Source organism: Fukomys damarensis, unplaced genomic scaffold (genome assembly GCF_012274545.1).
Source record: "Fukomys damarensis isolate Sample0158 unplaced genomic scaffold, DMR_v1.0_HiC HiC_scaffold_3, whole genome shotgun sequence".
NCBI classification, from domain to species: domain Eukaryota; kingdom Metazoa; phylum Chordata; class Mammalia; order Rodentia; family Bathyergidae; genus Fukomys; species Fukomys damarensis.
The window spans coordinates 42707328-42775868 of NW_022900915.1; the positions used below are offsets into that span (position 1 = coordinate 42707328).

The window sequence follows — 68541 nt, forward strand, 5'->3', positions numbered from 1 at the left end:
CGAAACAGCAGCTTCTCAAAAGCCCTCAGGTAGATAACGGGGGATGAGCTTTATTGACTACTTTCTCTCCTTGTCTTTCTTTTTTCGAATTGATCTTTTTCCTCTCTCTCTCCCCGGTCCTTCCTCTTTTCCCTCTAAGCCCCGCCCCCATCACGCTGTATAACGTGAAGCTGCGTAGAAGCACAAGGGAGACGAGGTATGGGAACCTGAGAAAATAAGCCCATCTCTGACAATGTGCTGCAGAAACATTTGATTCACTGCGCAGTAGTTACTCGCCCCTGTTGTACTTACTATTTGGGGATGATGAATCCTAAAATGCTTACTGCGATGTAGGGTTAAGCCTAGTTCTCTTGTGAGAGGAGAACTGAACTTGAATCTGTACTTGTTTAGAAGTATTCCCTCTTCTCATTTTCTATTTTTAGAGAATTAATGTTCATTTTCCGTGATCGCACACCATGCAATCAATGAAACAAGTTCATTTAGGAAATTATACTTTTTATTGCTTTTCTATATACTTAAAAGTTGAGACATAATTCAATTACAAGAGAATTCACATTCCTAGCTTTTAGCCCTTGCTGTATTCACATGATTACGCGAGCGTTACCAATTCTAATTCCAGAACAAAGAAGCTATTACCAAGAAAGAGAAAAAACTTGTGCCAAGTAGCAGGAATCTCCATCCTTTTTCTCCGCGAGCCCCTGCCAGGCACTCAGATCCCGTCTGTCTTTGTAGACTGCCTTCTCTGAACATCTCACATGTGAAATGTACAATTTGTGGTCTTGTGTGACGGGCTTCTCGCACCAAGTATAACATTTTCACAGTCAGCCATGTTTTAGCCTAAGTTTGTATTCCATTTCTTTTTACAGGTAAACAATATTCTATGTACAAATACGCCATATATTATTTATCCGTGCATCTGTTGATAGACATTTTAATTGTTGCACTCTGTGGTTATTATGGATGCTTATGCTGTAAACGCTCATGTACAAGTTCTGGTGAGAACAAAGGTTGGCAGTTCTCGTGGGATACACGGGGGGGGTGGGTACTCGGTACTCTCTGTGGAACCTTTTGAAAAACTATTGAACTCTTTCCCAGTGCAGCTGGACCACTTAACATTTTTGCCTGTGTGTGTAAGGGTTGCACTGGATGACTCAAAGTGTGTTTGTAATGCAGTACAAAATCTATTGTGTTAGATCACGGTTACATGGGAAGTAGGACCTCGTTTGGGACTAATTCAACAGGGGCAAAAAATTCAACTCTGAATTCGGCAAGGGCCGCTGGCGATGCCTAGGCAATGGGTGAAGCACAGGAATCTGGGTGGAGAATGGTGGTGAAGACATGGAATGGTACGAGAGAGGGTGTCTCGTGCACTTGTTACTTGTCATGGTTCCTGCTGTAGGGAGGCCCACGGGCCACGGATGCTGTTGGCCAAGGACGGTCCAGGCAAGGAGGGAGCCTTTGTTGCTGGCAGGTTTAAGGCTTCCAGTTTTCCATATCTTCACAGCTCTCTCTTTCAAATGTTATTGCAATTTGAATTCCTATTAATTATTCATATTAATGGCTTCACGGTGGCATTTCCTTGCATTCAGATGTCATGTTTTGATCCTCATATCCACCCTCCTTATGGTCCTTGTCCCCTTACTGCTTTCCAGTGATCTGACAAAGGAAATTTACCTGTCGATAACTCTGATAGGAAAGATCTTATGATGTATTGGTATTAAATTGTATATAATTGTACACTGAAAAATTATCACTATCACAAAGAGTGAAATGACCTGAAGTCAGGGCATTTGTGAAAGTGTTTCATAGCAAGCACGGTTACCAGAATGGTGTTCATCGGTTTTCAAGAGTCACTTTGGAGCATCGGTTAAACGCGTGTGTTCCCTGGGCCCCAAGCAGGGACCTGGAACTTTGTGTGCTAAATAAGAGTTCAGGTGAGTCCTGGGATTAGCCACATCCAAGAGACTGGGTAATGTGAAACATCCACCTGGCACATTTGCTGATTAATTAACAGATGAGTTAATGTGCAGCTAGTCAAGTGTTTAATTATTGATGTGCAAACTTGCCTCTGCACTGGGTCTTCAGGGACAGTTTAAGCAGAAGCCATCTGTACTGTACTGGTACACACCATCAGTTAAGTACAGAGGAAACCAGCACACACCATCAGTTAAGTACAGAGGAAACCAATTGTGTTGAATTTATTATCCATTTGGCATCTAATAACATTTTTTTCTACTGGAAAATAAGATCTATAGGGAATGGAAGCATTGCTGTTTAGAATAAATATTTTTGGCATTTATTATTGCTAAACTAAGGAATGAATGTGTGCCACCTATCCTGGAAACAAAGAGAGATCAAGTTGAGAAAGTAAAATGAAGCCAACACTCACTGGCTGCTCAGCACTTAATAAACTCTCAGAGTTGGAGTTTCATCCCCTCAGAATTAACTGAGTGATTGAAATGGAAGATTTGAGACAAAGTTTTTATAAAACTGAGTCCCTAGACCTTGTGGTAAGCAAAAGGTCTTGCCAATTTGATGAATTAGTTGCAAATGAATCAGAAACATGTGGGTTATATGTATTCATATTTTGAAATAGGGGAAATGTGCTTGGAAAATATATTTAGTTAAGGCCAAAGTTTACAAGTTTCAGAAATAGTTTGTGGTAGTTTCAGAAATCACAACATTTACACTCTGTCAGCATTCCAATGCACACAAAGTTAATGTAATGCTGAAATATAATGTAGTTAAGAGGACATTACATAGAGAAGAATATTTTACCTGGTACAAATCAGGTGCAATTTTTTCATTTTAATTTTTTACTTAATGTTATTTTTATATCCTTTCCAGACAATTGATAAAACATTAGAACATTTCTCTGAGTTATATCTATTTAATATATGTACTTTTTAAAACATCGCTAAATGAGCCAGGGCCATTTATGTGGTGTGTGCCAGGAGTCACAGCTACTTGGGAAATTGCAGAGGGATAGAGGAGCACTTAAGTCTAAGAGTTCAAGACCAGCCTGGTCAACTTAGTGAGATTGTCTCAAAACAAAAACAAAAATCCAAGATGAACAGAAGCCAGAATAACACGATCAATCTGGATATTTGTTCATGTAATAGACACTTCACAAACCTGGTATTTATGTTAAAAGGAAAATACTCCTGTTGTACAGAGATCGTGTTTTAAATGAGCACATGAAATAAAAATTTATTTAGTGACGATGCCTTTAAGTATTCTCAGTGAGCTGTGCACCGTTGTACAGCATTTTCTCTGCTTATTGAAGTTTGTAAGCTGCTGAGCCAGAGGGGAGGAAAGGAGAAAGAGGTGTCACCGGGCACATCTTAGCAGTCTGCTTCGAGGGTACCTGGGATAGGCTCCCACCTGTAATCCCAGCACTCGGGAGGCTGAGGCAGGAGGATCACTGTGAGTTCGAGACCAGCCTGGGCTACATAGTGAGTTCCAGGTCAGTCTCAATTACATAGTGAGACCCTGTCTCGAAAAACAATGCAAACAAACAAACAAATAAAATCGAGTCCCACATGATGTAGACAGATAATAGAGCTTGTGGTGTTTTATGGGTCAGTGATTGTAATCAACAAAGGTAACAGTGAGAGCAACTTGTGAGTATGAAAGAGTCATAAGGCATTTATACAAAGGGGCTTTTTAAAGTGTAATAAGTGACCATTTTACAATTAAGGACTACAAGGAGGTAATAACAAAATCCCAGCATTTTGATTCACTGAGAATCACTCAATAGACTACAGAAAGAACAGAGCAGTTATACAATGATTTTGCACGTTATTGGAATCCACTGGTTATAGGACTGAGTGCACTAACCAACTTAGTCAGGAGTTCATCTCTATTCAAGTCCTAACACTTCTCCTTTTAGACTTTTTGCAAATCACGTGACTCATAATCCCCAAGCAATGGAACAGAAAATCGTCAACAAGATTTTGCTGATTCAGTTTCTTTGGAAATACAATTCTAGAGTTACTTTATAAAAGCCTTCAGAATTGGAAATGAGTCTGAAAATAAAAATAAAGACCCTGTCAAGAAGCAAAGGAAATAATGCAGAGAAAGAAGAGAAGGATTTATGCAGAACAGATATTAAATGTATAGTGCCATACAAATTCTGGTGAAGAAAATGCATCCTGACAGCTTACAACGTTAGACTGATTAGAAAAGTCTTGGAACAATACCAAAGTTCATGAAAAGCATGGGAAATAATTTCAAAGGAAAGGAGGAAAATAAAAAAAAAACTTTTCCCCTTTGCATTGAAGGATATTTTAATATAATAACAGGCCAAGGGTTTCTGGAGTGTTGCCATATGTTTCATGGAAGAAATAATAAACAATAATATGTGTAATTAAAACAGATACCAGCTCAGTGAAGGCCATGTTCTTTGGCTCATGTCAAGTGTCTTAAATTACCCAAGAAAGACCAATACAAGCAACTTCCTAGATAAGCTCCTTACCTTTGTATATAAAGGAACAGTAAAGAGTTTTACAATATGGGCATCCTAACCCTGATCTTTCTGGTTTTTTACCTCACCTGCCACAGAAGTAACAAAATAAAATAAGATGGCTTCTAGGACTGCTCATCTGGATGCTCTGGCCTTAAATTTGGGGGACACAAAGCAACTTATAACAATGTACTGGAACTCAGCACAAGGGAAGGTTCAGACGTGTACTGAAATAGTCTTCAGAAGATTCAAAACTGAATCACCTAAGGAGTCTGTCTGGCCCACAGCGCTGGCCCATGGTGTTCCGCTTCAGTGGGTTGGAGTGGGGCTCACGAATCTGTTCGCCTGGTGTGTATGGTTCTCAGCCCACACTGAGAAACACTGTTCCGGAACTCAATCTCCAGACATTGTGACTCTCTTCCTCCCTCCTCCTCTCCAGCCTGGGTGGCTCAGCATCCTGATGGAACCACACTGCAACTCCAGAGGGAAGAAAACACTTGGAAAAGAAATCCTGCTTCCCTTTTCTTTACTTCTTCTCTTCTTACTTCAGTGCAGAAAGAAAAGTCATGATGCCCTGTAGTTCATGACACATGATAATCATTGTTGAAAGCAAAAGATTTCCCTTCCTTAACTTGTATCTAAATATTTTGCAAATGCTGGACTATTTTATTTCACTTCATTCATGCCTGCAGATGGAGTTTATTATCTGCCTAGTGTATGGCAAATTCTAAGACAACAGGAAAGCTCAGGAGCACTTGGTTAGTAGTGGGGTGCTATCAACTTCCTTCAGGGATTTTGATGAATTGACATAAAGAAATCCCAACTGTTCCTCTACATAGTGAGCCCACCTAGTCTAGGGCTGTGATTTCCTATGTTCTTCAGAAGCACCAAGACTGAGGGATAGTTACACCAGAGAAGACCCAGGTGGTGGCTTTGCCAGGAAGCTGACCTGTTTCTTTGAGGTCTAGGGACATTTGAGTTCTCTGATGATTCCAACACTGACCACAATGTGAGGGTAAACATTCTCAAAGAAGTTAGCCCACCAGTGATCAGGGGTGACCCTGAAGGAGATCCAGTGTGGGGAAGGTTGGTACACCCAAGGCTCATGTCCTTTCTGCAAGAGATAATGCTGGATGCAGAGTTCAGGTGGTGCCAGCAGTAGTCACGGGTGGCAGGAGCTGGAGAGCAGCTATGTTTGCCATTGGGTTGATGGAAACCACAGCCTGAGTGTCAGGGGCAGGGACCTAAACTGTGGTGATGTCGACAGAGGAGACCATGGGAGGCTACTCCATGCCTAAGAGATGCTTGGGATGGATATTAATTTTTGTATAGAGAAGACCCCCCATTACCCTCAGAGGCCATGTTCCAAGATCCTCATGGCTGTCTGAAGGATGGATAGAAGTGAATGTATGTACACCATGTTTTCTCCTACACATACATGTCTATGGTAAAGTTAAATTTATAAATTAGGCTCGGTAAGAAATTGGCAACACTAATTGAAAAGAAAATAGAATGATTAACAATTGATAATAAAAGTTATGAAGCTATGGCCTCTGCCTCACTCTGTCCATCGGTGTCTTACTCTTTACTCACCCTTCTTGTAATGGTGTGCGATGATACCTAAACACCTTCCGTTTGGCGTGTCCAAATTGCCATTACTGCTCATGAACTTTGGAGAAATGTTAAAGTAACATAAAGGTGGACTGAACACAGCACTCCAAACACATAGTGAATCTGGTGAAGTAGATGTCTATAGATGTCTATAATTGACCCCTGGGCAGGTAGCTAGAATATGCAGCATCACTATGCTGGACAAAGGCCTGATTCATGTTCTGGGCAGGATGGAGCAGCATGGCATGAGAATTTCACCAAGCACTTAGAATGACAGACAATTTTAAACATATTTCTGGAATTTTCCATGCAATAGTTTGAGTTTTATTGACTGCTGTGCCCAGAACCATGGAAAGTGAAACCGTGGTTAAGGAGAGGGGATCTTGTATGTCAATAGCCCCTGCAGCCTCCAGCCTATGGTTGGAGAGAGTATGGATTTCCAAACTTAAAATTACTTACTCTCTCAGTCAGTGCATAGAAGATCAGGTCTTGGAAACCACTATTCTAAATGCTCTAGATTTGTGCCCCAAATCAGTCATTCAACATGTGTGATGGTTTGGATGGAGTTTGTTCCCTCAGCAGTCCGGTGTTGGAAGCTTATTTCTAAGTGTGGCTGGCAATGTTAGTAAGTGTTGGGAACTTTTAGAGGTGGGATTTAGGTAGAAGGTCATTAAGTCATTGATCTGCTCCCAGATCTCAGGGAGTGGGCTAATTCCTATGAGAGTGAGTCATCATTAAGGAGCAAGACTTGCCCTTCTAGTCTCTCTTGCTTCTTTTCTCACCATGTGATTATACTTCCTGTCTCACCTTGTGATTGCACTTCCTGTCTCATCATGTGATTGTACTCCCTGTCTAACCATGTGATTGTACTTCCTGTCTCACCATGTGACTGTACTTCCTGTCTGACCTTGTTATTGCACTTCCTGTCTCATCATGTGATAGCACTCACAGACATTCTCACTATCTGCCATCAGACCCTCACCAAGGACAAATCAATGAGGACACCCAATCTTAGAATTTCAGCCTCCAAAAGTATGAGCTACATGAACATTTCTTTATAGAGTACACAGCTTCAGCATCTTGTAACAACTGCAAATAGGGTAATACAGCATGCCACCCTGTATTCTTAGGTCATGTATTTATCAGTATTTATCTTCATCTCCTTTATCAGGTTGCATCCTCTCTGAAGAGAGGTCAGGTGTTTTGTTTTAATACTCATAAGAGCAATAGGAAGGGTGTTTGCAGAACCTTGTTAAATAGGGAGAGAAAGCATCATTAGGCACCTATTGCGCACCAAGAACTCTGGTGGACAGTTCACATTTATAGTGGATGCTGTGGTAGAAATTACAGCCCCCAAGACAATCCTTTCCTTTGTACAACAACAAAGGAAGGGCTCCTAAATTGCCTAATCATCTTGGGATAAACCAGTCCCCCTGGCTGACAGATTCTGGGGATTTGGCCCATGGCAGTCAGCGCTGCCTCGATCTAAGATGTCCTTAGATTATGGTGGGCATGAGACCTGCACTAGTCATTCACATTGAAGGAAAAGATTGTTTTGGAGAAGAATTTAGGCTGGAGCCAAAGCTGTGGGCAACACATTAATAGAAGGATCTAGGCAGAGCCTCAGTGTTGCAGTCAGTAATCAACCAAGCCCAAAGCACTTGATGGCGGATGTCTTACCTTTGTTCCCCACATCATCCCAGACCTCCTCTCTGCTCTCTGCCCTGGTATCTGACCCGTGTGGACAGTGTTGATGCTTCCTCTTGCCCTCTGCCTTCGGGTTGGCTTTGCACATGGAGACCCTGGCAGGAGAAATGAGGAGGGGCAGAGCACCTCCCATACTTTGGGAAATTGACTTGACACAGGGTCCTGTTTTGAAATATTTGGATACACAAGACAGTAAACCCTTTACTCTTCAAACCAGTGTGAGCTATGTTTCCAGTTCCTTATAGTAAAAAAACTTCCCCTGATACACTTTTTATTTCATATATACCTTAGAAGTTCAGGTAGTATTACTGTCTTCTTTGTATTGTAAGGAAATCAGGGCCAGAGGTAGAGTATGTTGGACAAAGATCCAGGGTTGAAGGAAATGTCATCTTTGTAAATTTAGAAATTATTTTTTCAACTAAATACTCTATTATACTGTAACTGATTTCATTTTTTTTGGAGGGGGTGGGGAAGGATCAAACACAAGACCTTGTGCTTGTGAGGTAAGCAGGAACCACTGAGCTAAATTCCTGGCCCTACTGATTTCATTTTTAAAGGTTTACAAATTGCCTTCTCAAATACTTTCTTAACCAAAGATCATAATGAGAAAATAGGCTCATTTCACCAGGTTTTAGTTCAGGACATTATATTCATCTTCCTTTACCATTTAATCACCCTTAATAGGAAAAGATGCTGAAATAATTTAGAATATATATAGAGAGGAACTGATTTGCCTCTTCTTAAAGGATTCATCTTAAGTGATTAAAAAAGCCCTTTTTAGCTGGGCATGGTAGTACGTCCTTGTAATCCCAGCACCCTGGGAGGATGAAGCAGGAGGATCACAAACTGGAGCTTATCCTGGACAATTTAGCAACTTAGTCAGACCTGGTCCCAAAAGTGAAAAAAAAATTTTAAAAAGCTAGTAATGTAACTAAGTGCAAAGACCCTGGGTTCAGCCCCTAGTACTGGAAGACACACACACACACACACACACACACACACACACACACACGGACACACACACGGACACACTTTTCATGTAGAAATAATTTCAAATTTACAGAAAAGTTCCATGATTAATATAAAGACTGCCCCTGTATTCTTTACTCAGAGTCTCTTACCATTTACTTTGCCCTGTTTTCACCATCACATCACACAGACATCTTTTTATCTCTGTCTCTGTAGGTTCCCCAAAGAGCATGGGTGTGCAAGTGTCTGCATGTGTGTGTGTGCATGTGTGTGTGAGTATAGACTTCAGAGTAGGTGAGAATACACTGCATACATTGTGGCTCTTTGCAAATGCTTCAATAATACTTCTCTAAGACGAATGGTGTTTTCTGTTACCTAACCATAGCATAGAGGGTTATCAACTGCGGGAAAAGTAACATGAATTCTTTAATTCACAATTAGTGTGTCATCTTCCAGTGGCACAGTGCTATTCTTTACAGCACTTCTCCTTCCATATGGAATCAAGTTGAAGAGAGGGCATGTTGTGTTTAGTTTTCGTATCTCTGATTTCCTTTGATCTGGAAGAGCTTGCCAGACTTTTACTCACTTTTATTATATTGACATTTTCGAAATCTCCAGCATTCATCCCCCTTTTAAACACAGTGCCCATACTTTTGAAATAAAATGCTCCTCATTTTTTTCTTTTTGTTTTCTCAGACTCAGCGTGTGCATGACCTGTTAGAAGACAGCTCTGTGACACTCTGTCCTCCCAGGATATGGGGAACTTCTCCGCCATGTTGCAGAGAAGCCTGATTCCTGAAACAGGCATCTGTCCCACTGCAGAACACTGCAACCAGCTGCCTCCCAGGGGCTGCTTGATTCATCTGCTTTTTTGGGGAAATTTAGTGGAGCCATGATTTATTATGACTTTAATTGAAGAGAGGGTTCTTTCTCATGAGACCAAGGTCTGGGCCAAGGAGCTTACAACCAAAGGATTTCTATAGCTTTTGAATTGTTTTCAAATCCTAACAACTGGCCCCTCACTAGTCAATTAAATAACTCTTAAGGGAAAAATTCAATTAAATTTTCAAGCCTCTTCTCTCTGTAACTTGTATTTCTTTTAGGGCATCTTGCTTTATCCTCTGCAAACGAATTGTCTGCTCTGTCCATGCAGGCCTGGGGCAATATGTTTCCAAGTAGCAGGCAAATTACTTTGTTCTCAGAAGCAGCCTTGGAAGAAGGCAGCCCGAGGTGTGTGGAGTCACAGGCCTTCCACCTGCCGGTCTCACATCAGGAGTCCCCTGGGCCTTTGCCATCCAATTCTCATCCACACTAACAGTGCCATAGGTCATAGCTTCCATATCTTCCACTTCATCTTTCTCTGGGGATTTTCCCTGCTCCAGAAAGTAGCCTGAAAGACAATGCACATTGGTCAGCTTTTGCAAGTGGGTGTCTCGCTCCTGAGAAATCTGGATGCAATAGACTTATTCAAGCAACTCACCCCCCAAACCAGTTCAGTTGAATCAAAATTTACCCCAGCCCCAGGCTCAAAGACTTTGGAGGGAGCAAAGCGAACTCCTCACCTGTAATTACTTTCTGTTGACTTGCCTGAAGTTGTTTCCTTTTGTCACTTCAGGTGTACACAAAGCTGGAGGGAGACAATAGTGGGCATTGTTGTTGTGTGTGGTGCTGGTGGGCTGGGTGCAGAAAGGCAAACTTGGGGATCTTTGAATTTCATTGCAGGATACAAATCACACAGCGGAATCTGGCAGCTATTATGAGGCTGAAATAAGCACATATAGTCACAGAACAAAGCAATCAAATTACGTGTTCAACGTAATAATTACTAAAGCTTCACAGGCAGCATTTGTTTTGAGCTATCTGCTATCATGGGTACCTGGGGTTTCCTTCTACTGTGGGGAACACAGAACGGATAGGAACAGGAAGCCAGGGTGTAGCACAGGTGCAGCCATTAGTTTTCTTTTGTGTGTGAGCAATTGTTTTAAAGTTTAAATGCAATCTTGCATGTATCATATGTCACCACAAATTACCCCTTAGATGGTTTACTCTAAGTGCCAACCTTCCTGGGTACCTTCTGTGTTTCACAAGTAGTCCCATCAAGCACTGATTATTATTCTTCAAGAAATTATCCAGAGTAGCTCGTTACATGACAGACATGTGGTTTGAGTTTCTTGTAAACGAAGAACAAAGCATCAGAGAGTGTTTCTTTTCACTATCTGAGCCGGGCAGCTCTGAGGAAACATCAGATAGTTCATTATTCAAATGAGAATATTTTCTTGCCTTTCATTTTTGGTTTTGGTTTTATTTCTTTCTGTATATCCCTGACATTTCAGCAAGCAAGCTGCCTCCTCTAGAAGCACCATCTGCTTTGCTTTTCAACTGTAAAACCATCTGAGAGAATGAAGCTTCTCCTTTGTAGGAGTACATGCAGGGGGAAGGGAATGGTGTTTTTAATTATCTACATGATTATGCATGAATATTCACATACACTTATATATTTATGTGTACTTATGTGTTTGTGTCTTTTTTCTTTTTCTTTAATGCTGGCGCATAGATGTACAATCAAAGAATTTGGTTTCAACAAAACAATGGAGCAAAAGTCTCTACTTCAACTTTCTCCCTCCTCTGTATAACAACAACATAGAAATTCTTTCAGAATGGGGATTCTGGTCTGTCTCCATTGGTATGCTCCCAGCGCAGAAAAGTAACTGATAAACTATGCGTGCTAATGTAAAAGCTGCAGATGGAATTGCTGGGAATGTGAGTGCTCCCCCTGAGTAATATTTGTGTGGTGGGCCGGTCAGGTAGTACCTGGAAATTACTCTTTCTGTGTGAGTGACCTGATTACCACTCTCACCCGGAAATGATCGGGGTTTTCTTTTGCAGTAAGACACACACTCTGCTAGGATGACAGTTTCCGTTGGGTTCACCTTCTGTGACTTGTGTTACTAGATGACAAGGTGAAGATGCCTTGAGTCCAGCTCTCTAGGGATATTTACATTATCACCAACGAGTGTGAGCCTGGACCCTGATTTCAGGAATTTTGCTGCACACATACAAAGGTAACAGAAGAAATTGAAACCTATTATCTGTTCAGATCACTAGCATAACTCATGAAGCCCCACTCCCAGGTATAGATTGAAATAGCGCAGCACACCCGGCACACAGCAGCAGCTGTAGACCGGGCTCAAGTCCCGCAACCAGAAGTGGATTATCCCGTGTCAGTTGAGATGTCGGCTGAGGCAAAGAGCCAGGTCAGCTACTCTCCAGGTTCACAGATCGGGCCTGTTCAGTCCACTCCTAGAACATCTGGGAGCTGCGGGCACTTTGATTTTCCTTGACAGAGATACACAGAATATAAAGTCAGAGTCTGAGATAATCCGAGCTGTCGGGCAAGTCTGACAGTTGACAGGAGATCTAGAAACACATGACAGTGTTTTAGGGACTGCTTCAGTCGGAGATGTTAGAGACTCCCATTCATAATGGGGTGGAATCCAAGAGTCCAAGTGAGGTTTGCAAATGCCTAAGCCAGACCTCACTACCCAGAATAACGTCTGTGAACCCCTGTGAGCTGGAACAGCTCACCTGTCCCAGGATACTCTTACCACGGCATCCATCGTGTTGCCTTGAGTGGAATGCCCTCACCTCTGATGGTTATAGTTCTCAGAAGGGGGCCCAGGGACGCATTCCTTCTTTAACACATTATATCTGACGTGACGTATTGACAGTGCAATCAAAAGGAATTTTGCAGTACAGAGATGAGAGATATTTTGGCCCTCAAGAGAGCTCTGGTTGAAGAATGAGATTCGAGAGGTGTGCTAGTTAGCTTTCTCATCGCTGAGACAATATCCAGCACTCACAATTGGAAGGAGAAGTTTAATTTATTCACCGTTTCAGTCCATGATTGGCTGCTCCAAGGCCGTAAGGACCCTGGCAGAAAAGCATGTCAGAGCAAGACAGTTCTGGGTGGGGAACAGGAGCGGGAAGACTCAGAGCAGGAGGGGTGAGAGACAAGGCTGTGATCCACCTGGTGCATGCTTTACTGATTTGCCAGGTGTTTCTCAATCCGACGAAGGCGAAATATCAAGATTAACGGTCGCGTGAGGCTTTTACCTCTGATTTTAGGTGACAATATAGAATAAATTAGTTATTTGAGATGAGTGTGCAGAGTGCAGACAGGATGCCAATGAGATGGGATGGGCAGAAGACTTGGTACCAGCAAAGACACTGCAGACTGTGGGACAATGACCTGAATGGGAAGAAAAAACTACGAGAAATGGTGCCATCGATAATGAAGCTAGTGCCACTGATGTGTGAGAATTCTGTTTAGGTCACATGCATAAGTTAACTAATATAACAAGCTTACAAAGTGAGTTCTTTTCATGGACATTTTTAAGATGAAGACCTGAGCCACAGAGAGGTCGTGTAACTTGCCAGCTAGCAGGGGTTGAAGTTGGGGTCAAGCTCATCTGATTCCGTAATCTGTGCCCTTATTTCCTCTACAACACCTCACCACAGTAGAGGCACAGACAGTTGAAGGAGTGCCCACGCGTGTACAGTGTCACATGGTCGGGAGAAGTCAATGAAAATAAGGAAGGCAAGGTGTCCACTGGATGTGACTGCTAGGAGTATGCTGGTGGTCTCCACACAAGGCATTTCAGAGGGGTTTAGGTCAAAGTTTGAAGCAAAGGAGCTCCTTGGTGGCTCATTTATTCCATGTCTTTGTTTACTACAGGGCTTGGTTTCTGAACATTTAAGTACATTTTCACAAAACTGTCATTCATTAAATGCTGCAAGTGTTCTACTGAGCGTGAAACTGAAGTTGGCCACATTAGCTTCACTTTGTTTTACCCTGGTTGTATAGAAACAGCAGCTGATGCAGGTTCAAAGCCACACAACTTGGGCCTCAAGTGGGATGTGTATCGTCCTCATTTCCTTCCTCTGGGAAGCTGTGAGGAGACAAAGCCACCCAGCTTTTGAGGATGAGGACAGGAAGTGCATGGAGGCTCTGGGCTTGCAGGAGATTTGGCCGGCTCAGTGCTCTTACTGAAACTGGAAATTCAATTCAGCATTCAGTACTAGTCTTTTAGTTCTGCTTTTGGATACTGGTTTGGAGATAGGTGGCTTACAGGATGAGAAAAAAGACCTTGTCATCACCTCCAGGAAACGTCTCACCTGACTTCTCTGAGGCTCACAGAATGAGCATCCTTTGCTTCCTGTAGCCACTTCTGGCTTAGAGCCAAAACATTAAGGCCCCTTCCTCTTGACCTTTTTGGCAGGGGCCACTGAAAATGGCCTGAAACATACATGACTGCCTGTCTCAAACATTCTTACTAACTCAACTGGGAAGAGATTTTGGGATTTGAGATTTCCTCCCTAATTCATGCAGGACAAGAGCATAAAATTATTCTCATTGCAGAGCAAATTTTTGTCATTTGAAAGTCACTAACTAGTTGAAAGTAGTTTTTATTTGACTGCTTAAAAATATATGCAAACGTACTGCCTGATAAGTTTGTCTTTTGAGTCATGCAATTCAAATATCCTTTACTAATTTCAAAAGAGACCTAAATTTTAAAGAAGCATTGAAAAGAGCAAAATTTAAAAGAAAACAGCATGAAAACCCTTCACTTGAAAAACCTGTTTTGTTTTTTCAGCCTGGTGTGGTAGTGCACGCCTGTAATCCCAGCACTCGGGAGGCTGAGGCAGGAGGATCACTGTGAATTCAAGAACAGCCTGGGCTACATAGTGAGTTCCAGGTCAAAAAACAAAAACAAAAAAGAAAAACTTTTTTTTATAAAACAGTGACACATATATGCCCGTGTTTATAGCAGCACAACTCATAACAGCTAAATCTTGGAAGCAGCCTGTATGTCCATCCCATCAGCAGATGAATGGAGAAAGACACTGTGGTGTTTACACACAATGGGGTGCTACTCTGCTATGAAGAAAGATGAATGAGTCATTTGTAGGAATATGGAAGCACTGTAAGACCATAATATTAAGTAAAATAAATCAGACACACAAGTTTAAATATTGCGTGACCTCTCTTATATCTAAAACCCAAAGTACAAATACATTGAAGCACAAAATAAAAGATTATAGGAAGATGGATCTTTTGCAAACAAGAAGGGGACCAAGAGAGGAGGGAGGGAAGGAAAGGGGACTAAAAAGAATTAATACGAATTGTGAATATGTACCAATGTATTAATAAAAATAAAAATTTAAATTAAGAATAAATTCAAAGTTCAATTCTCACCCCGTTCAAAAACAACTGGGCTCACCCCATCATGTGCAGCACTTTCAGATCAGCAAAAAGAAATCAGTTACTCATGTAAGCAATCATCAAGACAGCTCGTCTAATAAGGAGAAGAAAAACAAAACAAATAAAAATTCAAAGAGAAAGAAAATCATGCCTTATATGCAGGTTACAGAGCAGAGCAGACCAAAGCAAGGTGCCAGGGAAAGTCACAATTTAAAGAAAAAGAATCCTCAGGCACCTTTGCAAGTGGGTGGCGTGGGAAGGATCAGCTGTGCTCATAAGGACTTGGCCCTTGCTGCCTGAAACAGTACATCATTAATAATAATCATGAGTTGACTCTGAAAACTACAACGGGAGAGTTGGCTGAATGGGAGGCAAGGAGCTAACCAGAAAAAGGGACTTCCCACAGAATGAGTGAAAAAAATGGTCCGTTTCTTTCTGTAGGACTGAAATTCCTCTGCAAGGATATTCTTTTGTGTTGCCTTCCTCCGCAATGGAAACAGCACCTTCTGGACAGTGTGAAACCAGCTCATCCCTGAATTTGCACTCAAAGCTGCAGTGAACAGATAAAAAGGAAGCGTTTGGTACCTGGACCACATGGGAGTATGAGGAAAAGCCTGACTCTGGCTAAATGAATTCAAGATTTTCCTGAGTCTCTTCATCCACTCCATGCAGTGGGATGTTTCCCATCACACACCTTCATGACATCTCTGCTCATCATCACTGTGGCCGGGCTCACACCCCACAACAACAGGCAGATGAACAAGAGAAAAAGCACAACACGTTCTTAATCAAAGTTGTATATGCCAGGAATTCTTCAGGAGAAGACCCAACAACTCAGGGGATACTGTTTTGTGTTTAGGTTTGACGAAATGTGGACAGCTGTGTATAAATGGGATTGGACAAAAGAGCATGATCTAATCATAATAAAGTGAGAGGGAAACAGAGCAAGAGCTCCCCTTTATGTTCTTTTGGGGCTTCTCTGTGTAGTTTTCCTTCTTCCTAGGTATAGGGCAGGGCTGTCTCTGGAATGAGGGTCACATGCGTTATCATCAGAGAAGGTGGATCAGAGAACTTCCTTGTGGCCTGATCCTACAAGGAAAGGCCACAGTGGAAGTTTTAGGTATTCTGGCTGGCTTTATTGGGAGAAAGGGTTTGAGATGCTAAGACCAATCTTAGGAGAAGAGGAATAGGAGAAAGGAGGCCGAGAGGGGGTCCAAAAGAGACCCTGCTGATGTCCTCCAGGTCAGAGTACTCAGGATGTTGATGTGCTACACCAAAGAATGTCATGTTCTGAGCCTCAACACTGCGCTATTTTCCTTCAGCCAAAGTTATTCAGAAAGCAATAATCCCCTTATTTTTACTAGAATGTTTGTGAGAATTTTTTATTGCCTTTTATCGACTTGCCAGATCATAAGTAACCCACAAAACACTCACAGATAGCCTGGAGTGCAAATCTCTCTAGGACTCTCTGCTTTCTTCTCCATCTGAGCAGCGAAAGTTCTGAAAAGATCACATATTTGGCTCCTGGTATGTTAAATATCCCACTGCTTTATGTCCTGCAGTCTCTATCATACCTATCCGATCAAATATACATGGTATGGAAGAGGAGGGAGAGGAGAATGCTGCCACCATCTGCCTTGCTTAACTGGAGGGGAAGAAGCCAAAAAGCACTTTCAGAAATGATCATGGTGCTCTCCCTCTGTGGGAGACACCATGGGAAGCATAATGGATGATACGACGAAACAGAGAGAGTCTTTAGGAGTCTCTCAACCCAGGGGGAGAGAGCAGAAATTGTAGGAAAGGGAAAATGTTCTACCCTTTGAAGTTTCGATAACTGAGTCTATGAATTACACCAACAGGACACAGATTAATGGGATAAAAACCCAACTAATTATACACATTTGCCCAGGAGCCCCACAAAATCTGAAGGAGAACCAGATGACTGGCATGTGTAGACATCCTAGGTTGGAGGGAGAAATGTGGGAGAGGTGGTGTCCAGTATGTGAGCACAGGCAGAGGGCATGGCTGGAGAACAGGTGGTCCTGCTGTGTGGATTAGGACAATGCTGGGCATATAAGCTTGTCCAATGACTCCTTCTGAAGGATGGTCAATAGCCTGCATCAAAGTCTGTGTGGACCTGGAGTTCATCTCTGGGCTTTTCTCAGGAACACAGGTTTTCTTCCTGGGTTGACGAGATTCCTGGGGAGGAGCCTCATGAACATTGAGCTCGCGTTGGTGGCTCTATCCTTATACAGGTAGGAAATTTCAGAGAAACCTCCTCCTTCAGAGGTCAGGAGAAGGTCAGAGAGAGGATTTGGCTCTCCTTTAGGTGACAGCACTAGGGTGCTAAGGTGCCACACTTTGGAGTGTAGGTTTCTAAGCTCCAGCAAATGCATCGTGGTCTACTGGAGCCTTTATTTTGAGCAAGTACACAAGAGAGTCTTAGCACCAAGGACCCTGCATTGAGAAGTGAAACATTCCCACCACTCTCAGTTGCTGTAGGGCACTATGTGTGTAGAACATGGGAGAATGTTTTAAAATCTGGAAAAGATCGCTAATATTTGAAAAGGACACACTAATTACCAGGCATGAAGTGTATTTACTTAGCATTATTGCATTTTATCCTTACAGTAGCTTGTAAGCTGTTGTTATGATTTCTATTTCACAGATTTAGAAACTCAGGCATTGAATTAAATAACGTTGCCAAGTCATACAGCTAATAAACAGTAGAGTCGAGGTGTCTTCCAGAATGTGAGTGGAGTGACCTTGTCCCCAAAAGGTCAGCAACAGTTTTGCACTGAGAATGAATTAGGAATTCATTGTGGAGGCTGCCAATTTTATTAAAAAACTTGAATCCATAATCTTAAAAAATGGAAAGGAAGGTTCTATGTACTTCTTGACAGGGTAGGTAATTTGTACAGTTATTGTTTTATTAATGAATATCTCGTTTCAGACGATCTTTTTCCTGTTATTCTTACATGCAAACCTCAAAAAACTAAAAATAGAAATTCCTCGTTTCAGACGATCTTTTTCCTGTTATTCTTACATGCAAACCTCAAAAAACTAAAAATAGAAATTCCACTTGACCCCACTATATCTCTTCTGGATATCTTCCTGAAAGAGTTAAAGATATCATATTACAGTCATCCATGTATACTCATGGTTATAGCAGCACAACAATAACAGTTAAATTATGGAAGTGGCCTACATGTCCATCAGTGGGTGAATGGATAAAGAAAACATGGTATTTATGCACAATGGAGAACTACTGTGCTATAAAAGGATAAATGAGTCATTTATAAGAAAATGGGTGTGCCTGGAGCCCATCATGCTCTGTGAAATAAATCAGATATGGAAGGCTAAATATCACATGGTTTCTTTGATCTGAGAAACCCAAAGTATAAATAATTTAAAGATAAAAATAAAAGAGAGGAGACAGGGAAGAGGGAGATAGATGTTCTGGAGATGAGACGAGAATGTACGGCTGGGGAGGTGTTAGAAAGGAAAGGGAAAGGGGAAGTGGAGATGCCATAAATATATGTATCAATTTTCATAATGAAGGTAACTATTGATTTAGAAAATAACTTGTTAGCTGTATGATACACCAAGATCATTTTTGCTAAAAATGGAAGAACAACAGAACTTACGAGTAGGAAGATATTTATTGATAGGAAAGCTCCCAAGGGCCATCAGGGGTCCTGAGTGTGTGTCTGAGGACCCCACTTTACAGAGGAGTAGCGGAACCCACACGGGTACAATGTGGGTCACAGCCATGATCATCCAATAAGGTTACAAGTGTAGTCACTTAGGTAATAGTGGTCCAATTGGGAAACATAACAAGTCACATAACAAGCATGGATGGAAAGAACAAAGATTCTCCTAGGAAGCGGTGGGTCCAGCGGTATCTGGTCACCCACCAGGGCGACTGATGTTGCTCTAGACTTCCTTAGGCCCAGTGCTTTTCCTTAGAGGTCTGGTCATCTTGTCTTTGTCTTGAGGCCTGGTTTTCAGCTAGCGCATCTCCAGTCACTGCTGTGGTGTGTTTCACCTTTGTCCTGACCTTCTCAAGGACCTAGCCCTATCTGACTGCCTATAGTATTTCTACCTAATGCAGCTGTCTATAATATTATTCAGGTATTGGGAGCATATACTCATAAAAAAGAAAAGGTGAAGGAGTACTTGTGCTTTTTCTCTGCTGCATACCTACTCTGTCTCTGTGAAAGCTTGGACATTGAGTTTGGCTGTTTTTAAGTAGCAAGTTTTGAGTTATGTGATTTCAGGATGAGGAAATATCATGAAATCAGAAGTGATGGAAAGGATTTACAAACGCAGGAAAGACCTTGGAGGAAAGAAGGGAAGAAAGCCGCTTCCGGTAAATAAGTACTACATCCGGTTTCCGGTCTCCGTGGGAGGCTGGGTGAGGAGTCGCTTGGAGACCAGCCCAGAGCACTTCTCCAGAACCACACGCCCTCTAAGCACAGGTAAGATGCGGTGTGGCCCGGCTGGGGCAGCGCTCACTGCCTAAGCAGTCTGCCCTCAAAGTAGCACAGGAGCTGCTAACGGGGAAACGCTCCTCCGGAAGTATCAGAGGGAACACTGAGGACAGTGGCCCTCTTGAGCTGATAACGCCCCCTGGGTAGCTCCGGTCCTGAAGAAAGAGTGGAGCCCTGGGCTGAAGGCTTCTTCTGAGCGGTCCTGATGTGCACACCCCCCCACCAGCTGATGGGACAATGCAGCGCCGAGGACTGGCTGACCCAATGCCCCCCCACTCCCGCGGCCTGGTGGGAACTGCAAGCAGCAGTTTATTGCCTTTCAGGGTAGCTGTTTCTCATTGTATAGATGTGCTTGAGTGGATAGATAATCAAGAGTTCTGATGCCAAAGGCTAATTTGCCCTGGCTTGGGAAACGCCTGGGTTTTTTGAAACCTACGCAGCATGCATTATATTGACAGGTTTGCATGTTTCTGGCTGATCACCAAGGTCCCCCTTCCAGGAGGATGGGAAAGTTGCCGCCTGAAGTTTTCTCACAGAGTTTACCACTGGCTCTGTAGTGGAATTGCTGCAGTGAATAATCGTCTTTCCCCCTGAAATCTTAATTGGGCTGGCAACGTATGTAATTACCAGGATGGAAGAGGAACCTGCCATGAATGGAGGACAAGTTTGGCTATTTGTGGACAGCCTCAAAAAAGTCGATTGCTAAAAGCTCCGACCACCACTGAACTCATTTGAGGAGAAGCAGCTTTTGCTGTTCTTCAGCCTGCCTGGCTTTCAAAACTCAGTGCTTTCAGACCTCAGAAATAGGAATTTTTAGAAAGTGAATGCTTGCTCTTTAGGGAGGTTTTAATCTCTCTTTCAAATGCGCTTATTGAAGTTCAAAGCCTTTAAGTCTGTCAATGGTTACAAACCGATATACTGCAACACTTCAATTTGCAAAGATTTTTTTTTGGGGGGGTTCCTATTTCTTACTTTATTTTTAAAACTTTCTCTTAAGGGGGAAAAAAAAAAGAGCTTCACAGGGAGAGCCTACAAGGGGTAAATTATAAAGATCTCCTGTGAACATCAGGACTACATAGACTCAAGTGTAATTGCCACCTTAGTAGGAAAATAAGAGTATTTATTTTTTACCTTTTCACCAAAAGAGTATGCACTCCTGGAAGTTCACAGAAGGTCAGTGGCAGAACCAAACCTCTACTTTATGGAAACTACCAAAGCTAAATTACACATATCTTTAAGAGCCTGCTGATTGCTAAGCAAAGGCTTCTTTACAAATACCACTTTCCAGTTCAACCTCAGAGAAGCCTCAAGTCATGTCAGATCCTTGCAAATAATAACGAGCTTCTTATTTTCTCCTCTGGCTTCTGACTGGATGGAAGCTGAAGAAGGTCTGATGTTCCAAAATAAGGCTATGAGATTTGGATCTCCGGAAATGGGTGAGCTAGATTCTTCGTGCAGGTACGGCCCCTCCTAAGAATATATTACACGGTTGACATGCAAGCAAATCTGTGCAAATAAGTTGGAACTATCATGGACTACACACACACACACACAGAGTCATGTGTTTAAGTCCTGATGAATAGGAAGTGGCCATGATGTATAAAGCAGTGTGAGAGAGCTGAATGTTCCTAATTAGCAAAGATCAAAATTATGAAAGAGAAGAGTTTACTTCTAATACCCATTTTTTGGCTCTTTTCTCTGTGGCCAGTGTTTTTACTAACATGCAGTCCACTCTCCCCTACAATTGTGTGTTTGAGAAACGTGTTTGCAGTTTGCATTTGCTTAGCTTGGCTTTTGCTTGTTAGTTGAATGTACTCGATGATACTGAGGTCATTATTCATTTATCCAGCCCCCAGAGCCAACCCAGAGGTAAGTGGGGACCTCGTGAATCTTCTTTGGATGAGAGTGTTGAGACAGCCTCCCCTCTTGTGATGAACCTAACATGGTCTGCGCCTTGCTGAGTTGATTGGCTTTCTGAGGTCTTCTTAAGAAGGTAGTTTGCATCCATTTTCCTAAGAATGACTCTAGTTTCTCATTCTTTATGGCTGAGTACTACTCCATTTTATAGAAAAACCACATCTTCTTTATCCAGTCTCCAACTGATGGGCAATTGGGCTGTTTCCAAGTTTTAGCTATTACAAACTGTGCCGGGATAAACATGGGTACACATGTATCACTGTGGTATGATTCCTTTAATTATTCTGGATGCAATTGAGGCCATACTCTTAAGTGAAATAAATAAGTCGCACATGTGTAAGTACTGAATGGTTTCTCTGGTGTGAAAAACTAAAAGTGTAATAAGATCCAAATTGTATAACTGATAATGTGAAATAGGAAGCAAAGGGCTAAAGGTGTAGGGGAAGTGGGAAGGGTAAGGGAAAGGAAATAAGGGACAAGAAAAAATATGAGAAATGGAAAAAAGTCTTTGTAAATAGGGGAGGTTGGAGGGAGTGAAGGGAGGACAGGGGATGGGGAAAAAATGAGAACCAAGACCTGTCATGTAAAGGTACAAGATCCCAATGATGAATGGAACTATACTGTATACCTAAAATGTACCAATAAACTCAGTAAGATTCATAGGAAAATGGATACATATTGAAGATATACTCCTAAGTGAAATAAATAAGGCACACATGTGTAAATACCAAATAGTTTCCCTGGTGTGAATAATCTGCAATAATACAGATGATCCTAATAAGATTACTGACATTGAGAAATGGGAAGAAAGGAGCTAAAGGTGTAGGGAAGGTGGGATGGGTAGGGGAAGGGTAAAAAGGGAAAAGGAAAAAAATGTGAGAGAATAAAAAGATGGAAATAAAGTGGTTGTAGATGGGGAGGGGAGAAGGGGGTGAAGGGAGGGCAGGGACAAGGGGAAAAAATGAGAACCAAGACTTGTCATGTACAGGTACAAGATCCCAACAATGAATGTAACTGTACTGTATCCCTAAAATGTACCAATAGACTCAATTAAAACTGGAAAAAAAAAAAAAAGAGCCGGTTGTGGTGGCGCATGCCTGTAATCCCAGCATTTGGGAGGCTCAGGCAGGAGGATCACTATGAGTTCAACACCAGTCTGGGCTACATAGTGAGTTCCAGGTCAGTCTCAACTACATAGTAAGGTCCTGTCTCAAAAAAAAGAAAAAGAGGATAGTTTATGTTAAGGGGGAATAAGATGATCCTCAGAGTCTTTTAAATTCTTGAAAATGTAAACTGCCAAGAAATCCTGTCCCTCACATTTTGGATGAATGATAGATCTGGTGGAACTGGTTTTGTTTGTTTATTTGTTTTTCTTTGTTTTGTAACAGTGCTTGGAAGAGTTAAGTGTGTTTTCTTTAAATTTCTATTTTAATACCAGGAAACACTTTCTTCTCTGAAAGGTCGTAACTCAGTATTTCTTCAGTGCCAAAAGAACATATGTAACATGAAAAGCCTCGTTAAAGAGGTTTCTGTCTTTGCTAAGGTGACAATGATGATGATAATAATTATGACTGTTACTTGTTTCATTTGCATGGAATTTAATAGTTTCTAAAGTACTTTCATATATATTATTTCATGGTATAACATAACCAAACCCTTGCATAATGCACAGTGAGCTGTATGTCAAGGCAGCCCATGGATTATTGGAAGCTGCAGACCAGATGTTAGGAGTGGTAGAGAGGCATTTCTTGGCAGAGCACAGGAAAGTTCAAACTTTTGTATAGACTAAAATGGCAAAAGAATGAGAAGAACATGGACTAGCTTTGTTGAAGAAGCCTCTAGACAGGATCAGGGTTAGCAGAGGCGTGAAGACTTGCTCTGGGCTCACAGTGGCTTGGATGCAAGCAAGATGGGTATTGCTGTGTGTCATCCATACTCAAGCACAGAAGCTCCCGTATTTGGCAGCTTTTCACTTGTGGACTCCTCATCGATTTGTAAACAGATCTGCTTGTGGAATGAGATTTCCTCCTTTGTTCTATCTCTGCCCATTTCATTCACTGGTTCTTGAGCATTTCATGGATCCGTCCATTCACCCATCCTCCTCTGGCATGGAACCACTGTGCCGTGCACTCTGCCTGGTGTCGGACAAGTTGTTGACCCCATGAAGGGTCAGACAAGAAAATAACCAAACTTATGAAGAGTGTCCTGAAGGACATGGATGGGCCAGTGACACGGAGACTCAAAACCTACTTTTGAGAGCACCGATCTCCAGAGCACACTCTGTAAAGGAAGTCTTCAAGGCTGTCTTACGGAAAACACATTTCTTTGACGAACTCTCGAATTGCTCTTTCATAGCAAGACCAAATGGTCCTGATAAATAGTGACGAGGAGAAAAACAACAAACAGAATTACATGTTTTTAATATAAGGCAGATAAGATGCATGTGCAGACAAAATTGTGGATATTGGTGTTAGAAACATGCCCTCTGTGAATGACCCATTTGATTTTTGAGAAAAAAATTCTGCTAAATACCCTGATAAGTTTATTTAATTCTGTACCACTTTTGAAATACTGTATGTTGAATAAGCCTGTGCCAGTTTGAAATATATCTTGATCTCTGTTCTCTTTGACTTATTTCTTTCTGTTGTGCAAAATGAGCTTGGGGACTCCACACTAGGCTACAGCTCCAATCTTTTTCAATCTTTTTTATTTTGAGACAGGATCTCTTTTAAGTTGCTAAGGTGCACAGGCTGGACCCCAACTTGCAATCTCCATGCCTGAGCTTCTTAGAGAGGTTTGTATTTGAGGTCCTGTCAAAGCACTGTGATCATCAGGCCTCCTCACGGGCCATGTGATGAATTGATGCAGATATTTTAGGCTGCAACTTCTATCTGTTTCATGTAAAGCAAAAGCTAGCGCAATGTCCCTTGTTAATACAAACCAATGAGACGACGTCATGGTTCCAAGGAGTGAACCTGAGTGATTGCTGACACATTTCTCATTTTATCAAAGTGACCTGAATTTCGGATATGTATAAAAGTGGAGATAAAACAATCTGTGACTTACAGTGGATGCATCAGGGAAGGAAAGGGATGGATCCTTGAGTGAAAACCGTGGCAGAAGAACAAACGCTAGGTGAGTAAAAGCAAACAGGTGAGGAGAAACTCAGCTCACATGTCACAAATCTCTTGTCCCGTGCTTGAGCAGTGTCTCTCATCAAGTGTAGAATTCTTTTCCTGAACTCGGAGAGTCTGTAGCACCTCTGTAACACCCAGCAGGGTCATCCGGGGGCCCAGCTTCTTTGCCACGGTCAGCATGGGTACATTGCTCACACAGATCTTTGTATTTTAGCAATCTTTAAAGTCACCTGCACTTGAAACGGTGATATCAGAACTGGGAGCAACAACCTAGGAGAGAGGGGATGGTATTCTGGAATTGGGAGTCTCACCTCTCACATCCGGTCTCTAGCCCCGGGGAGCAGTTCTTGGCTAACACAGAGCGTAGTCACGGAGAGGAGTTTATGAAGATCACAGAGAGTTGGTGGTGATTATTCTTCTGAAAAGAATTTGCTTCTTTGAAAGGCATAGCAGGTAGAAGACTCTTAGGATGATAAAATTCCCTGGGGTCTATCCAGTCTGCTATCTGCTGCACCAGAAAGGGGGCCCAGTGCCTTATCTTTGCAACTTTTCAGTTCATAGTTTAATTGTGGTGACCTTGGAGGGATGGGGGGTGGAAAACTGTCTATGAAATCATCATGTACCAGCTCACATTCATCCAATTCAGCAAGCATTTAAATCCCTTACTGTGCGTCTTGGATTATTGCCTATAAATGTTGAATGAACAGTTTCAGTTCATCTCTTTTCCTTACAAAATGGGAACAAGAGACACACACACACACATAAGACAGAGAGACAAAGACAGAGAGACACAGAGAGAGAGGACTGATGGCTATTTTACCTCAGAAAAAGTTAAAATACTGTTTTACGGTCTTCTGAAATTATTTGAAATGAAGAAATAAGGAAAAAATAAAATGTAGAGATGATGTAATTTGCTCAATAGGTTTTTACTATTCAACTCTAAAAGTTAATCTCTATTTTAGAGGTTATTATTTCTCTCGACTCCATTCTGTGCTCAAGATATTAAACCTAAAATAGAAATATGATGGTGAGGTGTGCCGTTTCGATCCATGCTATCCTAGCAACATTTGGGACGAGGCAGAGAATGGAAGCATTAAGGGTTACAACTCAGGAGCTGGGGTGACCTCTTACAAATTCAGAGTCAGTCAAGTCAACTCAAGAGTTCCAAGATGTCCTCAGATGACTCTAGCGGGCCCCCTTCTTTATTACTTATTCATTATTCATTTTTGCAGTATAATTAGGGTATAGTAATGTAAGCACAGGCAGTGGTAGGAGAAAACATTCTGTTATTAAAGATTAGCCTTTTTTCTTTTTTAAGAGTAGGAAACACTTGTTGAGGGGAAGAAAGCTTCTTTCTAAGAGAGACAGAACACGGACCAGAAAGCAGGTTGCCCACCCACCCCGCTTCTCAAATATGTTTTATACAGCAAAGCCATGTGGTGAGGTGGGTACAAAGTGGGACAAAACTATAAGACCCAGTGGAAAGTTAGTAGGTGGGCATGAGGTGGAACGAAACCATGACCAACCAATAGGATTACAAGTACAGTCACCCAGGAAGCACTGATTAAATGGGGGTCAAATGGGGAGCAAGTCATGTAGCAAGTGTACAAGGATTTTCAGTAAGGGTGTGTGTGGGTCAGGGATATTTCCTGGGAAGCCTGGGTTAAGACCTTGGCCTTTCACCCAGGTGATTGATACCTATTTAGAATATCAATTACTTCTATTTTCCCTCAGGGAAGCACAAGGATATAGTAGTTTCTCTCCTTTTACAATTATGGCCACAGTGAATGTGCCTTGATTGTCCTCCATGTTGGCTTCTTGAGGGCGGTCCTGTCTAACTGCCTACAAGATATCTAATTAACTTACCTATCTGCAATGTTCCCCCCTTTGAAGAAGTACCTCTAACTGCTATGAGGGGGCAAAGGGGGAAGATAGCTCTGGCTACTTGCAGCTGAAGAGGGTCGCAGTTGTGATCAACAGTTAGAGTTACTCTACAGAGAGTCTACCTAAAGGTCTTAGTTGGTGCCAGGCATTGTTATCTTGGTAGCTGCGTAGCTTTTAAGTCTGGAGGAGACAAAACCAAAGAAATAGTGAAGAATGCATTGGGCAAATTATAAGGTCAGCAGGATTGTTATGAACATAGCCCACAAAGAGGATAAGGAGAAGGTCCAGGGGACTTCAGCGTCAAGCATAGAAGTCATATTGTATAGTTTAGCAGTTATAAGCTGTTTATAAGGTTGACCTTGTAGATCCCGGTAAAATAAGTCTAGCACATTTGTCATTGGTTCCATTTGTGTGGCTGCTTGGAGTTTGGCAGCCTCTAGGCAAGAATAAACAAAACTTTTAAGAAATTAGAGTGTGTATAATTAAGCACGAGCACACTAGAATGAAAGGGCAGGTTGAGGAGAAAGTCACACTTAGAAATTGAAATAGTGATTGAACCTGCTGGACTTAGATTCTTTCATTGATAGGTTATCTATAAGTCTGATACTTTGTCATAAGGCTCTCTAGTTTTAGCTATAAGAAGATAAACAATTTGAAGAACAAATTTCACTAAAAAATAGATGTCTAGCTGAACTCTTATAGATTTTACCATAGTTTTTTCCTAATGATCCATAACCATGGCCAGCTACTGGTAGAGCTGGAAACTGCCAGAAGGGGTCAATGACTGGAGCCCCTTTTTATATCTAGCTTTATTAGTGTGGCATTATTTTTTATTCTTTTCTTCTGCATGTTTAAGATGAGGTTAAAGTGAGACCTGCGTCAGTCAACACGAACCTCTTGCTATCTATTATCAAGGTCAGTTAAGTCTCTTCATGTATTACTTTGGAACCATGCATAGAGCCTCTCAGCTCCTCTGTCAGTGTCAGCTGTTGGGATGTGTCATGGCCTTGCTTGACCACATTGCTTTCAGTGAAAGCACGGGAGACTTTTCCCTCTTGATGACCCTCATTTGGCACACAGTGTACTTGTCATCTAGTACCCAGCAATCTCCCTGCTTGGGAGGGTGAGTGACTTACCAAAGGTAGAGAAGTTTCCCACATGTCCTGGATCTTATAGACCTTGAGAAGCCAGGGTCAAAATACTGGCCGTCCTCATATCCCAGTTACCTTTCTAGTTCTGGTCTCCAAGCCTTAATTGGTGAACAACCAGAAGAGAAGATCAGTGACATTAGAAGTGCAGTAGGAGCAGTGAGCTTAACTGTTATAATTCTGTCTGGCCATTAAGCACTTTGAAATATAAAGCAGTTAGTGGGCTTTTATTTCTTATCAGCCATGGTTGTTTTAGTAGTTTAATCCTTGCAAAATGTTAACAGAAAACAGTTATATAGTGTAGAAACTTCAGATCAAGAGCCACATATAGTATATTAGCATGACAATCATGATGACATTTTCTTTGTAACAATGTCCATCTTAGTATGGAATAATCTTTCAGTCAAACACCTCCATCTGATCACGACATTAAATGACATAAAGAAAATTCTTACTTGTTATTTGTTATCCTTTAGTAGGATGCCATATAAAGAGAATATAAATATTGACCTATAAATGTACCTTAGGAGTTCATAATGTCTAATCTCTAATTTTAGTGTGTGCCATTGCTTCAGCTGTTGGGTGACAGGTATCTCTTATCAAGTAGCTGAAGCACAAGAGAAAGGCAGATACCCGAGTCAAAAATATCATTACCATAAATATCCTAGAAGACTTGTATACCTAGAAGGCATGAATATATATATATACCATGAAATAACAATGAGTAGTAATTACATGAAACCCTTTGTCCTTTAATTTTGTCTTGTACCAAGACCATTTTAAATAAAACCTTATTGTTTTCCCATAGAAAATTTAGCCATTTGACTATGGCCAATGTATACATATCACAATAATATGTTTAGCAATTATTTCCCACAAGGCTTTGGAAATTACTGGGGTCCCTTTGTGAACAAAGGCTGGAATAAATTTTTCCAGGCAGCCACTCCTTTATTTACCAAGGGGATGTCCAGTAGTTTCCCTAAGCCCATGAATCTTTTTTTAAAATTATCTTAACAAATTTTCAGATAACCTATGAAAGCCAGATCATAACAATTAACAAATTATTTTTTTACCAATGAAAGATTCCTGAGTTATTATATATAGACAATATGTACTGTATTTGAAAAACCAGTTGACATTATTTGGATCATCTGGCAACCTGGGGGAAATATATCTTTAGTGACATTTATCTATAAGCAAACCTAAGTTATAGGCAAGCATCTTTAAAAATCCAAAATGACAAAAGAAAAAAACAACTCAAAACAGCTGTACATGTTATAACAAATTGGACAGGCACACATACACATAAGACAACTTTTTTATAAACCAAAGTACACTCAGATATATTTGGCCAAGTTGAATTATAGTAACTTTTATAATTTTTAGGTTTATAATTATAAAAAGACTTGTCAGAACTTTGTGGATCAACTAACAGAGATCGCTTGTAATAAGAATCAAAAGGAATAAAAATCTTCTACACCTGTGAAAGCAAAAACAATTTTAAGATGGGCCCTAAGCTGACAGTTTATCTGACTGGAATACCCAGCTACATAGGCTTTGAGAGTTTCAGGATTAAGCCTAGATCAGTTTTCTGTATGGCCCAGAAATAAGTGAAGGTCAGCTTTACTCTGGAAGAGTTCTAGGAAAGGCAAACTCACCATTCTGGAAGCTTTGTTTTGAAATCCAGCAGCCACAGAGAAGTGAAGTGCCTCAAATTAAATACTGTTGAGAACTGCATTGTTTCTCAGGGGTAGGAGTAGTGGAGAAGGGACATAAGAGTGTCTTTAAGAACTAAATCTTAGCCATCTCAGATATAGAAGGAGAATTAAAATCAGAGTTTTTCCAGAATGGATCTGCAATCCTTAGCAAAACATATCTCTAGAGACAAAGGCTATGACTGACTCCAGTTGCGTAGCCAAGCAGAAAATTAAGCCAATAGTCAAAGAACCTCAACAGCTGCTTTTTGCCTCTTGAAAGAGAATAAAGTGTTTTAACTATATTGTTTAGGGCTTGTCTTTTAAAATAAATTATTTTGAATCTATAATATCTAATTTATGACTTAAATACCCCACAGGCTGTTGAGCAGCTCTCTGATCTTGTAAAAACATTCCCAAAGCCATGTCTTACCTTTTATTAACATACAAACTGGAGTGGTGTCCTGTAGGCAGGCACTTAGAAGTGCTTATTTGTGCTTCTGGAATGCGATCTGGGAATACTGTCTTTTGGGTTTTTCTGTGAGTTTATAGATGGGTCACACAATCTCACTATATCCTTCTATCTACAGGTGACAAAAGCCTGTAATTTCTAGAAATCTTCTTAGTGGTTTTAGGGTTGTGGGCTGTGGAAAGGAAATAATTGGTTTAATTTTTTCTTCCCCCAGTCTTTGGGTTCCCTCAGATGTAATAAGGCCTAAGTATTTTACCTCAAGGCTGCAAAGCTATGCCTTAGACCTGGAAACATTACAATCTCTGTCTGTTAGAAAATTCAGCAGAACACTATTGTCCTGGCTAGAAAGCTCTTCGAGGGGAGCATAAAACTCTATGCCATCTAAATAGTGCAAGACTGACTTGGGAAAAACTATAGTATTTCCTTTTATCAAATCAGGATCTAGGGATGTCCTCATCTCTTTCTGATAGTTGACAATTTAAAATAACTGAAAGACTTAGTTCTCATATCTCTTAGACCTTTAAGAATACATCCCTGAAAATGTGTCCTATTTTAATCTCCTATCTGATTAGCAGGCCAGTAGGGGTCTTGTATAGGAACGGCTTGTGCTCTCGTAGAAACCAGTTATTCTCCTGGCTGCCCATCTTTTGAGCTTCCAAAATTAAGATAATTGTTTCTAAGTGTAATACTATTTGTCTTTCATTAAAAAACTATTTGATTTAAGAGCAATGTTACATTTTTCTAATCTAATCCATAGATCTAAGTTCTCTAAAGACCTCAATGTACACATCAGCATCACCCAAAATCTTTATTAGGTCTCATTTAATCTGTCTTAGATCACTGAGAAAAAGACACACGAACACAGGTAGTCCCATATTTGTCATTTACTTCCTGTAAGGGATATTGTCTTTGAGGGACCTGAACAACATGGCTAAGGATGGACATAGCCTCATGGAGGTTTTAATTATGGCTGGCCTTGATACTCCTTCCTCAGCACCTGGTGGTCAAGGTTTAAAGTTGTCTTTGAAACTTTGTTCTCAGTGTCTACAGGGTGAGGAGTAGCCTCAGGCTTAGAAGTACTGCGTGTCTTAAGGGTGAGGTGTCTCTCATTACATTTACACTTGAACACAAGCAAGAATTACTTCTTAATGTAAAGAAAATCTCAACATAAAGATGATTTGACTATTTTCTCTCTTTTACAGTATGATGCTAATTGTGAGATAGCATCATAGTACTTTCCTCTGTGTACTTGGCTTTAGGAGGTAGGCACACCATGAAAAGTTGTAGAGAAAGACTAAATTTCTCCTTACTACATTCCAAAGGAGTGCAAAGTTCAGATATGGAGTTCCTAATCTGAAACAAGAGAAACAAATATGGCATCCCATAATTTCCTACTTGATTCCTCTGCCCCCTAGAGAATCCCCCAAGATTTATTCCACTCCAGGGTAGGTAGCTACAGTCTGGAGAGAGACCCAGAAAATAAACTGGACTGGACTATCTTCCCTTTACCAGCACACGATCTTATCTTCCTCAGGTAACTCATATCCTTACTCCAGTAAGCACTCTCAAAGCACAAGTTACAATTGACTTCAGCTATAACCATCATGTTTAGAGAAGGAATTATTGCTAGCAAACCAAGAGATTCAAACCACTGCTTTCTATTTCCTTGAAAAGGAGAGAGGAAAATAGTTCAATTGAATTAGTGCACTTTTCCTGCAGAAGAGATCCTCTCCAGAGATGGAAGTCAGAGATTCTGCCCTGGGTCCCAGAGCACAGAAAGCTCTGAGAAATTTCTGTTGTCTACCCAGTCTTTTAGGCAACTTTTAATAGCAGTAAGACAAGGCTACGACTTTAAGGTCCATTTTAAATTCACTAAGTATTTGAAACTCATAGGCCTTCCTAGCAGCCACAATCTACATTAGTAAAGGCATCTTTATCAACTTCTTATGCATGTACATGAAGGAAAAGAAAGCCTGATCAAAATTGCCTCATGTTCTAGTTAGCATGTAAAAACAAATGCAAGTTACTGATTGCTGTTTTCCCTAGTGTAAGACAAAACAGTTGTTGAGAGTTATCTTAGTCTGACTTTCTGGAAGGAGGAGCAGACTACAAGTGATTCTCAAACCAACTCTCAAGTTGGAGAAAAGTTTAAGGGGAGTTTGTAACTCACTAGCAGAGAGAAAAAGTCCAAATAAAGCTCAAACTGGTTAAACATTCAAAAAAAATTACCATATAGCATTTTATGAGTCACAGTCAATGTTCCAAAGTCCATGACCTATTGGAAAAGGCGTTTTTTTCTCCCCTACACACATAAATGATGAAGACCATGCCTAGGAGGTAGGGAGAAGATTTGGTAGTTTTTAATCTATCAAAGATTCCTTTCTTCTTTTTCATTTGTCTAAGGGTCTGTCTTACTAGTAGTAGTGAAAGCAGCCCAAACCTGAAGCTCAGCTCTTAATGGAGGGGCTCTGACGACATTGTTTCAGATCACTCTGAGGCAGAGGATACCTGATGATCACGGACAGAGTTCCCCTTTTGCCTCACAGAGAAGCACGTGTAGGACAAGATGTTGAGATTTTCTGCTGATTACCTGATGGGCTGTTGGGAGCTAGTTTCTTCTGAGGGACCTTTGGGTATCCTCCAGAGAGTAGCCCTGGCCACGACCCCTCAGTTGTGACCTAAGTTTCTGCTAGTTCCATGCAATCAGATATCTGTCTCTGAAAGGAACCCAATTGCCTATCTGGTCAATGTTCCACCCCCCACCATTGGCCTCAGTGGGAGTGGGGATTCACCAGAGGGCAACTGGAGAAACCTGTCCTCTGCTTTGAGAGTGGCAGCTGCCCTAAAAGCAATTACTTTACTAGCTGGCAGAGTAACCACCATTTGTTTACAATTCTGTAAGGGACAGATAAAAGCCTGAACTGTCTTTATCTGAGACAATTTTGTAAGACACCCATTTTACAGCATTTTGAAGCAATTAAGTGCAAGTGCTACACTTACAAAACAAGAATAAAATGTAATTTTAACAAAACACAATGCATAAGAAAAACAAGAAATTTGCAAATACTTGAAACAACAACTTCAAATTAAGACACTTTTGAAACAAAAGCTGAAACAAAGGCCAGAATTTGTGAAACAAAAACCAGAATCTATGAAACAAATGAGTTACAGTCTATGAAGCAAAAAGACCAAAGTTAGAACCTATGAAAGAAAACTTACCTCTGACCAGTAATCTCAGAGGGAGACCTCCAAAATGATATAAGGAGAAGAGATGTATCTCCTAAACCTGCTAGATATCTGAAACATGAGTTCATGTTCTCTAAAATTGAAGAATGAATTCTAGGAACAATGGAAGTCAGAGTAGGAAAAATTTATTGAGGGAAAGAAAGCTTCAGTCTAGGTGAGACAGAAGGGGGACTCGATAGTGGGTTGCCCCAAAGATTATCCTTGGCTAATATTTAAACACTGCTTTGATATACAAGAGAAAAATATTTGCTTATATTTTCCTTCTTTGTATTTAGGGTTAAAGTTTAAGTAGCTCTAGTACTGTGGTGTGGGAGACACCCAAATAGATTTCAAATAAAGGGTAGGTGATACCATTTCTGAAATGTTGCCTTGGAAGACCACAGATTTCTCTTATCATTCTGTTTCCAACTCTGTGAACCATAATTCTACAGTGGACTCTTGACTTACAAACTTGGTCAGTTCCTGAGAGCTGGTGGTAACTCAAGTTGGTTGCAAGTCAATACAACTGAGATGGAGATGTTTACCTGGATACACCCTATAGATAACAAGAAGCAGATGAATCTTCCATTAACCTAATTAACCCAAGTTCTTCCTATGTTAGGCCAGTCACTAGTGTCTGCAATCCTGAATAAGGATTCCATCCTTCCCTGAAGACATTTACTGAGCTTCCCTTCCAAGCATATTATGTCATTCACTTAATTACTGAGATCTTTTTTGGTATTTAACTGCAAAATACATTTTACAGAGATTGCTTGATAGAATATTATTTCTGGTAACATAAAAATAATCCCTGTTGCTATTAAATACAACCAGCAAAGAGAAAAGACTGCTAGGATTCATCATATTCAGCATATAATTAAGCTATTATAAAAGCAGTCATTTATTATATGTGACCATATTTACATTTTCTGTAACTGTGTTTTCCAGAAGGATTTTCTTGCAAAAGAATGATAAAGGAAGCCAATAGCCATTAATATTACATAGATAAATGTCTTGTAGAAAGGCAAAGAAAGATGCCAGAAACACCATAGGCAAATTTTCTAGGAATTGTGGATAGCTGTGCACACCTGGATTTCAGCCATTTTTTGACAGCATATAAATAATATGATATAACCCAAAGGAGCTCGGGAGAAGTCAGGACAAGCTTTTCCTCAGAGACATCATTGCCCTGCCTAAAGCTGGACACCAATTAGAATGTGGAGAAACAGCCTACGGTTTCTCCTAGTGCATTCAGCTCAGGAACACCCCATTCCTAGTTTTGTACCCTGAAACAGTTAGCACATGAGCTCCCAGAATGAGTAGAATCAGGACTGATTTTCATGCCATAACTTGGCTTTTGCATTTGTTGGAAAGGAAGGCTAAGACAGGGTCAGTTTGGAGCCTTGTTCAAACACTTTTCAGACTCACGGTCGTTCTTATTTTCCATGGAATTTGGTTAAACTCTGCCTTTATGTTCACTGTTACCTCTTCTAGTGTCAGTCTGTTTCCCCCATGTACCCCACTCAGAAAGTACTGGGGGAGCGTTGATAGTATTTATACACTTAATCTGCCTGTGCGTACTCAAACAATGGAAAACAAAGAATTGCCCCAGTTATTCAAAGTCCTGGTGGTCAGTCCCTTCGTTAGGATAACCAACGAAGGACTTCACTGTTTGAGTGAATTTAAGTGTCCACATAAAATCGATGGTTGAGAAAATAATCAGAACTGTTTTTTCTTTTTCTTATATGCTTCTGATACACGACAGTTGCCTTTATCCTGGAGAACTGGTACGTGGATGTGTCACAGCTCAGTCACTTTGTCCCCTTCCCTCCTTCCCTCTCCCTACTTTCCCGTTCCCTGACCCTGTTCCCATTTGCCCCAAGTCCACCTCCCTGTAGGAAGTGACTATGTCATCAAGAGGACCTGTTAAATGTTTCCCAGTTATGGGGCTGGGGTGGAAAAAGATAAAGGGAAAAGAGAGGAGATAGGGTTTGTTAATACAGCGTGCATTTGCATATTGGTGGGGAAACTATGACAAGTCCTACAACACATACATTGATTTTGTTGGAGACAGCCGTGTTTTAAAAGATTTGGCACGGGAATCTATGTCTCTTCCACATAAAAATTACAAACATTCTGAGATTAGCATTTTGCCATGCGCACTTTCTGGAATGCTAATCTGGACAGACCTTCCATTTTATAGATGATAAAATTGAGTGTTATTATTAAATTGCATGCCTAAGATACCATAATGAACTAGCGGCTTCATTGTAACTCACTCGGGACAGCTGAGTTAGGTAGAAATACTGTAGGCATCAGATAGGCCTGGGCCCTTGAGAGGGTCAGGACAGAGGTGCAACACATCATCAACGCAGCCGGAGGCACATCTGTTGGAGATGAGGCCTCAAGGACAAGGTGACCAGAACTGCACACTTCCTCAGACGACAAACACTGGGCCTCCTGAAGTCTAGATAGATGTCAGCCACCCCGACCTCTGGACCCACTGCTTCCTAGGAGGATCTTTGCTCTTTTCATCCATGCTTGTTACGTGACTTGTTTCTCAACTGGACCACTACTATCTAAGTGACTGTACTTGTAACTTTATTGGATGATCACGGCTGTGGCCCATGTTGTACCCACATGGATTCCACTTTATAGAACCCTGCTGTAGAGTGGGGTCCCCAGGCTGCTCACTCAGGACCCCTTCTGCCCCTCAGGAGCTTTTCTATCAGTAAATATCTTCCTACTCTTTACCTCCATTGTTCCTAGAATTCATTCTTCGATTTTTAGCCAGTATGGACTTGGGAGATACAATATTTCATATTTCATCTCTGGTATTATTTCCTGTAACAGCTGGGCCTAAAATCTGGGCTCATGATGTTCTAAGCTTCACTGCACCACACCCACCTTGCTATGCTCATCTGTAGCTGGTGATTTTGCAACACTTATTAAAAAATGAGGTTCATCTGCATAAAGTAAAATACAGATTTTTTTTTTTGGTGCACAGTTCTTTGAGTTTTGAAACCACCACCAAAATTAATAGTTCCATTTATTTCTTAAAAACTTTTTAGTTGTTTTAAAAGTGTGTCCCAGAAAGCATTAAGGTAATTTTAATAGTAACATGCTTGAGTTTAAAATCTGTTCAAATGGACTTCAGCCTGGTGTGGTGGTGCACATCTGTAATCCCAGTTACTCAGGAGGCTGAGCAGAAGGATCCTGTGTTTGGAAAATGAAAGAGATAAGGAAAATAGTCCAAGGTGAAGCTGTGTTATGAGGACACACCATGACAGGGTTGCCAGTATGGGCTCTCGTGGGGAAGCGACTGCCTGTGTCTACAGGTGAGAGAAAAGGAAGAGGGGAGGTGGTACCTGGGTCCTAGGAAGGATTCAAAAGGAAATAAACACAAAAGCTCTGAATCCAGGGAGTGGCGCTCTCCACTAGAATGCAGTTCTTTCAACCCCGCCCCATGACTTCTGTAGTTTTTCCTTTCTCTACTCTCCACTCATTCTTTCCAAGTTCCATTCCTGAAGTGAAGCAGAAGGTCTCCTCTCCTCTCTTTCTCCCCGTGCCTTTCTGTGAGACATAATATTCAGTGGTGAACTAGAATCATCATATTTTAGTTAAATACTGGTCATTGGAAGCCCCGAGGAATCACTCAGTTTTGAGAATGGAACTCCTAATTTCAGTTTCATATCATCAGTACATTTATGCTACTTGATTATAGTTTCCCGTGAATTCTGTCCTCCAAATACCATGCCCTGCTTTGCTTCAGGGGCAAAAAGGGCCCAGATGGACACCAGCCAATCTCAAATGCATGGACTTTTGTCCAGTGCTGCCTCTTGACAGCTGCGGGCTGAGTAATGGGGCAAGAGAGCCTCCTGGTGCAGGGCTCCGCTTTTCCCTGCACCCCACACATCCTCTTGGGCTTGACTTTGGCCTGGCCTATTTATTTCAAGAAACAGCCATCTTTAATCATGCTGGGCAGATACAAGAAATAGATACTCCTCAGGAGGGTGAGTTGCTTGCTGTGTGCGCACTCCCTGCCCAGCTTTAACATGAAAAGGATCCAGGAGGAGAGAAAACACAAAGCCCCAGAGAAGAACAACAACCGCCATATGCGGGCAAAATGAAAGTGAGCTGTGTGTATGGACTCTCTGTAGGGACTGCACAGCGGAGAGAGGAAGCCGCTGGGCCCCTGCCAGCCAGTCAGATGGCTGAGCCAAGAAAACACAACTCCGGTGTGGCCCGACTGTTCCCCATGTGTGGCTGAGCATCAATCCTGCCCCCTGCTCCATCTGGGGGCCACGTGGAAGCCAAGGCTAAGGGATAACCCCAGATTCGGCCGCCAACTCTCTGCCTGCAGGGCAACGTGGTTTTAGAACAGCAAAATGCACTAGAGCACTTCAAATCTGTGGAAGATCAGACTGCCCGATGGGTCACTACCACAGTCAGGAGGTTTGTCTCATAGGGAAGAGGGGACGAAGTGTTTCCTGCTGTCAGCAAAGGTCATGGCTGGCACGGTCCACAAGAGAAAAGCAAAATGAATTTATCAGATTAGAGGTTCATATGACATTGGCACCTTTGGATTGAAGGCAGAAAGACCCAGGAAAAATGATCCATTTTTATGCTTAGGTTCAATGAAGCACAGATAGCCACATAGAAATCCAATTTGACCAAAAGGATGGGACCTTACAGAGAGACCAGAAATACCAGCAAGTTCTTGTTCTTTCCTCTCGTGCAGGATTCCTTCCTTCTACATATAGGGAAAGACCCTTTCTGCAATGGGGGTTTATGATCTACGAGGAAACAAGGTAGGTCTGAGAATTTCTTTCTGACCAACTCTTACAGAGAAAGATGAGGGGAAATTGGAGTACTAGTCTAAAGCTAGCTTCATGGAAAAGGGTTCTGGTTTTTCAAACCATCTCGGAGAAGAGGAATTCTAGTGTCTATGGTTTGCCTCGGGAAATAACAGAGTGAGATACAGGAGGAGGAGCAGAGAGAAGCTGCTTCTGAGGGACTTGAACCCAAGTCTGGTTGACTTCAAGTCATGAGGGAAAAGAGACAGCCCTTGCTCAAGAATGAGTTTGTTTGTCAAATGACCCTGGAAGGAAGCAGATCTTTTGGCTACTTGAAGGTTATCGGTCACCTTGGTCTTGTCTTTTAGGTGGTCAGTACTGAAGTCTTCCTGTAGCATAAGCACAGTTCCCCATTTTTGTGAAATGCTGGTATTAGGAACATATTTTATTCACTGAATGGTAATGACTAATCTTTTGCAGCTAGGCAAATACATCAATGAATTAATCCACACCTAAGGATAAACTTGAAGAGTTTATATGGAAAATCTGTCCCCTCATCCCTTTCCCAATAGTCAGGGAAAGGTCCTCTGAGTTACACTGTTCGTTCTCTCCATCATTAATGAAGCCCCCACGAAGACAAACCTGTAAGGAGATGTCATGAAGAAAGCATTCCATGTTGCTTCACAGACAAGGAGCCATCTGTGAGCCACACCACGAGGAACACACGGAAGATGTGGTAATATCTCAGTTCAGTCTACAGAAGATCCAGGGACTTTTAATCCTCTCACAGCATTATGGGCCACTTGGCATATTTGTTTGGAAGATTGCATGTGGGAAACAGACTTCTAATTCCTCTCCTAACTGGTTTTCAAAGGTAGAACTTATCCCATTACTAAGTAATAAATAACAGCAAACCCCTATAGGCACACTGGGTCTCTTATGGCCTCACATCCTTGGCAAACAGCTGAAAGAATGTATACGAAAGATAACTGGAAGGTAATGAAAGACAGAATCTCCCTCAGATATATTTTTCTGGGAATTTACACACGCAATCCTTTACCATATCCTTTTGGATATGGTGATATAGACATGACAGTCGCAATGGAATGAACACAAAGCTTTATTAATGAGCCCCACAAATGGAAATAAGAATTTCCAAGAAACCTTAAGGAAAGTACTTTAACTAATTTTAATTTTGCTTTTTTGTCTCTCAATGTAATGTGGGAACACCCATACCATAAGGAAAGTAAATTCAAACAAATTCACTTATATGCAAATTTCATAGCACTAGTATTTGTGGTAAAGCTTAGATCCCTTATTGATGTGTGAGCCCTGATAAAAATAGGGGCCCAGCTAAAAATCTGGGGTTATCAGCAACTCCCAGCAAAGTCTTTTATACTAATGTAACAAAATGAACTGGAAAAATTAGACTTTGGATGTTAATCTTAGCTGTGAAATCAACTGGATTAAAAGACTCCTGCAGAGTTGACTGGATCATACCAGGGCCATGCTTTCCAGTGGATTAATCCACCAGTGTTCACAGCTGAAGGTGCCATTAGGAGTTGGGGCCAGTGGGAGAAGGTGGGCCACTAGGGACAAGACATTGGAGGCTGTGACTCTTGCTCTTTGTCTTCCCCTGTGTTCTGCTTGCTGCTTCCTGCTGCCATATTTCTGCCTTGGAGCCAGCCCACTATGGACTGAGACCTCAGAAACCATGAGCCATTTCTACTCCTTTAAATTGCAAGTTTCAGGCACTTTGTCCTAGCAATAGGAAAACTGGCCAATATACCAACCTACTTATTTTGACTTGGTTTTTATATGACTCCAATGGATAATATAAAAGTATATAAAAGTGCTCTAAAAACTATAAGTCATCTTATAAATAAGAGTGTATTCTACTCTACCTAGACAAATGATGGCAGCATAACATTAAGGGAAAAAAGCATACAACAGTGGATTTGATACAGTATCCTATCATTTTGATGAAGCTCAAAAACAAAACTGAAATTCAATTGTTTAGCCCATTTGCACTTGTGATAACATATATAAAATACAGAAAAAAATGATATGCACAAAATTCTTTGTAGCTCTTATTTCTCATGCAGAGACAAGAAAATAAGTGCAAGTGCAAGAATATGTAGGCAGCCTCACATTGTAGCATTTGGGTAAGTGGCAGGTTTGTGAGCATTCATTATATTATTATGTTCTAAAAAGTGAATTACCTATATTTTGGGCAGTGTGTATTCATTACATTACTATCCTCTCCCAGTTAAATTATCTGTATTTTATAATTATCAAAGTTACAGTAAAAAGACAAAGAGCTCGTTCCAGATGGTGCTGTTTAATAATAAGATAATCCATAGTCTAACTTGGTCCTTGAGTCATTAAGGAAACCTCTCGGTTTATCTTCTTTTGTAATTGTTTCCTTCCCGCCTTCCTTGCCTCCTCCTTCCTCTTTGCTACCTGTTCTTGCCTCCTCAGATGTCTGTTGAGCATTCAGGAGCAGCAGAAGTGTGCAATCTAAAGCATGCTTTAGGACACTTGGGAGGCTGGCTTTGCCACCCGCTGCCTGGGCTGGAAACAAGGTCACTAAACAACTCTTTGCCTTGACTTTCTCACCCTTAAAAGGAGAGTAAAAGTCGAATTTCCTTCCCAGGGCTGTTGACATTCAGGGAGCTCATGCTTGTAAAATGTCCCATAGTGGTGTTAAATTCTGTAGGCCTTGTGCTGGCAGTGAAGGTAAAAAACACTGAGTGAGATGTGATTCCAGTCTGGGCAGCTCCCTGCCACTGCTCTTCAGAAACAAAAGTTGGCTGCTAAGGGCAGCATGGTGTTACAGAAGCACCAAGAGTTTAAACAAACAAATAAACATTCCTCTGTAGCACAGGATTTGAGAAGGGAAAAACAACTCGAGCTTGTTATCAGGTTGGATCAGGCTCCTGAGCCTAAAGTAATCCTTTGTGTTCTCTCTTTCTTGCTGAAATAACTTGAAGACTCCATAGGTGGAAATGGTGCCCCATGATATAAAGCAATCAGACTATGCAGTAATTACCTTGATAAACTCTTAGCAAAATATTAGACCAATAAGAGTATGGTGAGCATCTGTTGTGACTTTCTTGTTACTCCAGGACTGTTATAAATTGTGACCCTAGGACCAGGTAGCAGACTGTATAAACCTAAGAGAATTCCAGGAATAAAAGTAAGATTTCAGTCAAATTAATTACAACAATGGGATGAGAATTTTGCTTGCAGGAATTAATCATTCATACCATTTTCTGAGTCTCAAAGGATAAACATCAGTTTGGGTTCACTTTGGTGGTAAAAGTACTTTTTGTTTTAATTTTGGGGAGAGAATGCCCTACTTGACAGGCCCATTAACTGAAAGTTCATGCAAAGTCATGATTTTTGTCTTAGTTTGAGATATCTCAATTTAGTATGAGACATAGTTTATCTTACTTTCTTAAAGATAGCCAGATTATGATGAAGTTGTTACATGAAAACAGCCAGCAAAGAGCTATGATGACTACAATAACCAGACGTCTTAAGAGGAAATATGCAAACGTATGCTGTGGGCTAGAAACAGATAAAAGGTTATTATGAAGGTCAATCTAGAAGCAGAAGGGATGAGAACATAACAAAAAGGATAAAGTAGAAGGCAAAAATCTAGATGTGTAAAAAGATATGAAAGAGTCCCTGTGTCCGTCCACCCCTCCTCCTGTGGAGAGGAAGGCTAGTGCCACACAGAGGAGGGTAGCCTGCCTGTGTCCAGGTGGAGCCCAGCTTCGGTCCCACACTGCGCCTCCCATCCACCCAGGCCGCTTCCTGATGTGTTCCAGCTTAGGAAGGAGGATGTCGAGAACCTGATGGCGCATCCCAAACTTGAAGACGATTTTCAGCTTTGTCTTTATTCCACATGACTGGGGAGGAGAGTGCTGGTCTGATGGCCCCAGAGCGCCACACACACATGGTTACCCGAGTCTGGCTTCGGAAGCCCATACACATTTGCCAGGGCCAGGCCAACAACGGCGTCTCACAGCCTGCCATGCAGGGCAGCCGGGTGTCTCCTCGTGCATCCAGGCACTGAGCCTTCCTCACTCACGGAGGGACTGTAGACTGGCACACCTACCACGGAAGTCAGCGTGGACCTTCCGCAAAAAACCGTTCCCTTTCTCAGTATCTTCCCAAATGAGTTCGAGACATCATATTACAGACATCACATTGCAGCACAGTTTATAAGAGCTAAATCTTGGAACAGCCCATGCGTCCACTAACAAATGAGTGGATAAAGGAAGTGTAATGTTTATAGTCAGTGGAAAAGGATAAATTAGTCACGTGTAGGAAAATGGATGCATCTTGAGTCTATAACGTTAAATGAAATAAATTAGACCCCAAAGCTTAAATATCAGCTTAAATGTATAAATATATTAAAAAGTAAAAGAAAAGATAGAAAATAGGAAATGGGGTGATAGATGGGAAGGGGGACCAAGAGATGGGTGGATGCGGAGGTGGTGGGGAGGGGAGGGGAAGGGGAGGTAAAAAATTAAGATGTGTTGTATATGAGTACCAGCTTCCCACAATGAATGAATGAGAGATTATACGCCGTGAACATATGCTAATACAATTTAAAAAGTGAAAAAAAACCTGAAGAAGCAAACAAAATAAAAAGACCTAGGTCTTTTTTGTTCTGTTTAATTTACCTCAAAGAGGTGGAATCTTAAGATCTTTGACTGGGATTTCTTTCACAGGATTGACCAGGCACATTTTGAGGGTTTCTATTGCTTCTTTAGCAAGATACACATAATAGCCCCACAGAGCCCGGGTGTTTGCAGGGTCCTGGGAGGGTGGTCTTCCCACTCCACTGACCGTTAGTCTTTATTGCTGGACCCCAGGGCACTGCCATCAGGCTCTGGTGACAGCAGAGGGCCTCTGGGGAGCTGTGCCTGTGAGCTCGGCTGCAGGGAGTTCCCTGTGCTGCTGTTACCATGAGGCTACAAGGAGTAAAGGAAACTGCTCAGAATTCCAGAGAGGACACAGCTCACCCTTTCTAGGGCAACACTAATAACAAAAACCAAAGACAGAAAATGAGGTTGCAAAAGGGAAAGAGAAAAAACCCCTCTGAGTGTTGAAAATATATTTTTTCTTAGGAAAGAAGCTATTGTACCAACAAGGAAGGGATTGTCCTCCAGCTCCGTACAGCTTCAGTACTTGGTTGATGGAATCCTAGAGTCTGTTTTCTATAGTCTAATCCAAATCTGATTCTTAAAGAGAAGCAAAATGTTTTATCTGGGCTCTTTAAAATGTTTCACCAGTGAGCGTCTATATGCGCAGGCGTCTAATCATGCAGCCACACCAGCAAGTGAAGTCAGGACTTAGAACTAAATTTCTTTCCAAGTGGAAACTGATTTTCAAAAGTCAAGGGAAGGAACAAACAGCTAATCTTCCTTGTGTGCACCAAAAATAGAAGCAAGTATAAGGATGCCGGGGTTTTCTCCTGAGAGCAGGTAAAGATAGTCCTTTGCTAAGAGGCCAGCTGACGCGACACCCATCTGTCAACAGAGGCGGAAGCCTCACTTCCTCTGACTGATAATTGTGTTCCCCTCCGTGTCAGTTGTCTATTTATTCATAGGCAACTTCGAGACATCAGCAACATTCTGTTCCTGCTCCGTTGACACAGAGCACAGCACCATTTTTATCTTAGGATGGTTGGTGAAGTACTTTAACACACAGCAACTATGACAGATATCAGAAGATGCTAAGTAGCACTCCCTGGGGTTAGCAAATTTTAAACATTTTCTGGTATTTGCATCAGTGTTATTTCTGTTCTAGTTTCAGAGAACAAGTGTTTACACGGTTGTCTTCTGGAGTTTCTCAGAGATTCCATCCCTTTGCCTGCCTTCAGCTTTGGTTCATGTCCCCCCAGATTCAGATGTTGTAAACTTAGCCCCACGCAACAGCACTGTGAGATGGAGCCTTCAACAGAGATGAATCCGGTGGGCTCTGCACTGACCCAGGAGGTGTGGGGTATTACTGTGGCACTGGTTCCTCAGGGAAGGAGCTCACCCTCCTTCTCCCACTCCCTTCACAGCATCTCCACAGGGAACTTTGCATTTTCCCTCCAGCTCTGCGAAAGGTACTAATCCTGTTTATGAGGGAGTCTCTCACTTCCCTGAAGGCCTTCTCTCTTTATACTAAGGCCAGGTGGATTGGTGTCAACAAGAATTTTGGAGGAAACTTGAAACCATGACATACCCTGGGCATTATTTAATAATCCCTAGCAGCACTGCATGGTGCTGTACTAAATTTTCTTATTTTCTGTATTCTCCATGCTCTAGCTTTTACTTTTAGGATGGTTAGAGGACTTGGTGGAGGGAGCAGCCTTTCATGCATAAAGTGGCCAGAGCTGGGAAACTGGGAAGCCCACTCCAAGGCAATGTCCTTCTACCCTAACCTCCTGGGGCCAACATTATCCAAACCACCCCGCCCCTAAACCTTCATCCAGCCTAATCATTGGGAAACCCAGGGCAGATCACAGGGACCACTTTGTTTTCTCATTTCTTCTGCCTCCTGCCCAAACCTGATTCTTCCAACTGGCCACTGTGATACAGAGATGGAGCAATAACAGTCCCGTCTCAGCAGCCTGGGCCTGTCTGTATTGTCACTGTCACCGTGTGAAACCCTGCAGGTGCATTTTGTACTTCTGTTTTGTACTCGTGTTGCTTCGGGAGATGTCACAGTTATCACCACTGCCAATTAATTCAACAAGGGTTGCAAAATGGCGACATTCGACCCTGTCCCTTTTCGTCTTCTGTGAGTTAGAAATCTTTTATGAAGAGAAATTATTATCACCTGCCTGAGTCCCTGGACAGAAAGTTGTTATAGGAAAGTTAAAATAAATACTGCTTCTTTACCTTTATTTACTAGTTGCCGAAGTGAGCTAATTCTCTAGCATCCTTTCAAAACGACGAACAAGGTTTGTTGTGATGATTCTATTTTGTGTAGTGTGATTGTGATTTCGAGAACATACAGATGAACTCCAGTCCACGCGTGTGATTCGTACTGACCCTCACCTCCTCTCTGGACAATCAAATCTCTTTAATTTACTCCTAAATCCTTTTGCCTGACCTTAAATATTTTGAGAGCTTCTTTGCCCAAGGGAATGATCAATGTTTCTGACAATCTTTTAAACTTAGTACTCAGACTGGAAATCAGTTACCTTCCAGAGGACCCTGGTTCATTGTAGTAGGGAATGATATTTAGAGGCTGAAATAGGGACACCAGGAGTACATATGTGCGAATATATATACTATCTCCTCATTCTTATCTTCGTACCTTAGCATCTTCAAGTCATGGTGGTTTTAGGGCAAGTTCTTCTATCCTTTTCTTCTTGAAGATTGTTTTGAATGGAGTCAACCCTTCGGTGTTATATAAAAGTTTGAAGATCACATTATGTCATAAAATACTGATTTAAAAAATTTTATTGAATTTCAGTTTGGAATAATGGACATTCTTGGTATTGTTTTTTTCTTATTCACGAGTAGGACAGAATATTCCTCATACTTAGATACTCTTTGTATCTCCCCTCCAATTTTTATAATTTATATAAAGTTTAGCTCCCATTTTCTTACATGTACCAGATAATCATATTTGTGTTATTGTGGCCATTTTCTGTATTACATTTATCCAATGTATGTACAGTGATAACTCAGTGGTCACATAGCTCCAAGGTTGAATTTGTACAACGAAGTTTGGAAAAAATCGGCTTATTGTTCCTAACTTTGCTCCATCGGCGAGTCAAAAATTCGACTTGATTAACCCTATGCAGGCTGACGGGGAGCCCCACACCCCATCTCAGTGCGAACACAAATGGGACCTTCGGTCTAACTGCCGCTCTGGCCCAGACAGTGCACAGTGCTCATGTTCTTGCAGTAAAACATTTGCCGTTCTAACCATGGCTCCAAAGAAAGTTAGTTCCCTCCATTAAGGCTAAGAGGGAAAACTGTGAGAACCATGTTAGGGTTAAATAAAGAAATCATTGTAGAATTCATTAAGTCCTGGAAAAATGAATTTATAAATGTAATTTGGGGCCTCTGAATCAATTATTTGATTTTTCATTATTTTTTATGGAGAAAATATGTTCGTTTCTCAAACTTTCAGGTGTTCAAACAAGAATTTGGAAAAATCTGAGTTGGACAATCAAGGTAACTCTATATATTACACTTTTTTAAAATAAATGCCCTTTGGAATAAACAAAAACATGGTTATCTTCCTGAGAATATATGAATAAGAAGAGCAAGACAAAGTTTGATCAGATCAACATTTCTTGAGCTGACAAAGCAGCATTTTTAAAAATTGGACTGGCCCATCCGTGGGGAATCCCCTGAGGGACTGTGGCGTCTCCAGACAGATGATGCTGCTGACGAGGGGGGAAAGGAGATCATGTAGGAAGCACAGTGCATCTCTTGAGTTTCTGCCTTCTGCGGAAATGTTTCTTCTGTATGTGAATGCAAAGAACAACACAGAGTGGTGGACATTTGAGACCATCAGAGTGGCTGGTCCGTGGATGCCTGGGGCGCAGGGTGACCCTGCCACTACTCAGCAACAGGAATGTGTGCCAGATTGTTCAAAGGAGACCAGAAGCTCAGATATTTTTGTGAATTTTCTTGAGTTGTAAGTTTAGGGCAACCAATTCAACATGGTAATAACATTGTATAAAATACAAATATAGGCTGTTTATGGCCTGAGAGCCATTCCTTTATGATCCCTCCAAGGTTTTCTGGATGATAATCTTAAAATTTTAATATTTGGATGGTTGGAGTAATCCAGTCAATGGAGACAAGGGAAGTAAATCTGTCTCGGTGGGTTGTTGGATCTCTCTCCTTACTGGCATGTCTGACCCTCTCCAGGTGGGGCTGTCCTTCCCTCTAAGGACCTTTGTCACTACCGAGGTTGGGAATGTGCCACTTTCCCTGAGTCACGTTGGGGCAGGAAAAAGATGAACCAGATGTTGTACAAGCACAGACAATGAAGTCTGAAAGGAATCTGGGAAGGAATTAGTTCTTTTGACTATGTAGGTGAGGAAGCGAAGTCCTACGAAAGCCAATACCTTGTTGCGGGGTACATTTTGAGTTAATGGCATCTGCTGATTTTTAGGCTTTCTTACCAATTTCCAAGTCTTGTGTTGCAGGGCGCAGCTGAGAATGCATGAATATCCACAGCCCAAGGAAATGATAGGCTTCTTCACTGTGTCTAATTAGGGTTTAATTAAATTTGATTATTTAAAATTGCCGAACTAGAGATCGAGTGTACCATATTTTCTTCACCATGCCAGAGTACAAATTGGAGAGGTCGGGGAAGTCAGTAATTGAGCAGGGATGCAGAGTGCTGGATGCACAGTAATTACCCTGCATTTTCCAGTGCTGCTGATGGGCTCTGCATAACAGATCCCTCCCTCAGTGGAGATGCTGAGGTTTAAAGAGTCAGCAGAAAGAACAGGAGACGGTGAGCTTCCCTGAAACCAAAGGTCCTTCACTCCATGGAGCTGGTTTCTTGGCACTTTCAGGCAAGTTGCTCTAATAGTGAATGGTATCACTGAGCACTGCCGTACATCAGCAGTGGCCCTGTATACTTGGCCAGGTATCTCCTCCATCTTTAAAATGAGGTCATCAGTTGTTATTCTTGCCATTTTATAGATGGGGTGGCTTGCGTGATTAAGTGACCTTAGATTTGACCCGAGGTCTCTGTCTTCTGAGCTATTAATCTCAGCACTTCGCAGCCTTCCTAAATAGACTTCAAGTTATATTGCCCTCATCTACAGTTCTAACAAAAGTCACTCGTTCAGCACAGCTTTTAGAGGATTACAGAGAGTCTACCCGAACAGCTCCTTCTTCATCCCACGCTTTCCTTGGAGGTTCTGAGGCTTGATTTCCTCAAAGCAACAGATGAGTACTGGCACTGCTCTAGCTTTTGGCTTGGGTTTCTTTCTTAGTACAAACTCTGAAATGTAGCTTGAAGTCAGATCCCTTTTAAAGGAAGCAAAAAGACTTAAGAAAGCAATGCTGTCAAGATGAATAAATCTTATAGGGAATTTTGTGAGCATTAATGTGCAGATTATTTGACAATGTGTCATAAATTTAGATCCCAATTAAACACATCAATGTGGAATCATTGCCTTTAAAATGCAAACATGTTGCAGATATTTCAAAAATCTCAAACTTAACCATGCTGATTAATAAGAAAGAGCTGTTGTATGATGTCAAACAGAATAATGTAGCATTGATGAGAAATTATATCTTTGCCTGACTTTCCCTAAAGAAGTGAAATTAATCTGTGAGTAATTAGGTATGGGATGAAAATTGTTTCCTGTTTTCTCAGATTATACATAGGAGTTTAGGTAAGGATAATTACTTGTGGTTTACTCTCCTAGGCCATAGAGCAGACTGCTAGACTAGGATTGGTCTTTGACCTACTGACTTCTTCAAACCTTGCCTACTCACTAGCATTAGGCCCTTCCATCTTAAAGGGTGTGCAATTTTAGTGGCTTCTATAGGAAAAGTATAGTGTCATAGTTTTTTGGCCTCAATTTTTAAAAAAAGTAAACGCATTTGAATGCTCTACACAGTGATATTTATTTCTCAAGCTTGCAATGCCTCAGTTACAGATTATATTAATTCTAGCTGTTTCACTTATTTACACATTTTGGACAGCATTAAATGACATGATATTGAAAGGGGAATAACTACAGTACTTTTCTGTGTACATAAAATAGTACAACTCTAATTTCTACTCCAAATATGTGCATGATGAACTATGGGCAGAAAAGACTTGTGGCTTAGGGAGTAAGAGATAGATTGCTTACAATCATGCCATAAATAGATAACATAAATAGATAAATAGAAAAGGGGGAAGGGGCATGGAGAAACTTTGTAAGGCGCAGGAATGTTTTATCTGGAATGAATGAATTAGACCACTTTGCATGGTTGTAACACAGTACTAGAGACTGGATACTTTACTAAGAAAAGAAGTAAATTTAGATCACAGTTTTAGAGGCTGAAAGTCCATGATCGTGTGGCCTCATCTATTTGGCCTGTGGTACGGGGTCTTTCAGTAGGATCCCGTCTGGGCAGAAGTGCACATGAAAGAGATCCATGGCAAGACAGAAAACCAGTGAGCCAGGGGCCAGTCTTTCTCTGTGAGAACAATCCACTCACTTGAGAACCAGCTCCCTGAGGTCTACTTCTCCTCCTTCCAGGGACAACACCCTCCGTGACCAGTCACCTCTCCCTGTGTCCACCTGTTAAAGGTTCCACTCCCTCCTACATCAGCAATCCTCTGAGAAGCAAGCTTTCAACCCAGGAACATTTGGGTGTGCACCCAGACAGCATTCAAAACATTGAGTGACATTTGGTTACATGACATGAGCTAAAACTGACTCCTAGATTGTCCACTTCTGGTCTGTTATACTTGTAAAATAAAACAGTGACTCTTGTTACATACTGTAACAATCAGGATGCTTTCATTCAGGTTACAACTGAAAGCAGGCTTAGGTCATGTTTGCTATTATTCCTGTATAGATATTTTCTTCTCTTCAATTTAAGCAATTATTTCCAGAAAAGTATTCCCATGAGAAAGCAATCTATTCTCAGTTCTGACTTTTGTATGGATGTGATTTACCCAGGGCTGCTTACACAACATAAAGTTCAATTCAATGAAAAGATAAAAGTCACATATTCTGTGAACTTTCAAGTGGCTTGTTGTCAGCAAGTGACTGGGTAAACACGATCCCATTGGTGCTGTGCCAGAGATCATTTGATTTGTTGTGTCGTGGGTTGGGTGGTTCAGAACACAGGTTACTGGGAAGATCTGAGTTTGAATCTAAGGTCTTCCACTTAATAAGCATGTGATACTGGACATGCTATGCGACTTCCCCTGTGTCAGTTTTCTGTTGCCACTGTAACTAATTGTAACAAGGTTAGAGACATAAAGCAACATGAACTGATTATCTTACTCTTCTGGAGAGTGGAATCCCTAAAAGGAGGCAACAGGTTACCCCTCTTCTCCAGCTCCTAAAGACCACATGCTTTCCAACAGCAGTGGGTGGTTAGGTCTTTCTTGGGCTTCATCCCTTGCATGCTCTTGCTCTACAGTCAAATCTCCCCTGCATCCCTCTGAAAAGGACACTTCTGATTACAACTGGACGAGATACATTGTCTAATGGAATCCTCCCACCCTGAGGTTCTCAACTAGTCAGACCTGAATAGTGTAGGAGATCGTATTCATAGTTTTGGGAATTTGACTATCAACATCTTTAGGGGTTTACTGCACCCCGCACCAGGAGAACAAGAGTAGTACTACCTACAGTATGGAGTTACTGTACTAATCAAATGAGATAAACAGTGTGAAGTGCTTGGTATATGGAATGTATAGTTTTATCATGTTAGGTGGAGTGACTAACTTGTCATTGTGTTTATTTGGAGCTTAATATGGTTCAAGGAAATGTGTTTGGGTGACAAGTTGACAAAGGGTAAGACACAATGCTTAAGCTTTAATGTCACCTTGATTGTCTTGGGAACAACCCAAGAGACGGGTGAAGCATACTTTTCAGTGTGTCTGGGTGGGTCATGGGGGCATGGGTTTGGTATTATATTTCGTTCCTGGACCTTTCCTCTTTGGCACTATTCCCTTTGCTCTCCTTCCTGGTTGCTGTAAACTAAGCATCTTTTTTTTTTTCCATCATGCCCTTTCACCATGATGTTTCTGCCTTGGAGCCAGCTAACCGTGATCTGAACCCCCTGAAACCATGAGCCAAACTACACTTTCATTCATTTAAGTTGTAGGTGTCAGGTTTTGTGTCCCAGTGACTAGAAAGCTTGCATAAATCAGATTCTACTAGTTTCATCGTGGCTTCTTGATTATTGTTTCTTTCAAATTTTATCGGGTTCAGAATTTGCTTTCTTTCTCCTCATTCCTTTGAATCGTGCTGAAAATTTAAATCCTCTGACTTTGTGCCAAACAGCACATTCCTTATGTTAAATTCACTCAGTGAATCCTAGAGCATACTAAACATACATAATTAGTCTTACTAAAACCCCAAAAGTTAGCTGTCTGTGTCTCTATTTAACATGACATGTGACAACCATATTGTAAACCCAAACTGAGCGCCAGAGTGCCGTGCTGGAATTAAATGCAGATCCGCTGTGTAATCCTCCAGTGTGAATTTCTTGAGCCAACAAAAGAAAACTTACCGTGGCAGCAGATAATTATCTGGTACAGAAGTGTGAATGCCTGAAATACAAATATTCTTGTGTTTAGTTCCAGTAAGGGGCCTCATATTTGTTGGGATTCTATTTCCCCTCTGATACACACACACACACACACACACACACACACACACACACACTCACACTCACACATGCAAGTTTATACACAGAGGCAGATTGCTTGGGTTCAAGCACTGAGCCTTCTACTTGCTAGGTTACGAACCCTCTTCATATTCATTTTCTCATATATAAATTGGGGTATAAATGATGTGTACCACACAGCATAGTCAAAAGCCAAGTTGCACAGTGGATTAAATGCTCCTGTCCACGTGAAATCCATAAGCATCAATTGGAAGATATCAAGGCTGTGACAGTATTTGTTCTCATTACTGCTATGGGTGTTTTAGGACAACATTATAATCTGTCACTTTGTCTAAAAGGTTGCCCAGGTGTTCAGTGACACATTTAGACAAGCCAGGCACCAAGCTTGTATTGTTATTCCAAAGTTTATTTAAGGTGGAAGATGCCCGCTGTATTCTTAGAACATAGAATTAGGAGTTTTTAACTGCACATTCAGTGTAATCTCCAAAGGAAAAAAAAAGATAAACAAGTTCACAAATGAAATGTTAAATATTCTTTTATATGTTTTACTGCAATGACAGGCAAATGATAGCTGGAAATAACCATTGAACAACATCTGTGCATGTTGTGAGATTCTACTTAGAGGAGCAAAAGCTCTGGTGTAGAGCAACTTAATGTGCTCATGAATTCAGTGTCTTTGCTGTATCTCTAGTGCATGGTGCTGTATAATCTGTCTTTCCAGCCATAATGTGGAAAGCTTGTACTGGCAAGGTATCTGTGACCCTTGGCATTTTGTACTACAATGGACTGGTTCTGTGTTTAATATTTTATGGGGTAAAAGGCATTATCCTTAAGTGGTTAAAATTGTCCACATGGCATAAAACAAGGCCAAATAATGAACAAAAGATTCATTTTGCTACCGTTCTTTTTTCCATAGTTTCTGCCTGGACTGGGCTTTTAAAATGTGAAATGTGTGTAGTGGTTTCAAAATGTCATCTGTGAAAAATGTACTGGATAGGTAATGCATCTGGTAGAGCTGAGCAGAATGTTTGTCCATGTCTTTGGATTCCAGGATTTTAAGTGATTGTGACTGTAGTTCTCTTTTCCAGCCCCATTGTTTAGAGATGTGAGGACAGGGTTCTACAGAGGTTAAATGATTTGGCCAGTGTTTCATTATTTCTTAGAGACAGAAGCTAGATGGGAACACTGGTATCCAGTTCTTTTCCACAACATTAACTTTTATTTTTCCTTTCTAATTTTTATGGACTTGTAGAAGTGAAGAGAACCACTATATTCACATTGCTCTTTAATCTCACATCCAGACTATAATCTATAAACATACTGGCTTAAATATGATTGCAGTTTTCTGCTAAACTCAGGCCTCTCTTCAGTGCTGGTTTTTTTTGCCAGCAAATCTATCACAGCATAAGATTTCTCTCCGGGGTTCCTGAAAGAGTTGATTTGGGAGCCAGCTGACACAGCTCCAGCGCCCTGAGGCCATCAACTAATATCCATATATATTTACACATTCTATGCTTTTATGAAAATGAGTGTTTCAGGCACAAATCAAGTATCAGTTTTTCCCCTAACCTCATATAGCAGGAGGAAATAAACGATGGCAGAAATCCAATACAGTGGAAAGGGGCTCGCCAAGAGAGGCTCACGGACAGTCTGTGCATCCTGCACCCAACTGCCACCCGCGCCATGGGAGAGGGTGGACACAGGACATTCATGCTGAAGGAGGTGGCATATTTCACATCCTGAGGCCCCACTGTGGTCACAGTGAGGGTTATGGACCTGTCTTCTGTGGCCCTGTTTGAGGGGCACATAGGTGGCCAGTGGTGCTTAAAAATCTATACATAAGAGAAAGGGGGCGAGATTAGAGTTGGAGGGAAGCTGAGCGCTGTGGCTATACCATGGGGATCACTGAGTCACCAAGACAGTCAACAAAGTCGTGCTTCTTACAGCACAGCAGATTATCTGGTCACTTACTCCTTAGGGTTCCCAAAGTTGTAGCATTTATTGAGCGCCTAGTCTATGCGCTGGGCACTGTTCCAGATGGTGTGCACCATACTAGATCATTGGGATATAGTACATATAAAAACAAATGAAGCCCTAATATCACTTAGCTTCATTTCAGTGGGGAGATGGATGGACAACAAGATATTAGTGGAATACATGAATTGAAATTCTATGGATAAAAACAGAGGTAGGGGATGAGGAGATGTAGATAGAGCTGAAACATTAGAAAGGAATACTCAGTGCAGATTTACTAAAAAAAAAAAAAAAGATAATAGAGCAAATATTTGAAGGGGTGACAGAGTTGGTTTGCACACCTACTAGATGATGCGCACAGAGCAAATTGGGACCTGCTATGTTGGGTTGGGTTAATAGGAGGCCAGTTGGAAGTTGTCTGTGGGACCCAGTTTCAAGGGGCACTGATACAACACTGCAAACATAGCAAGGCGTGCTTGTCAGAACCGCTGTCAGGGGGATTAGCACATGCAGTGGAAAGAAATTCTTAAGAAAGGTGTTTGAGGTGTAGATAAAACCAGCCTCAGTGCAGTGTCTCCCGGTCATTGTAGATACACAAATACTAAACCCCTTCTAAGAAGGATATGTACCACTCTTTGTTGATTTTATTTGTGGGTTGCTTCTCTCACCTTATTGCATTTTGCATTTTGAAGTCAGATTTGATTTGCTGGGCAAAATAGTGATATTAAGCTCTGCTCCCGGAACTCTCCTTTCTGCCTATTCTCTAAATAATTCCTAGCATCTGTTATGGTTCGGATTGAAATGGCCCCAAACTCATTTGTCAAAGCTTAGCCCCCAACCGACTGGCTTTGGGGGAATGACGGGGTCATGATGCTTCAGCTCATAATTCGATGATGTCATGGGCCGGCTATAGCAGCTTGGGGGCGGGGCTTAGCTGAAGCCAGGGAGTGTCGGGGTGAGACCGGGGCCTGTGGCTGGTCCCCTAACTTTTAGTCTCCGGCTCTTTCCTCTCTGCTTCTGGTTCCCCCGAGGTAAGCAGCTTTCCTCTGCATGCCCTTCCACCACACTGTTTGTGACAGAGCCCTAAAAGCATATATTCATGCGCCACTGGCCACGTTTAGACAAGTTTTGATTTAGCTTTATGTGAAACGCCCGTCCAAATCTCTTGCCTATTTCTTTCTACTGAACTGTCCTTCTATTCTTGAGTCTCAAGAATTCTTAAGGTAGTCTGGATATCAGTTTTGTGCCTGACCTATGTGTTACGGATATAGTCTTCCAGTTATGACCTGGCCATCTTATTTTTAACTGCATTTATCAAAAAGTAGTTATAGTTCTTTGGATGAAATGTTATTAATTTTTATTCTTCCTCTGTGTTTCTTCTTCTAGAAGATCTTTGCCTAGGTCAGTAGCATGATGCTTTTTGTCTACTTTTTTAGAAATGTTATTATTTGAAAGTTTTACATGTAAGGGTACAATCTATATCAAATTAATTTTTATGTATGATGTAAAAAAACTTGAGGTTATTTTTATGTACACAAAGAACTGATTTTTCCAGGAGCATCTGCTGAAAAGACCATTCTATTTTTCTCGGTTTACTTTAGTTCTTCTGCTAAAAATTAATTCACGAAATATTTACAGGTCATTTAAAAATTCTGTTGTCCCATTGAGCCACACACCAGTGATGCACTGTCTTGATTTGAAGACTTTCATAATTTTAAAAATCAGATATTGTTAAGCTCTCCAACTTGTATTTTTCCAACTTTATTGTGCATCTTACACTTCTGTGCATACATCGCACTGTGGAAGTCACAGCAACTGTGCACTCACCTGGTTTCCTCTGGCTCAGCCTTTCACTAACACTGTTCTTAAGTACCGTGTGTAGGTTTTGACCACAAAGAATTTTCCTACTTGACAAATACTTAATTGATCGGATGCTCCCGTCTATTCTTCCAACTGATTTGTTTTATATAATAGAAGATGCTTCCTTTCCTATGCTAGTATAGCAAGGTAACTCATAACCACAATTATTCATGATTATTAAAACACTTCAGAATGCCATTTTTTATCATGAGAGAAATACTACCATGGGTAAACACTGCTTAATGACTAATTTGTTTTGGTGTTGTTTTTTGTTTGTTTGTTTGTTTGTTTTTGAGACAGGGTCTCACTATGTAGTTGAGACTGACCTGGAACTCACTATGTAGCCCAGGTTGGTCTCGAACTCACAGCAATCCTCCTGCCTCAGCCTCCCAATTGCTGGGATTACAGGCATGCGCCACCATGCCCAGCATGACTAATTTTTTTTTTTAATTCCAGGAAGACACAAATTCTATTGATATATCCATGCAACTAAAAACACTATGACTTATATTTATATAAAGAACAGCACAATTTAAGTCCCTAAAAGATACAATCTGCTAGATATTTCTAGACTATACAACAGTGCTGAGTTAAAAAGAAATATTAGAATGCTCAAGAGTTCTATCATTCTAGAAAATTTTATTAGTTTAGATGTACCACCAAGTAGGCATTTATTATAATGACAGGGTCAAACAGATGTAAGAATATGCCTCAAGATTTAAAGTATATTACAGAGAGATGAAATAGAAATTCAAGACAGTGTCCTCACATGCCCAGCAGAAATTCTTGGCTTCCATTTTGGAAAGGAAATAGAGTAAAATAGGTGTTAACTATATAGTGCTATACTCATAGTAACAATCATTGGCACTTTCTTATCTAACTCTTCATACTTCAGAGTTCCCAGTGAGATAGGTTTTAACTATGAATTACTGTATATTGTAAATCCAATACATTTGAAACTGTACCTAGCATTGGGGCTGACAAATTCAGCTTTGACATACAAAATGATGGCTACGTTTGCTTCGGTTACAGATTAGAATGGCAGTTGCATGACGATGGCTAGGTAGGAAGAATGAGTCCAGTAGTTTAACTGACCTGCAGCAAAATGCCTTCTTCAGAGTCCACAGACCCAGGCATCATTCCACCCAGAAACAGGAACCCTCCTGTCATGGTTCAGAACAATATGTCTCCCCTGAGCCGTGTGTGCTGGGGGTTAGGAGGCGGGACCTGGGTGGAAGAGGAGGACCCTGTGGGAATGACCTGGTTATTTATGTCTCCCTTTCTAGCTCTTCTTTTTACACTTTCTGTATTCTGTCCACTATGCCTTGTTACCATGAAGTCCCGCCTTGGAGTCAGCGACTGTGGACTGAAACGTAAGCCAAAATAAACCTCTACTCCCTTAAATTCTGGGTGTTGGGTATTTGTGACGAAGACGTCCCAAATATGATTTACGAACTTGGTTACAAAATATAGCAAGGTTCACAGGAATTCAAGAACCAGTCCGCGGGACCAGAAGTTACCAATCTGCCAGGAATCGAGGCTACTCTGGCCCTGGAGCTGTACGTTTAGGGGTCTCTACGGTTCTTTGTGCAGATGACTGTCTTCACCTCTGAACCTTCTTCAGTCTGCGCAGCTCAGCAGGGCTGATGCATCATGAAATTCTTGGCAGTTATTTTTAACTCTTTCTAAAATCAGAGCAAAGTAATCATACTGAATATTGGGCTTTACCGTCACATTCTCATACATGCGTCTAACTTGGATCCTATCTCTCCTCGCTGTTCCCTGCCTCAGATAGCTCCCCGTCCTCTCCCCACCCCTTTCCTCTTCCCTAACAGACTCACTTCCACTTTCACGTCATCTTTTCCCCCTGGATTCCACATATGAGATAAAACATGCCACACGAGTCTGGCTTATTTCACGGAACATGATAGCCACTTTCGTCCATTTCCCTGCAGGTGACACGGTTTTGTTCCCCTTTAATACGGTATGCTGTATATACACACCACATTTTCTTTTTCCACTTACCTGCTGACCAAACCCTAGGCTGATTCCAAAGCTGTGAATTGTGCTGCATTGTGCATGGAGCTGTCTCCGTAGTGTGCTGGCTTTAATTTCTTTCTTTCTTTTTACACAGGAGTGGCATAACTGCATCATATGGTAGCTCTGCTTTTAGTTATTTGGGAGCCTCCACACGCGTTTCCATAGTGGCTGCACTTGCATTCCCCCAACAGTGCGGAAGTGTTCCTTTCCCCCACATCTTCGCCGGCATTTATTATATCCTGAGTTCCCGGAGACAGGCATTCTGCCTGGGTGAGCTGGAACCTCACTGCAGTTCTCATCTGCGCTGCCTGATAGCTAAGGATGTGGAGCATGTTTCCCACACACTTTGTGGTCCTTTGTACCTCCTTATTTGAGAAGTGTGTGCTCAGTTCACCTTCCCGTTTTCTGAGTTCTTTAAATGTTCTGGATATTAGTCTTCTGTCAGAAGCGTAGTTGGCAAAGATTTTTCTCCCAGTCTCTTACGGTGTCTTCACTTTGTTAATTGTTTTCATTGCTTTGTAGAAGCTTTTAATTGGATGTGATTCCATTTGTCAATTCTTGTGATAATTACATTAAAAAGTTATTCGGGCTGGGGATTTAGCTCAGTGGTTTGGTGGCCTGCCTCGCAAGCGCAAGGACTGGAGTTCGATCCCCGGTACCACAAAAAAAAAAAAAAAAAAAAAAAAAAAAAAAATTTTAAAAAAAAAAAAAAAAAAAAAAAAAAAAAAAAAAAAAAACTATTCATCCACGCTCGCAGTACGTAATGATTACATTTGTTGTGGGGAGTTCATATATATACATAATACATCTTAATTCTTTTTACATCTCTTTTCATAGCCTCTCCCCCCTCTTTCTGTCTTAGTCCCCTTCCAATTTGCAAAAGATTCTGACCCTCATGCACCAGCCTGCTAAGTGCCAAGTCTCAATTTCCAGGCGGTATTGGCCCCACTTGGGGTTTGTAGCCAAGTCTCCCGGGTTAGGTTTCGGAAGACACAGAGGCATCGCCTTGGGGACTGTGGTCAAGCAGAGGGCACAGGCTAACCCCCAGGATGTGGTACTCAGGCCGTGAGCCCTGCCCCACAGCACGTGTGGAATGCTTGAGTGAGTAATGAACTGGCCTGGCAGGTGAGGAATAAAATAAGAAGATGGAAGATGTAGTTGATGATGCTCTGGAATAAAAGACAACAATAGCACAAATCAGAAGAGAGGGCATTAACTCTATGTGTATTTCGTGTTGACTACAAATGAGTTATTTTGCTTTATTTACTTGCATGCCACAGTGAATGGAGACAGATTATACGGAAAGATGCCATGCAGTTTTGTCACCTTCAGAGCCTTGCTGCTCAGAGGAAGAAGTCTAAACCAGAAGAGCTGAAACAAGATTCTGCAGATGTATTGGTGTTATTTTTTCCCTGCATTTAGGTTTTGTGAGTTTGCAGTTTTTAAAATCACACATTTAATGGCAATTTGTTCATGAATTAAACTGCTTCCTCTGAGCCAGGTGTGGTGTTGCACCCCTGTAATACCAGTGCTCAGGAGGCAGAGGCAGGAAGATAGGCTAGAATTTGAGGCCAGCCCGAACTATGTTATGTAGCAAGACTCTGTCTCAAAAAAAAAAAAAAATTGTCCTCTCCAACGTGTGCTGATGAAATTTTTATTTCTTGATCAATATATTTATTATTTTATTCTGGACAATTGAAAATTATAGACTGTGATAGATTATTTGAGTGGTTTGAGCTCTGAGGATGCTCTTCTGAGTTACTCTATTTTGCTCTGGGGTCAGAGAAGTATAACATGGGTCTACATTTTTAAGAAACTTTCTCAGATTGATCCCACTCTTATCCTGGCTCTCTCAGAGCTTCATGAACTTCCCCGTACACTTCTGTTCTTGTGAGAGTGCACTGAGTAGATAAACTGTTTCTAGTGTTTGGCTGTGCTGTGTTTACAGCGAGCTTCCACACTGAATCCTTTGCTCTCTAGGCTCTGAAGACTGCATGTGCGTCACCAGAATCCCAGGGAGTGCGTCCGGAGGTCCTTCTCCCGAGCTCTGCTCCACATAGCCAGCAAAGCCCAGGCTGCCATTCGCCACATCGCACCTGTGTGCATCTGTCTGCCTCCCATTAGGTAATGTGGACCTTTGACGGGCACACAGGGTCTGCACCGTGAGCCTCAGCCATATCTAGGTGAACCTGCTCACTTCATTCTAGGAACTCGTAAGCAGAGCGCTTCGCAAAAGACTCCTGTTGGTAATCCTGTCTTGTTTGATGCATATTTTATATATTTTTGTCTTAACTATCATGCATTTCAAAAAGAGTTCCACTTTCTCACTGTCTCCTGCATTGCACTCAGGTCTCTGGGTTTAGGCTGTGTTCTTAATTTAGACAAACAATGGCCATGTTAGCAGCTTGCAGAGACCAGCAGCTTCCAGCAGCAATCAGAGGAAAAAGTGTTAGCAGGGCATCACTTAAAAAAATTATGTATCGGTGTTTTATAGTATCTGAGAAATTTAACCAAAATCTCCAGCCAGCAGCTCACAAGTCCCATTGCACTTATTCCTGTGTCCCTGTGACATTCAGTGTCTTTCCTTTAATTGCAAACAGATGTGAAGATTGAAATATCATGGTTGATAAAGTAAGTAATGTGGGAAATAACTCAGAGAATGATAGCTCATTTTCTAAGACAAGACAAAGGTAGAAGAAATCACTCCGAGAAGTCCTCTTTGTTCTGCCTTGGAAATGCTCACCAGTGATATATTTCTTTCTCAGTGTGTCATGCTGACCTTGCTTTAACGCCTTCTCTCTCTGGTCGCTCCTTAGCAAGAGACCAGAAATAGTAAACGACTACCAGGTTCCAGTGGGAAGTGGATGAAGAGTCCACAAAGCTGAACTTCAGAGCATTTTAACAGGTTGAAAAATAGAAGATCACAGAAGCCACCTGGGCCACGGAAGCGGGAGAGGCTCATTCACAAGGTCACCTCGGAGTATCGTCCAGCGAGGGAGCTGTTTCTCCATAGAACCATGCCACAAACAGGATGCTGTGGACAGCAGGACTAGGCGGCCGACTTACAGCTAAACACATAAGTAAAAGGCCTCACAATCAGCAGCTTTCGAAGCCGTGCTTCTGAGAGATTCTTCCTCTGTTCTCCATGCTCCCTCCCCCTGGTTGCCCACCGGGTGTCACATGTGGGTGCCCACTGGAAGCTGAACACCACTCCCCGTGCTGTGCTGTGGGCCATCTCGGTGTCTCAGAGAAGTGGCTTGGCCACAGACACACAGAAAGAGCTCAAGCTGAGACAAGCTGTATTTTTTAATTAAGCTGTGTATTGTTAGTCAAAAACGCATTTTGGAGAATATTTGACAAACATTCTGACTAAAGATGGTGAAACGATGAAAGGCCAAATGTCCACCGTCCTTACTACAAAATGAAATTAACAGCACTAAGTAGTTATACACAAATTTTAAACACAAGAGAGGTAAGACTGAGCTTTAAGTTTTTCCAGGAACCACTAAACAAAGGGCCCAGATGGCGATTACTTACCAAAGTGACAGGTCGGGAAAGGAGGAGGACTTCTGTGCCACTGTGGCTTGCAGTCTCTTACCCAGTCCTCCCAGGCAGAGGAAGAACGGGTGCCGGTGAGGTACAGAAAAGACGCCCAGCAGCCCCAGTATGTGGAGCAGCCAGTACCGCTGTCACTTCCTGTCTTGGAAAGTGATTGGAACAGCAGCTGAGGGGTGTTTGGGGAGCCAGAGAACCTCAACACCCAGGCTGCCTCCAGGGCAGCAGCCTGTCCCAGGCCCCCAGGGGACTCATCCCCTGCCTTCTCTTGCTGGAGTGGATCCTGGCCTGGAAATTCACCCGCAAATGACAGAGTCTGGGAAACACTGTGCTAGACCCCTGGGCTGCGCTGGGAGGGACCAGGGTGGCACTGAAGGGAAGGAGAATGCTTCCCTCCATCCATCTTTAGGAATATCTGAAGCCAGGAGTGACAGCTCTGGGAAGCCTTCTCCCATTTACTTTGGGAATTATTTCTGTTCTCTAATGCTTTTACAGGATTGCCATCTACAGTTCCCAAAGACCTGGTCGCTCAGGGTGCTTAGCAGAGACCCTCCTCTCAGGGTGCTTAGCAGAGCCCCTCCACTCCACAAGCCAGGTGCAGGAGTGGCGGGGGGAGAGTATGTGGCACCTGCAGCCACTTCAGGGCATCAGCTGGAAGGTCTCTTCCCAGGTTCAGGATGTAATCCTTTCCTGGGGCAGGAGGATCCAGCTTTTTGTGGGCAACACCCCAAATTCCTCAAGAGGATGGATCCTGCTAAATCAAATTGGCTGTACTGTTAATTACTGCAAGAGCCTCACAAATCTCATGTGAAGAGATGGGCTTGATGCAGTCTGTCCTTAGCATTTATTTTGTCTCCTTACCAGCTCCTTCTGGGTGGCGCTGGCCAAGCTCAGCCTTGAAAGCACTTTCCCTATCACAGCACTGATCAGCACAATGGGTTTCAAATGATGGTTAGACTTTATGGCCATTTTGCTAATTCTGATAAAAATCCTCCAAATTTTAGGAGCTTATCTCAAAGTTCTGATGTAGGAGGAAGAAGGAAGAGCCCCATGTTCTCATATCCCTCACAGTAAAATGCTACGATGGCCCTTCAAATTCCTAAATAGCAGTCAAATTCCTAAAGATTGCCAAGGAGCACAGGAGAGTCTAATTTTAGGGCTACAGAGCTGGAGCCCACCCTGGAATTCTTTTCACATGTAATGATTAAGGTGCCCTTTTCTTGGGGTTCTGTGGCTGCTAACTAGCTGTGTGGCTGAATGATGCACAACTCAGGCCTCTGGGTGAAGCTCCTTTCCTCTTCCTCTTTTGAAGAAATCTAGAACTCTGAAGACATTTTGCCATTTTTTTTTTTTTTTTTTCTTTTTTTTTTTTTTTTTTTTTTTTTTTTTTTTTTTTAGCCATTGAGGCCCTGGGCCATGGCAAAGAGCTTCCTTCTGGTCACATACATAGAACTAGAACTCTCAGACACCTCTTGTTCTCCTACATTGTGGGGTAAGCACTGAGCCAATGTCTTAAAGCGGGTCTTAGCCACTTTCCTTGTCACTTGGACAAAATGCCTGACACCCTCAACTTAGAGGGAAAGTTTATTTTGGTTCATGGTTACAGGCCCTGGTCAGATGGATCCACGGCAGAAAGGGCATGGCAGTAGGGTCTGGCTTAAAAGAAATCTGCTCACTTCATTGTGGCCAGGAATCCCAGAGTAAAGCAAGCAGCCCAGAGGGAAATATAGATACCCTTCTGGGTCACACTCCCAGTAATGTGCCTCTAATCAGGCCCACCACCTAGTAGAACATTAGTCTACCCAGTTTATCAATGGATAAATCCCCTGATAAGCATAGGGCCCCTTGATCCAGGCACCTTCCACACGCACATGAGAACTTGGTGGTCACTTTAGATGTAATCCATAGCATAGGGCTTGGATGGATATGAACGCAATTTCTCAATGCCCTATCTCCCTGCTTGCTTGCCTGCTTGCTTCCTTCCTTCCATCTTGATTTCCAATTAATAAAATTATCATATTTCAACTATAATTCTTAATATTGGTTGGTTTTTTGTTCTTTGTTATTGTATGTGCCGCCGAAGTAAGCACTTTTTGTTCTGTGTTTAAAAATGGCAATACCATTACCTAGTCAGGATGAGATTCTTGGTAGAAATGGTTAAAATATATCATACTTAAAATGTCCACATGGTCTAGAGAGTTGAATTTGATTGTCCCACCACATTCAATAAAGCTGATCATGGGCCCTGACACCATTTTATTGCCTGTGTGGAATTGGGACTGACCAGATTATATTCTTTTTTTCAGCCCATCAAAAAATGTCAGTTGCAACAGTGCCAAATGTTGACAGCAAGGCCAGTAAAAAGGGCATTGAGATCCTATTGTCCAGAGTTTTAATACAGAAATTTAAAGGGCTCTCCAAAATGTCAGACATAAGGACAACTCTTGTGTGTTAATGACAAGAAGAAAAAAAAAACTATTTCCTCTCAGAAATTGTCTCTGATATCATTAAATTTCTTCTGATAATTCACTTCTCATGTCTGTCACATACAGTCCCTGTCTTCTGCTGGCAGAGGATACAGAAGCTGTTATGTGGCTTATAGACTTTCATGTTTGCAGAAGAAATGTGTCATATTCCTAGAGGGCTCGCTCCTGTTTTGCTACATTTTATAATGATTTGTTAGGCAGATGTTTTAGTCTCTTTCCTTGTTGCTGGGACAAAATACCCAAAAGAGGCTTATTCTGGCTCATGTTTCAGATGTTTCAGTCCTCACATGGAGAAAGGCCAGGGTCAGAAAAGCTGCTCGTGTCAAAGAGGCAGGAAGGGAAACATATACTTCCGGGTCACTTTTCCAGTAACCTTCTTCTTCCTGTCAGACTCCACCTCTTTCAAGTCAGTTAGGGTCTAGTCTTCTTCCAAAAGCCACATCTATGAGTATGTGAGGTTTGGGGGGAACAGTTTGATATAAACCACAACAGCAGAAAGAGAAAAATGTTGGGTAAATTTGATAACACTGAATGTGTTGAATATGAAAAGAATAATAAAGTTCTCAACTGTGAGAAAAATAGATGAGTCCCAAACATTTACTTACATTTGCTACTGGTCAGCAATGCTCTTCAAAGTTCAGCATTATGGGAATGACCAAAGAAAACAGAACAAATTGTACCATCTCTGGAAAGAATTCTGCCATGTGTGAGGCAGGCTTGGGTGAGCTGGGGAAAGTGGTGGACTTGCCCCATCAGGGCTGGCTGAGCACTGCCAGGAAGTAGCATTTCCAACTTTGACCCTGGGCCAGAGGATTTTTTTTTTTTTTTTTGTACCTGGGATTGAACTTGGGTCCTTGTGCTTGCAAGGCAGGCCACCGAACCACTGAGCTAAATCCCCGGCCCCTACCAGAGATATTTTTTGATGGGGGATAGGGCTCAGCTATTAATATACAGTGGATTTTTGACTTACAAATTCAATCATTTCCCGAGGGCTGGTTGTAACTCAGGTTGGATGTAAGTCAATCAGCTGAGATCCGGATGTTTTCCTGGGTATGCATTATAGATAACAAGACATAGATGACTATTCTGTTCACCTGATTAACCTAAGTTGGTCATAACTTAAGGGTCTCCTGTATTTTTAAAAGGTATACATGTACAATCAAGAGTGAGAACCCATTAAGAGAGTAGCTCAAGTGAATCTCGTTCTGTACAGAAATAATTAATCAAGAAAGTGCTAATAATGATCCTGGAAACCTCGCTGAACCCGATTCGGTCAGACGCACACCTGAAACAGCTGCCTTCTCTGATACCAATGAAAAGGGGCTTATGTAGCCAAGGTTTTCAGAAAACATCTCTCAGGTTAGATAATAGATTTCTCAGCACATAAAGCATTAATATCAGGCTCCCTCTCGATGACTTAAACAGAGGCTGCTGTACTGATTTGTGGTGTCGACAGGGGCCGAAGAAGAGTGTGATTGAAATCAAATTGTTCAGAAAATTCCTCCGCTGAGTCCACCTACGAGAAGAGCATTCTTAAGAATAAGGATCCTGTCATTACACCCTGTCCACCCAGACCCACAGGCCCGCGGAGGAGACAACTCTGCCAGGCCTCAGGCCAAGACTACGCCACGAGGACACCCCTCCCAGCAGAGAAGCCCACCTGGCCCACCCGTGGATGCACCGGGCTGCTCGGGTGGCTGGAAAGGGCAGCCCAGGCACAAGAGTGAGGATTTCCAGGCCTGCCAGAGACCTAGGGACAGGGACAGGGTGAGCAGGGCTTTGCAGGAGAAGGGCCTGGGCTCTTTCATACATACATATGAATGATTTTCAGCACTGTCTTCCCAAAGCCTTAAAAGTATCCTAATGCCCATATTCTACCTGGACCTATTAAGTCAGCATCTTTATGAACAAGCATGTGGCATCAGATATTTCTCTAAAACTCTCAAGATTCTAAAGGTTGAGAAAAACTGCTGTACTTTTGGCTCTTAAAGGGTGAATGAAATAAATTGACTATTTCTGTAGTACAATTTGTTAAGTGCATTAAAAAAAAAAAAAAAAAGGTTTTCCTGAGTTCATCCCCTACCTGTATCTTAATTCCACTGCCCTTCCATTTCGCTGTCTCTCCAAATAACTAATCAGGTGCTTTCTCCACAAAAGTCCTTCTTCCCCACCAGCCCTATCACAGCAATATTTTAGGGCAGTGATATCAGAATAAATCTCCCATGCATCCCAGTCAATTTAAATTTATTCTGTAAGTGTGGTGTGGAGAATAAAAGAAGCTTCTCTCCGGGCTTATATTTTATAGATATGCATTTTTATAAACAAGGGTCATGGATATAAATCCACATATTCATTTCCTACCAGAATCACTCCCATCTTGAATAAAATGGATTTCTGCAGTCAAAATTCAGTTAAGGGCCCAGGATGTAGCTCAGTGGTGCAGTGCCTGCCTGACAAGCCTGAGGTCCTGAGTTAGATTCCTGGTACAAAAAAAAAAATAAATAAATTAAGAATATGCAGTGCGTCAGATCTAACCAAATTCAATAGCAGCTACCTCAGAAGTGGAGAGGAGCGTGTTATTATTCAGGGTACTTGGCCTTTTGGTAATAAGCTCAAGTGAACAGGATGACTGCAGCCAAACTATAGTGCAGAGCGATCGATGGACTCATGGAAGGGGAGTGTGTTCCTCCTGATGACTCAGAAAGATGGTACGGAAGTGTGAGAGGGCTCGCCTCTACACCGCAGAAGGTCACAAAGCCGTGTCAGGCTCCACAAAGTAACAGGATGTTGATCCACACAGGGCACAAGTAAGCAGCCCTCCAGGACTTCAGACAAAGGAACTATGATACAGCAATCCATGGAGTCGGGGGCCTGCCTTTCAGTCCACAGAGAAGATTTTGTCAGATAAAAGGAAAGCAAAACACCAGCTGAAGCAACAAGAAAAGAAAAGAAAAAGCAGAGGTGGAGGTCAGAGCCAGTCTGTAGCACTCCCAGCTTCTGACTGCTGTACTGGGAATTTCCTCTTCATTCAGAAGGACCAAGAAAAAGGCAGCAGTCTTTAAACTCCCATTTCTTACAAAAACACATTTTTTTCTCTAGCCGCCTGCCAGCAGCTGGTGATACAAGAGATGTCTGAAATGTGAATCGGTACCAAAGTTTCTGCGTGGGACCCTCCATGGCCTCTGATTTCCAGGTTATGGTCATCTGCCTGCCCGTGCATCCATCCCTCCCTCCCTCCGTCGAATGGGTATGTAATGAAGGAGCATATGCCAACTTCTAGGCAACGCAGTAGGCTCTGGAGAGAACAGTGAATAAGACTAAGCCATTCCCTTTAATGTACAGGGGAAACATATAATGAGAATATGAGAAAATAATTACACAGTATAATATCAAGCTAAGGGCTCCCTAGAAATATGAAGTGGTACGAGGGAATACAGAGAAGGCAGGCACACAGCCACTGGAGACAGAAAGGTTCCACTTACATCAGTGGTGTTAGGATGGGGTGAGCTCTGAAAGGCAGGTGTGGGGCAGAGCATGCAGAGTCTGTGGGCCTTAGTCTGCAATGCTTAGAGGTCAAATGTCAGAAGGTTTGGAGCAAGTGACTCACACAGAGTATTTATGCTTTTAAAAAAACTCTGGAAAAGTCATTTCTGGTAGAGTAATGGGGATTAGATTTACCTTTGCTTGAAACAACTAAAAGCCCAGACAAAATTTATGAGCTCCAATCCTAACCCTACTGTAACTCTCAAAAGATGGGACACCACAGGCAGAAGGATGTCTGTTATGCTTAAGTCTAAAATGGACCCCCAAAGTCTCCCATGTTCAGAGCTGGGGCTTTGGGAAGGTAATTGGATCAGTGGGGTACATACTCATGGGGAGATCAAACCACTGACAAGTTAATAACTAAATGTGCTATCCTCAGGTTGGGCCTGGTTGGAGTAGCTGTCTCATTGGCTTCTTCCTTCTCTGTGTTTCCTGGCTGCCATGAGGTGAGTAGTTTTCCTCCGCCATGCCTTTTTGGTCTGCCTTTTGCCTTGAAATCTAGTTAACCAGGGACTGAAGCCTCTGAAAACCATGAGGTTTCCTTTAAGTGGGGGGTGTTGGGTATTTTGTCTCCACAATAGGAAAGCTGATTAATACGTCAGGAAGACAGTACAGGAATAGAGAGCCTGACAGTTGCCCAGCTGAAGACATGGAGAAAGATTCTGGGTCACAGAAAGAGGGAACTGATGCAGAGTCCAGTGTTCTCATGAGTTGAGGAAAGAGCTGAGGAGATTGGGAAGCCAAAGTAATCAGACATTCCACAGCAGAGCATCAGAAAGGAGAATGCACAGATCTGCAGAGAATCCCCGAATATACAGCAAGTAACAATTAGGGCCTGAGTGTGAGAAACGTACCTGAATCTGTGGGAGAATATTCTGGAAATAATAAAAGAAACAGTAGCCAGAATTTACACAGGGTTGGAATTAGTGCTGGTACACAACAACTAAAGGGAAAACTTCATGAGTTAGAGGGCTGAGAAGAGTTTTATAATGCTTGTGAGGGAAAAATGAACTCAACATTAAGGCTACTGTGATTCTGCTAACAGAACTGGAAAACAAGATCCAATAAGAGCAAACTGAGGACCAAAACAAATCTCAAGAACGTTTATAGGCACACAAAAATATCCTGAGATGCAGCCACTACATCCTCAGCTCTACTCACTGAGCTATGGAATGACTCATGGAATACAGAAATATCCATCACCCAACAAGGCACAGTTTCCAATGTCTGGCATTTGTAGATAATCAAGGGAGGAAGAAAATGTTTAGAAGGTAAATTAATCACTTGGACCTGGCCTCGAACTGTAGTTGCCACCAACTATGGAATATTTAAATTGTCATTATTGTATTTGTGTCCAACAAACTGAAGAAGCTAGAGGTAAGATTGGACAGGTTAAGACATAGAAACTATAAAAATTATCCAAATTTAATGTATAGAGATGAAAACTGTAATGTCTGATTTTAATTGTATAGAATGAACAGATTACACACTGTAGTGGGGAAGATTAAAAAGCATAAATGTATAGCAATATAAACAGCTCCAAATGAGAAGAGAAAGAAAGCTAAATAAGAAAAAGAACAGAGCATAGTGGGTTGTAGGATGATATCAGATGACCAAATCCACACATAATTAGAATCTTCAAAGAAGAAGAGAGAGAAGTGTGTCACATAGAACATGTTTGGAGAAATAATTGAGGAAAAATTTCCAAATTGATGAGATTATAAATCCACAGACCTAAGAAGCTCAATAATCCTCAAACTCAAGAAGAAAAGATGACTTCCTTATAGAGTAACAGAGATAAGAATAAGCAGACCATGCATGAGAAACAATGCCAACTAAAAGAAAAATAGTGCCCTTAAAATACTGAGAGAAAAATAAAAACCCCAAACCCTTTATCAACCTAGAATTCTTTTTTTAAATATCTTTTTTTTTTTTTTTTTTTTTT

General features: G+C 41.7%; 2 long non-coding RNA genes across 2 annotated transcripts in view; both read left to right on the plus strand.

Annotated features, from left to right (window-relative positions):
* The first annotated feature begins 19418 nt into the window (after positions 1–19418).
* LOC104871291 lies at positions 19419–60654 on the plus strand. Its single transcript, XR_782803.2, has 4 exons — positions 19419–19495; positions 24437–24559; positions 58993–59136; positions 59829–60654. It is a non-coding gene; the product is annotated as an uncharacterized LOC104871291 (long non-coding RNA).
* A 6320-nt stretch (positions 60655–66974) lies between these two features.
* LOC104871289 overlaps positions 66975–68541 on the plus strand; it is a 12191-nt gene continuing 10624 nt past the window's right edge. The window contains exon 1 of the long non-coding RNA XR_782802.1: positions 66975–67042. This is a non-coding gene — a long non-coding RNA (uncharacterized LOC104871289). The remainder of the gene's footprint in view (positions 67043–68541) is intronic.